The sequence below is a fragment of the Lissotriton helveticus genome, chromosome 5_1 (genome assembly GCF_964261635.1).
Source record: "Lissotriton helveticus chromosome 5_1, aLisHel1.1, whole genome shotgun sequence".
NCBI classification, from domain to species: Eukaryota; Metazoa; Chordata; class Amphibia; order Caudata; family Salamandridae; genus Lissotriton; species Lissotriton helveticus.
The window spans coordinates 1,570,487,272-1,570,559,360 of NC_136065.1; the positions used below are offsets into that span (position 1 = coordinate 1,570,487,272).

General features: G+C 45.4%; 1 protein-coding gene across 1 annotated transcript; it reads right to left on the bottom strand.

Moving 5' to 3' along the window:
* Positions 1 to 15,874: 15,874 nt before the first annotated feature.
* On the bottom strand, positions 15,875 to 52,569 carry LOC144753710 (hatching enzyme 1.2-like). Its single transcript, XM_078641302.1, has 9 exons — positions 52,298 to 52,569; positions 36,938 to 37,001; positions 36,733 to 36,819; positions 25,977 to 26,129; positions 24,253 to 24,370; positions 22,336 to 22,514; positions 20,208 to 20,289; positions 18,659 to 18,780; positions 15,875 to 16,446 (listed from the first exon to the last, which is right to left on the bottom strand). Exons 1-9 carry the CDS (start codon positions 52,379 to 52,381, stop codon positions 16,415 to 16,417), a joined length of 921 nt encoding a protein of 306 aa, XP_078497428.1. The 5' UTR covers positions 52,382 to 52,569; the 3' UTR covers positions 15,875 to 16,414.
* Positions 52,570 to 72,089: the final 19,520 nt, after the last annotated feature.

Below are 72,089 nucleotides of genomic sequence, written 5' to 3' on the forward strand. Positions count from 1 at the left end.
AGCTGGATACTACGGCCCGAACCTGGATGACTCTGCCCCTCTCCAAAAACTTTACTCGGAACTCCTTACAACCTACGCCCCCACAATAATATGGGGAGACTAACATTATACCCGATCCTAAAGTTGACAGATCACCTCCAAACAAACTTAAGAACTTACCCAAAATGAGAGAGTGGTTAGGAATCTATAAAAAAAGACCTAGACCTGGAAGATATGTGGAAACAAAAAGGAGAGAAAACGCATCCTTACACATTCCATAATAAAAAACTAGGCCACAGGTCAAGAAGAGATTTCTTTCTAGTAAGCAAGAGTCTCCAAGATAGTGTTAAGAGTATTGAACATTTTCCAGCTCATCTATCAGACCACTCGGCAGTACAATTAGTTCGCTCACTATCAAAGAACAAAACCCTCCCCAGATGGACTGTAGAACGGTCTATATTAAAGGACTCACAAAACATAAACCAGCTTCAAACTGTCTCTACAAACTATTTTGAGGATAATGCAATCGGCACTTCGTCACAGACTACTTGGGACGCTTATAAGGCTGTGATCAGAGGAAAACTACTTAGTTTAGGCGCTCATAAAACAAAGATTAACAAACAGGAGATTGTGAAAATGGAAACAGAAATTAAGGCAATAGAGATACAATTACAAACCGGAAATCTTTTAGAACCAAAGGAAGATCTGATTGAGAAGAGCCACAAACTAAAAGAGTCCCTAACCGAATATTTGGACAACATAGTACAAGAAAAATGGGAAAACAGCAAATTGTCCAACTATGAATATGGGGAAGGATGCGGGAAAATGCTTGCATGGAAAATTAAAACAGATCAATCAAGTAACAAAATACCATGTATCCAGACTTAATCCCAAGACCAAATATCACAAAGCTCAAAAGACGCTACTATAAGACAGGAGTTCACAAAGTTTTTCTCTAATATCTACAAAGAAGACATAAATCCAACAAAAGAAGAGATTAGGAAATATCTTGACGCCATATCACTTCCTACCTTAACAGAAGAAGAACTATCAGAATTAAACAGCGAAATTAAACCCGAGGAAGTCAGAGCGGCTATAAGGGGCTTAAAAAAAGGAAAAGCTGCAGGCCCTGATGCCCTACCAAATTAATTTTACATGGCATTAAAAGAAACCCTAGTTAATCAGTTAGCAGAAATTATGAATAAGGTATATGTAGACCAAGAAAAAATACCTGACTCCTGGAATGATGCGACAATTAGTATTATCTTGAAACCTGGAAAAAATCCAAAACTATGTGAGTCTTATAGACCTATCTCGTTACTTAATTGTGACTACAAGCTATTCATGCAAGTTATCTCTAAAAGGCTGGCCAAGGTAATGCATAAATTGATCAACCCGGACCAAAAGGGCTTCATAAAAGGACGACAAATACATGAGATAACACACGAATTATTCGCAGCAGTAGATGTTGCCACTTGTGATAAACTTCCATTGACTATAATTACCTACGACGCGGCCAAGGCGTTTGATAGAGTCAACTGGGCATTCCTAAATGAAATCATTGAGAAATACAAACTAGGGAAAAGCTTTGGCCACATGGTTAGGGAAGTGTATAAGAACCCAAGAGCGAAAATAATAGTCAATGGAAATCTGACTAGTAACATCGAAATACAAAGGGGCACCAGGCAAGGCTGCCCACTGTCACCATTACTTTTCAACTTATATATTGAGCCACTGGCCTGTTCAATCAGAAATCAACCCTTAATAACACCCTTCATTTACAAGAACTGGTCAAAAAAAAGTGGCACTATATGCAGATGACCTAATGGTGTTTACGAACAACTATGAAATTTCCAACCAACCAATAGAAGATATGATGAATAAGTTTGGTAAAGTCTCAGCATATCTAACAAATAAGGATAAAACTGAGTCGATGAGTTGGAACACGAACCCCAACACACCATTCACTAGGGATAAAATAAAATATCTGGGAATCACATTGGTAAATGAGCTCGAAAACATCCCTCAACTGAACCTCAATATAGTAGCCAAAGAAATGAGAAGACTTCTTAAAGTCTGGTCAGGAATACCATTAAGCTTTCTGGGGAGATCCAATGCAGTAAAAATGACCATTATTCCTAAATTTACGTACCTATTTAATACTATTCCACTAGAATTCAGAAAAGAATCCCTGAAAAAGATCCAAGGAGAAATATCCAGTTTCATCTGGGCATCAAAAAGTACAAGGATAGCATGGAATAAACTCAGAAGAAGGAAAGAGCAAGGCGGAATAGCAAGCCCGGATGTACATGAGTACTACAGATCGTTTCAATTTAAGAACATTAGATCCCTTTTAAGGAAACATCAATTATACCCAAATTTCCTACAGATTATGACAAATGGAGTAGACCATTTTCTTTTCAAGTTTGGCCACCCAACATTTTTCAAAAAAGTAAAGCTAAGGATCCTGAATAATGCTGCAAAACTCTGGAGTCAAATCAGAAACATAGTAAATATGCCGTATTATAGCAACATAGCCCCAATATGGGACTCTCCTGGGACCCCAGACTGCCTGAAAGACTCCTTAGCAACACCGCTCAAAAAAGCAGGAATTGAAAGATGGGGACAACTGCTGGTAGAAAACGCTTTAATACCATGGAATGACTTATTCACGATTACCGAGGGCAAACTGTCAAAATTCAAATTCTACCAACTGAGTAGCTGGGTTAACTCCCTAACAAAAGGAAAAAATGACAACGAAGATCTTGAACTTGAAATGACAAAAAATACACTAATAAAGAAAGAAATAGCAAAATGGTATTGGACCTTCATTGAATCAGGAGAAAAAAACTTTTTACTACCGGAATCATTATGGAGAAGAGATATGCCTGATCAAGATCTAGACTTACAATCTATCTGGAAGAAATCTATGGAAAAATGTTGGTCCTGTGTAAAACCAGCCTCTCTAAAAAGGAATCACTTATTCTCATTACACAGAGCATATTGGACGCCAAAAAAACTGTCTAAATTCAAAGATGCAAATATAAAATCATGTCCTAAGTGCGGAGAGGCAAAAGCAGATGACATCCACATGTTCCAGAAATGCCCAGCACTTTCTTCTTATTGGATCGAGATTGGTAAGACACTAACCATGGTAATGGAAACCCATATAATTGTAAGTACCCCTCTTATTATTTTGGGGATTTATAACAGCAGTGAAAATGTTATGGGCAATTTAAGCAAAAATCTGGAGAATCTGATGTTCATGTTAATTCTACTAGCACGAAGGGAGATATGCATCAACTGGGTTAAACCAGCACCGCCTACACATAATAACTGGTTAAATTCTACAGTAAAAATTAACAAACTTGATAGGAAAGGGAAAAACTCTAAGAGAACAAGATTCTGGGAAATTTGGGAACAGCATTTCCAGACAAATCATTAGCTCCTTTCTAGATAACGGAATAAAAAGTCCAATGATTAATGCGGAGACAATAATTTCCAGGCAGGAATGATTCTTGCTGAGTAGCCTAATAGGCTAGCTCCTCCCCCGAACTCCGAAATTATTGAATACGATAAAGGGTAAGAGGAGTAAATTGATTGGTCGTAACAAACAAGGGTATACTCCCCAAGCACAACCGATAACAGCGGGGCAGTGAAGGCCTAGAACGAAGAACCTTTCAGACTCCCGAAACCTCCTTATCAAAAAATCCGCAAGATGAGGATAAAAAAAAAAAAAAAAAAAAAGAATAATGCTTTGCTAATCATGCTCATCAGAAAGAACTGAATATTTCCCCTACTTATAGGGACTTTCAAGACGTATTTAGCAAGAAGATTAATTCACTCCACAACTAATATATGAAAGTGCAATTGACCTTCAACCAAGTGCTCAGATTTCACATGGCAGAAGCTACGTCTTATCACCAAAGGAAGATGTTGTTTTAAAAGAATATTTGGAAGAAAACCGGCCTAGAGTATTTGTCCACCATCGGGATTTTCCTGCAGGTGCTGCTCTATTTTTCATACCAAAACCAGATGGTGAATTACAGAAATGGATGGATTATAGATTTAAATGTGATTATCATTCACAATCACCATCCTCTCCCCTCATTTCTGTCCTCTTAGATGAAGTCAAAATAGCCAAGGCGTTTCCCAGCTTCAATCTCAGTGAAGCCTGCAGCTTAGTCCATAGCAGGGAGGGTTAGAAAAGGAAGACAGCTTTCAACAGCAAATGTAGGCATTATGAATATCTGCCCCCACTGTCGCCCAGCATTTCGTAAACAACATATTTCAAGACATTCTAGATACTTGCGTAGGAATATATCTAGATATATTTTGGTATTTTTCACAAACTTTGCCAGACCCTAGAAGATATCTCAAGGAAGTTTTAAATATCAAAAGAATTCCTTATATGCCAAGTTGGAAATGTGCATGTTTGAAACCAACACTGTTTTGTTTCTGAACTTTTCATTGCGATAATAGAATTCAGATGGATCCAGGCAAAACACTATCCAGCTCCGAAGGCAATTAAACAGGTATGAACATTTCTAGGGTTTGCTAAGTCAGATAAAAAAAAATATATCTACGTTATACAGCGAATTTGAAAGCAGAGTTCCACATAAAATATCCACATTATGCCGATAATTGCCATCATTATGTCAGAAGTGCACTTCATCAAGCCACAGATGGTTCAAAACAGAGATAGGGAGCAACAGGAAAGATGGGGTGGCGGCGGAGAGGAAGGTGCTAAGGATGTGGCAGGTGACAAGGAAGGGACGGGTGATAGAGTTTGTGAGTGGGAGAGGAATTGTCATGGTGCTAGGGACTGGTAATGTTGTGAGTGTGACAGTGACTCGATTGGCGAAAGGGACTGTGAGGTTCAGAGGATGGGAACTGTTACAGGGAGTGGGGAAGGGGGGGTTGATAGGGACTGGAATGTGACAGTGTTAAGGAGGGTGACAGTGATAAGGAGTATAAGCACCTGTCACTACCCAGGGTGAAACAGGTGACAGTGATAGGGAGGGCGACAAAGATGAGGCGAGTAATAGGGATGGCAAGGGTGATAGGGAATAGGAGTGTGACAATATTTGGACGGTCACAAGGAGGGAAGGGGTGACTGGAAGAAATTGGAATTGTGCAGAGATGGGAGTGTGACAGTTATTGGTAAGATGACAGGGACTGGTAAAGTGATAGGGACTGTGACAGCACATGGGACTAAAAGTGTAACATGAACTAGGAAGGTAACAGAGAGTGAGAGACACAAGGGCGGTGGCAAGGATAAGGAGGGTGACGGGGACTGGGGGATGTGAGATGGGGATGGTGGCAGTGATATGATCGTCACTGGGTTGCCTGGGAGTGCGACAGGTATTGGGATGACAAAAGGGACTGGTAAAGTGATAAAGTAAAATGAAAAGCGTTACAAGGATTGCAAGAGTGGCAGGAACTGCAGGTGTGAAAGACAGAAAAAGGAACAGGGAGAATGGCATGATTTGGGGTGAGACTGGGACTGTGAAAGACGGAAGGTGATAGTGATAGCGAGAGTGGTAGGAACTGTGCGCAGAGATGCCTACGGGCATTCGTGCGCTATATAAATCTCTCTCACAATCACAATCGCAGATGGTAAAGAGTGGCAGGGATGGGTTATGACAGCCATTGGGACGGCAAGGTGAAATGGGAAACATCCTTTACCACGCGGATTTTACTCCGCAAGGCTTTAAAAACGCGTCCAGTACAACGCAAGTCGTAACCACGACTTGCGCTGGAGGGCGCTGAGGATTAAGAATAGTATATTTACTATTCCAACACCTTCCCTAGTGTCCACTGGGACTGGTGTTAGAATAGTAAATTATACTATTCTCAATCCGCACCCCCAACGCAAGTCGTGGTAACGACTTGCGTTGTAAGGGACGCGTTGTTAAAGCACGCGTTGTGACGGTACGCGTCGTACCATCATACATCCGGTGAAATGGACTGGGAGGTGACAGGGATGTAGGGAGGGTTGTATGATGATACATCGCTTACATGTTTTTCGCTCGCATTTACAGTGCGGCAGTTACATCGCCACGGCGATCACAGCGGCAATGTTTGCATCGCACGTTGTTGCGACGTTAATGCGGCCTTCTAAATGGATAGCGTATTACATCGCGCGACATGACAACGCAATGTTTGTGCCCTACCTCACGTTTAAAATGTTTACAGCCAATGCGTGATCCCAGATCTAACGCTTGGCCCCCAGTGGGTGGGGGGGTATATATCATATTGCCCACCGTGTCTGCAGCCATTTGTATCTGTGTTGTGGATGTGAGCAGCCGTGACTCTGTGGACAGACTTTGAAATAGGTAAGTGTCCTGAAATGTGCGTCTTCTGTCCAAAACGGTCCTTTTTTATTTATTTATTTTCAAAGTTTTATATAGCGCGAACAAGATCTTTGCAGATATCCGAGCGCTTTACAGAAAACGAGGGCTAGGGGAAACAAAGGGTGATTAAACAAACTATAGGGTACAGTATAGTAGTCGGTAGTAGGTGAATAGCCAGATAGGATAGCAGTCAAATAAAAAGCATAATACACAAAGGATAGCAATCAGTTAAAAACATAATACAAAATAGGATAGCAATCAGATAAAAAACATAATAAAGATAATCAGAATAACCAATAATAAAAAAAAAACTAAAAAAAAAAACGGAGCAAAGTCTTCAATCCAGTAAATATAGAGTTCAGGTGAATTTAGCCATAAGGATGGCTTTTACCTCTTTCTTAAAAAATGCCGTGGAGGAGATACGTCTGGTTTCAGGAGGGAGTGCATTCCAGATCCTGGGTGCCATTCCCGAGAAGGAGCGTTTGTATGTTTTTTCCTTCCGGAATCTTCGGGGTTTCAGGAGGAGATTTTTTGTGCTTCTGTTGGATCTGGAGCCTCCGGATATAGTCAGCTTTTGAGTGAGGTAGTCGGGTGACTTGTGGTGTACGGCCAAGTGTGTCATGCAGGCGATTTTCAGCTGTATTCTGGCTTCAAACGGCAGCCAGTTCAGTGATTTTAAGTCCGGGGATATGTGCGAATGTTTCCTTGATCCAGTGATAAGTCTCACTGCAGCGTTCAAGGAGGCTCTTAGGGGTGCGGTTGTTGATAGGGGGAGTCCGCTGAGAGCCACAATTCCGTAGTCTATGCGTGGGATGACTAGGGCTTGTACAGCAGTTTGGAAGTCCTTAGCTAGGAAGAAGGGTTTAAGTTTCCTCAAAGTGTTGATTTGAAAATTAGCTCCTTTAGTTGCTTTGCTTATGTGCTGCTGCATGTTAAGATTGGCGTCAAGTGTGATGCCTAAGGATTTCGCGGAGTCCACGATGGTGGGTTGGACATTGAGTGCAGTAAGGTGCTTGAGCCAGGTTTGGGAGATGGCGATTTTCGCAGGAGGTGCGATCAGAAGGAACTCAGTTTTCAGAGCGTTTAGTTTGAGGTGATTGTCGGCCAACCATGATTGGGTGTTTCTGAGTGTGGAGTTCAGAAATTTGATGTCATCCGGGGATTGTAGTTTGAGGTAGAGTTGAGTGTCATCGGCGTACATGTGAAAGTGTACATTAGATGCTTGAAGCAAGGTGGTGAGTGGTTCCATGACCAGGTTGAACAGTGTGGGGGATAGGGGAGATCCTTGTGGGACGCCTAATGTTACAGGCACAGACGAGGACAACACGTTGTTGATCTTGAACTTCTGAGACCGGTTATGTAGGAAGGAAGTGAACCATTTGAGAACAGTTCCGGATAAACCCATTCTGGTGTTTAACAGCTCCAGAAGATTCTCATGTTTGACAGTGTCAAATGCTGAGGAGAGATGAAGTAGGATGAGGAGACAGGAATCGTTGTGATCAAGGATTTGGAGGGCATCATCAATTATGTGCGTCATAGCCGTTTCCGTACTGTGTTTTGCTCGGAAGCCTGATTGATGAGGGTTGAGGAGGTCAAACCGGTCAATGTGTTTTGTTAGTTGGAGTTGTACGCATTTTTCCAGCAGTTTGGCCAGTGTGGGGATATTGGTAATAGGGCGGTAATTGTTTAGGTCAGCAGGTTCAGCTGTAGTTTCTTAAGTATAGGCGTGACTTGCCCCACCTTGAGGGAGTCCGGGATGAGCCCTTGTTGCAGGGAACTGTTAATGATTTTAGTCCAGAGTGGGAGGAGCAGGGGGGTAAAGTCCTTTACCGCATTAGCAGGTAAGGGGTCTGTGAGGTGATTAGAGGGTTTCAGGGTGCCAAGCAGTTTGTTAATTTCTACTTCAGAGTAGGTGTTGAAGGACGACCATGCTGCGTTGTTTTTAGGTTGAGTGTTAGTTATGCTGATGGGGCTGGAGTATCGGCTTACATCATTGAGGAGATCACTTCTTATATTATCGGTCTTTAGCTTAAAAAAGCAGAAAAGTCTTCACAGGATGGTGTAACGCTTGTTGAGCTGTTTGGTTGTAGAGGTTGTTCCTTGGTTTGGGTTTTGACTAGTTCGAACAGTTTTCTTGGTCTGTTTTTTGCTTGGTCGAGCTGGAGGCTGAAGAAGTCAGATTTCGAGCGCTTGATTTTTCTAAAGTAGGCATTGCTCTTATTCTTAAGAGTTTTAAGGTGCAGTGCTGAGGGGTCGGTCATTCTGCCATTCGCATGGCACGCCTGTCATCATTGAGTCTACCATCATACCATGGGTTCGAGTTCTTGGTAGAGACTCTCTTCTGTTGCAGGGGGGCGGCTTCGTTGATTATTGAGGTCATAGAGTTGAGGTAGAGGTCGGTCAGGGATTGTACGTCAGAAGAGCCCGAAGGGGGAAGGAGGAGACTGCAGGTGTGAGAAGGCAAGGATTTGGGGTTAAGTTTCTTCAGGTCCCTTTTCCAGACCTTGGATTTGGTGGGTTGAGCTGGGTTAGTTGATGAAGAATGTGATAATGTGGTGGTCTGACCAGTCACAGGGTTGGATTGCTCCCAGTTTGGTAGAATCCTCTTTGGCGATGATAAGGTCGAGGATAGAGCCTTTGTCATGTGTTGGGCTGTTGCATATTTGGGTGAGGTCAAGCGCATGAAGGAAAGTTTTGAGACTATTCACCACTGCGTCATTATGATCGTTCCAGTGGAGATTGAAGTCACCCAGGTAGATTTGAGTGTTCTGCCATCCGGCATTGGATGAAATCGTGTCCATGAGTTGTTGGTTGAAGGTGAGGTTGTCCCCGGGCGGGTGGTAGATGACATGTAAAGAGCATACATGTTTGCCCTCGCTGGTGAGATCGAGGCAGCTGAGTTCACAGGAGGTGAGGGAGGGGGAGGTGACTTTAGTAACAGAGAGGTTGCTCTTAAAAATGCATGCGATTCCCCCGCCCGTCTTGCCTGTCCGGTCAAGTCTAATGATGTGGTAGTTGGGGGGGACTAGAATGTCCATTATAGGTGTAGAGGATTCAGTTAGCCAGGTTTCAGTCAACATGGCTAGATCAAGGTCCATTGCTATGATGAGATCCGCGATGTCGGAGGAATGTCTAGGGGCCGATCTGCAGTTGAGTAGGATGCATTTGAGTCTGGAGGTGAGAAGGGTGGTCGAGTGTTCTAGAGAGAGGGTGACTTTTCTGAGATTATTGGGGACGGAATTTCTATTGCTTTGTGTGGGGGGCCTAAGGGGATTTGAGAGAATCGTGGGTATGGGGAGGTGTGTGGTTTTAAATTTTACATTTGTCTGTCTCATTATTTGTAATGTCGGTGCAGATACGAGATCATGGTTGTTTGTCTGGAGTATTTATCCAGGAAGATTCCACCGTTTTGTGGAATACACACACGAAATACTCGTAAGCCCTGCTTGTGCACAGAACCCCCGATTGTGCCCTGCAACGCGTGCACCTGCTTTATTTCGATCTGTAAGTGCTTCGTGTTGATATTTAACTTTTTGTGGCAGGAGCATCGCCACAAAAAGTTACATTTCAACACGAAGCACTTACAGATCGAAATAAAGCAGGTGCACGCGTTGAAGGGCACAAATAAACCCCATAGTTTGCAGCTAGAGCTTTCCTGATTCAACATTATTCAGACCAATAAACGTTGGATTAAAAACAGGAATTGGGCAGATTAAATTTAGCAATGTAGAAAATAAAAGCTTTGTATGTCAATCTGCCCTACTCTTCAGCTATCCCTGTAGTGGGCGACGTAAGCGCAGCACCTCTGTTTTAAGTTTTTTTCTTTCGGAGGTCTTTGGGTAAACCAGATATCGATTTAAATAAGCTTGCTCGTGTTTTTTTTGTTTTTGGATTCAGCAAAAGGTTTTTATTTGCATATTAGAATCCATCAGTTATTGCCGTTTCCCTATAGAAAACCTACATTTTGTTTGCTGTTGGGTCAATACTCCATTCCTATTGTAAAACGTCAGCTTTGAAAGTGCTAATTTAAGACAAGGCTGTGCCACAGTCTTGCGCTAAAAGGGCCCATATTACGTTATGGACTCACTGTCCTTGTTTGCACCATTGTGCATCTTTGAACTGGTTTGCCAACATGGACAGTGCACCCCGATGCAAGTAACAGCCACGAACAAGAGCCTGCTCTGTTTGTAGCTCCCTCTTAGTGCGCATCTTAAAAGCCCATTTGCAAAGTCATTCCCTCATTTGCATCGGGCCCACACTTTTACAAGATAGCTCTGGCGCACATGAGATGCTTGTCGCCCCTTAATTAATGCTACAGTGCCCTAAGTACCGTACGCAAAAATGAGGCGCACACGCCATTTGTGCGCCGGGGCACTGCATAGTGTGTAAGACAGACCTTAGTGTCTTAAATTGTTCAGTTGCTCAAGCAGCTAGATGCACAAAAACAACACCGCTGCAACAATAAGAAGCACTACAATTTAGGACAAATATTCTGGTCACACATTACCACCTAAAGAAATCCACTTTCATAATAAGGCAGTAATAGTGGTTGGAACCATGCACTGTCTTCCTTTATCACAGGTGGTAGGTCTGCGTTGTAGTGATAATGTGTGTAATGGGCAGTAATGCATAGCTGTATCTCTGTGGAAGAGGTTGGTGGGTGGATGGGTTGGTGGGTGGATGGATGGGTTGGTGGGTGGATGGATGGGTTGGTGGGTGGATGGATGGATGGGTTGGTTGGTGGGTGGATGGGTGGGTGCATGGATGGGTTGGTGGGTGGATGGGTGCATTATAATATTTAGCACCCCCCGTAATCTCAACCGCTTGGAGAACAGTGATGTGTGGATGATGGATGGGACCTTTTAAAAGAACGCCCACCCCTTTCACCCAAATCTACACCATTCACGGGTACGTTAACGACATTGTAGTCCCTTTAGTCTACAGTTTACTACCAGACAAACAATCCTCAACGTATACTGAGTTTTTGTCAGTCCTGAAATCCAAAATCCCAAACAAAAGTCCGAGAAAAGTAATCATGGACTTTGAATTACCCATGATAAATGCTATAAAGAAATTGTACATGGATACCCAAATACAAGGATGTTTTTTCCACTTTTCTCAGGCTATTTGGCACAAAATTCAAAAAACATCCCTTATTGAAGATTATGTATCTGATAGTAAACTACAGTTTGAGCTTAAAAAACTATCTGGACTTTGCTTTGTTCCTACTAATAGTGTAGACGAGTACTACACATCGATTACAGAGTCTGAATACTTTATGGTAAACGAAGATAAATTGGCACCAATATTAAATTATTTTGAAGACACATGGATTGGTCATCTAAGCAGGTCAGGTTGACGGAAGAATCCACGTTTTCTTGTGGACCAGTGGAACTGCAACTCCACCTGCTTAGAGGGAGGATCAAAGACAAACAATGCTATAGAGGGTTGGCACAACTCTTTAAACAAAAATATTGGCAAACCGCACCCAAATTTCTAGTTTTCTTGAAATTTTGCAAAAGGAGCATAGTTACCAGGAAATGCGCATGTCACAATCTTTAGCAGGTAATCTACATCCACGTGTTTCCCATCGTTCAAAGGAAATGTCTGCCCGACTTTTGGCAGTATTAAAACTTTTCACCTTGTCTGTGCCTTCTGACTACCTTGCTTCCATCGCATATGTACTTAATTCCTTTGGGTAAAAAAGTTGGTACTTGTCTAAGTTGGATTTCATCATCTGAATTCTTACTGTAGTGTACCATAATCTTATCTGTAAATTGTACACCTTTTTAAAAAAAATATTTTTAGGGATATGTACCATCCTTAAATTGTTAATGCATTGTGTCATTGTTTTTTGTTGTTAATTTTGTTTGCTATTAAATACCTAGTAAGTATTTAAGTATTTGATATCAATGCAATGTAAAGAAAATAAAAATGTTCAAACGTGTTTGTATTTTTTTGTACGAGACATTACATATAACCTTCATTTATATTTTAGAATTACACATTGGCTTCATTTTTGCATGGGACATCACAGCATTGTGTCCGTCTCATCATTCATAAATGGACACTTAAATCCATCATGCATCCATCCACTAATCCATCATGCATCCATCCATTCATCCACCCATCCATCATGCATCCATCCACCCATCCATCATGCATCCACCCACCCATCAAGAAATCATGCATCCATCCACCCATCCATCATGCATCCATCCATCCATCATGCATCCATCCATCCATCATGCATCCATCCACCCATCCATCGTGCATCCATTCACTCATCCATCAAGCCATCATGCATCCATCCACCATCAAGCCATCATGCATCCATCCACCCATCCATCATGCATCCATCCACCCATCCATCATGCATCCATCCACCCAACCATCCATCTATCTATCCATGCATCATGCATGCATCCATCCATCCATCCTGCATCCATCCATACATCATCCACCCATCCACCCACCCTCCTGCATCCATCCAGCCATCCATCATGCATCTATCCACCCATCCATCATGCATCCATCCACCCATCATGCATCCATCATCCATCCATCCATCCATCATCCATCCATCCATCATGCATCCATCCAACCATCCATCCATCCATGCATCCATCCATGCACCCATCCATCCATCCATCATCCACCCACCCTCATGCATCCATCCAACCATCATTCATCCATCCATCAACCCATCCATCATGCATCCATCCACCCACCCATCCATCCATCATGCATCCACCCATCCATCATGCATCCACCCATCTATCCACCCATCCATCATGCATACATCCATCCATCCATCTATCATGCACCCATCCATCCACCCATCATCTACCCATCCATCCATCTACCCATCCATCCATCCACCCATCATGCATCCATCCACCCATCATGCATCCATCCACCCATCATGCATCCATCCACCCATCATGCATCCATCACCCATCCATCCAGCCACCCACCCATCATGCATCCATCCACCCATCATGCATCCATCAGCCACCCACACATAATGCATCCATGCACCCATACATCCAGCACCCACACATCACCAGCCCGCACCCCTTTCCAGCTGCAAGCGAGTTATTCCAACGCACAATTAGTTCCCATTAATTTAGTTTTTCTCATCGTACTTGTGTTTGCACAATGATTTCTGCTGCATCCTACTTGCATTTTTTCAAAGCCGAATTCAACCTCTTGGCATATTTCATCGTACTTGTGTTTGCACAAATATTTTTCGTACTTGCATTTTTTCAAAGCAGAATTCAACCTCTTGGCATCGCAGGCGTAAGCATGCGTTGTAATCGCATGCGAGGCAAAGCACAATTAGTCGCCATTAATTTAGTTATTTCATCGTAAAGGCTTGCCTTTTTAGTTGCATCGTGCTTGTGTTTGCACAATTATTTCCGCTGCAGGCGCTCCGTTGTCTTTGTAGTTATTTAATCATGTTTGTACAATTATTTCCGTTCCAGGCAACGCAGTTGCATCGTGCTTGTGTTTGCACAATTATTTCCGCTGCAGGGTCTCCGTTGTCTTTGTAGTTATTTAATCATGTTTGTACAATTATTTCCGTTCCAGGCAACGCAGTTGCATCGTGCTTGTGTTTGTACAATTATTTCCGTTCCAGGCAACGCAGTTGCATCGTGCTTGTGTTTGTACAATTATTTCCGCTGCTGGCTCTCCATTGTCTCTGTAGTTATTTAATCGTACTTAAAAATTTTCAAAGCAGAATTCAACCTCTTGGCATCGCAGGCGTAAGTGTGCAGGCAACACACAATTAGTTGGCATTTCATTGTCCGTAGCGTTGTAATCGCATGCGATGTTAATGGCATCGCGCCGTTTTCGCATGCGTAGTGAATGCATGCGATGCCAACGATGCTGCGATGTAAAAGTCGCGGTGCGATGGCACCACGATGTTTTGACATCGATGTAATGGGTGTTTCCCGTAGAGAGTGACAGGGATGGGGAGGGTAAGAAGACACAGTAGGGTGATAAGGAGTACAACAAGCCTGAGAGCGTTAGAGGTGGGTATGGTGACAGGGATGTGACTGTGATAGGGTTCGAGAGCGAGACGGGTATTGGGATGGTGACAGAGGAGTGGGAGTGAGATAGGACTCAGGAAAATCTACCTGCTCCCACTACAGATTTATCAGCCAAGCTAGCCACACGCTCCCTAAAGCCCCCCTACTTATTAGACAAATCTCATCTTCCCCCACCTCCAATCAATACCCACCTGCACCCAGCTCCGTCACTAGCCACCTCATTACTTACCTGAGCCATTTCCCTTCACACACCCCATCCCACCCACTAGTAGCTGTCTGGCACAACTCCCTCTACAACCCTCCCCACACCTCATTCACTAACCACCAGCTTCTACACCCTTGGCTTTACTTTAGGCACTCGCCTACCTCACCAGTCACAACCTACTTGCTTCCACATCCACTACCAGCCTTACCTCTACGCCCCTGCCTCACCTCAGGTACGATCCACCTGACTCACCTCAGTCACTACTCACCTGTACTAAATTGTATTGCTAGCCACCTCTCACTTGGTGACTGGCCGCCACAGCTCTCTCTCATATAAGTCACTACCCAGTTGCCACCACATCCCCTGCCACCACCTCAGTAACTACCCACTCCAAGCCCCTACCCTAGCAACATTACCACCACATCCCAATCCAACCTTGCCGCCTGCACTCCTGTCCCCACCAAGGCTGCAATATAGCTGCCCCCAGTGGGGTAACACGGGCCCCTGCAGACCCTGTAGTGCGGTAGAGTGGGGGAGCTCCAGGCCCCCCTTCAGTGCAGTATCCTGGCCTGAGATCTCCTGAGTAAGTCCGGAAGGGTGCCCCTCCATGCACTTTGCAGTGGGGCCCCCTCACGTTTCCTTACGCCACTGCTGCCCCGACAAAGAGAGAAAGTCACCCCAGCCCTGCTGGCCCCCGAGACACCATACAGCAGTGTACAGCTGCACTTCTCCCGTACTGTTACCCTGTAGACGCCAACACATGTCCCCATCCAGGCCCCAAAACCCGAGATATCACCCTATTTCCACTTTTCTTGAGCCCCTCTAACCCAGAGGCACTCAGATCACACAACATCCAGCATTACCCCCATGCACCCAGCCAGCCTGTTGTGTTCTCCTTATAACTTACACAAAAGGATATTTGCCTGACCCCTTTCCTAGGGGTCTCTTTGTTTGCCTGTCGGTAGCAGCCCAGCCCCAGAGACACTGCACCTGATGCTCTATCGTCTTCTGGATGACAGTACCTAGCCGTGCCCTGGTAGATCACGATGCGGCATGCACCCGAACATGCTGAGGTAACCCAAGAAGACGAAACAATGAATTGCACAGCATTTCCTTTAACGTGCAAGCATTTAATTTGCAAAATATAAGTCAGAAAGATAAGGACTGGGTCCACTTTTGCAAGCTAATTGCTGACATTTTAGTCTTACATGCAATTTATGTTTGTGTGAATTTTCACAACCCCTCCCTTCTGCCCACATACTTCGAAGGACACAAGGTTATGGTAAAAGAAAAGGCCGTAGTTTATTTAATATCACATAAAGAAAGGATCAACATCTCACAACGTTCATGGTTGGTCATCAGGGACCCATGTTTTGTCATAATATTGCATCTCTTGGTAATCATGTCCCAATAGTCCTGTTTCGTTTTAGCAGACAATCTTTGCAGACAGGCTTTGCCCACCGGGTTCCCCGTGGGCCCCCATTGGTCAGCTGCAATTCCAAACCACGCTACTTCACACCAGCCCTCAGGGGGGGACACCAGAAACAAAATATAGGCTGGAGATGAGGGGGGGAGAGGTCGTGGCATCTTTGACCTCCTTTTAAATCTGCCACTGACGTGACACTAAAATAAGTGGTGCAAGCATGCCTAAAACACAGGGCAGGAGACACGTACATGCTTTCCATGAGCCGGAAGGCAGATGTCCACATAGGTTTATTATTAAGGAATGTTGAGTATGTGCTGAACAAAGACAGCGTGTCAGCAGAGGCACAGTCCAGTTCTTCGAAGCACTCTTCATCTTCATACACCTGCAGGCTTTAGAGTAGAGTTCTTGAATGAGTCCCCCTCGCTGCAGGAGGGAAGAAGAAGGCGGATTAATAGGTTTTACCACTGGCATGCTTTTGATATTTGCATGGTGAAAAGATGTTACCAAGCTTCAAGTCACAGAATGGGCAGCAGCCACATGGCAAGCTTCCTTCATACACAGACAGTATAGTACAGCACCAGTACTGCAGACTTCCCTTGCGCATACCGAACAAGTACAACGGATGCAATGGCAGTACATGCCTTCCTCCTGCCCATTGCACAGTAATAGCACAAGCAGCAGCAGGAGGCTCCCCTTACACAGAGGAGAGGTGTGCTACATCCAGGAGATCTGCACTGCACAAGAGGAGAGGAGGTAAAGTATGAGCAGCAGCCATCCAAGCATCCATCACAGGCACAGAACAGTCCCAGTACAAGCAGAAGCTGTACACGCTTCTGTTAGCAGACTGAAGACAGAGAGCACAGGCAACATGTGCTAGCTTCCCTTGCACTCACACAGAACAGTCACAGTACAAACAGCATTTGTGAAAGCTTCTGTTAGACAGACACATGAGTGAGAGCACAGGCAACAGGGCTAGCTCCCCTGCGCTCACACAGAACAGTCACAGTACAAGCAGCAGCTGTGCACGCTTCTGTTAGACAGACACATGAGTGAGAGCACAGGCAACAGTGCTAGGTTTCCCTGCACTCACATAGATCAGTCACAGAACAAGCAGCATCTGTGCAAGCTTCTGTTAGACAGACAGAAGACAGAGCACAGGCACACACAGAACAATCACAGTACAAGCAGCATTTGTGCAAGCTTCTGTTAGACAGACAGAAGACAGAGAGCACAGGCAACAGTGCTAGCTTTCCTTGCGTTCACACAGAACAGTTATAGCACTATAAGTGACAGTGCACACCCCACGCAAAGACCAGTCACATCACAGGCAGCAGCACTGCAAGATTTCCTTGCTTTTGAGTATTTTCAAGATTTAATGTAGGATGACCGCAAAGCAGGTAAACAATATGAAAGTAGAAGGAATGTTAAAGTGTAGAGGTAGATAACAAAACCTGCAGAAAAGGGAGGATATGTTACAGCTGTTCAGTTTTCAACACAATATACCTAGCTATGGAATCGTCAGGGAGATGGAAGGCTTTATATACTTTAACGAGAACATTTAGGGGCATATTTACAAGGACTTATCGCCACAGGAACATGACGTTTTGCGAAGTTCCTGTGACGATAATCCCTTCACTTTATTTACAAGGTGGCGTTAAACTACATTAAGTGGCTTAACACCGCCTTGTAAATAAGGCCCCCTTCCATGTTACACTTTTGCGTGAAAGGGGCGGGTAATGGGCGTTGCTGTGGGCATTCCGCCGCAACCCTCATTGATTTTGACGCTGCCCCTATTTACAAGGATGGTGGAAATATGGGGCAGCTCCAAAATTAAGACCAAGGAAAACTTGGTCTTAACATGGCGAATTGAGGAAAAAAGTTTAATTTCTCCTCTTAATTTGCTGTTTCTATTTGCGCTGCATTATGCAGCACACATAGAAGCAGCAAATAGCCATGAATGATTTTTTTTATGTGCAGGAAGGTGTCCTTTCCTGCACATAAAAAATCATTTAAAAAATGAGGGTTTGCAACTTCTATGTGTGCTGCACAACGTAGGACAAATAGAAGTTACAAATCACCATTAGTGATTGTTTATGTGTAGGTAGGAGTACCTTCCTGCACATAAACAATCATTCCCTCAATGCAGGCACCCTTGCACTATGGTGCAATTGTGCCTGCGTTGGAGATAGGCAGCTGAGTTTAGTGCCAGCACTAGGGAAAACACAGGGATGTGTTGTACCATTGTAAATACGGTGCATCCCTGGGTTTTCAGAGTGTGAGCAATTTTTGCTTAACGCCACGCTTCACCATTCACTTGTAAATATGTCCCATAGACTCATGAACGCAGAGGAAAGCAAAGTATACATTTCAAGAAGGTTCAGTGTTGAGTTAGTACAGAGCTGAAAAGTCATGCAAAATGTGAACACTGCTCTACAGATAAAACAGAAGATAACATAACATATTATTAGCACCAAGTGACAATGCTGGGTGTACTGATATTATACCACTGAGGTATAAAGAAGGCACACTCCCTAGGTGCCCCTGGGTATTACAGTAGTCCCCACACCATCCCATAAATTACAAAGCAACATAAACTACATGAAGTGAATCACTTATGGCGCGCTCGTTTACTTACAGCAATACAACCTGTTGATCTTTGTGATGTCGGTTTCGGTGAACCGTCGAGATTGCCCAATAGGGACATTAGGATCAGGCTTGGGTATAATGGTGGGACTCCCATTGCGTGAGAAGGCATTCCTGTAATGAAACACAAGTATGAGCAGATGCAACACAATCTTCTACTATTGGGTCTTGTCCACATAGAGGCAATGACCCCTCTGTGAACACTCTAAGTGAAAAAGGCTGGTCATCTTGTAAACACATAGTTAGAGTATTTGACAAGACTGCATGTTGATGGCCGCATGTGAGCTGGAGTCAATGTTAGTTTCCATTAATCATGAACACCAATTGTGTTAAATCTTAAGAGCTAAGTACATCTCCATAAACTACTCTTCGCATTGATTTCAAGATGGGGTACAACCTTCTACATCCATTAGAGAGGGTGTCCAATAACCTGATCTCAGATATGTTAGCTTTAGACAGAACTTGATATCTCTTTGGTAAAGCATAATATTGACCGCTCTTTCTAGTAGGCTTTTCCTTGATTTCGTCTTCGATTTACCTGAAAGAGATTGCACTTACTGCACCATTTTCTGTGTCGCTTCAGGTGACAATGTAATAGTTTGTGACTCAATTGAATGGTCAAAAGTCATAAATGTAGCTAATTAATTATCAGGTGGTCACCTGAGGTCAAACAAAATCAAGATTTCGAGAAAATAAATACAGAATGAGTTTTTAGCCCTGAGAGATAATTCTATTTCTCAGTGTCCTTTGTACTGAGGAATTTGAGAAGAATGTTTTCAGTGTTCTCTCTTGTCCTTAGGAGCCTGTGGGCTACACTGGGGATGTGGAATGATACATGACACTATTCTCATTCGTTCACTGTTTACCCTTATACATGCTTTGTATAGCAGTTGCACCACAGCAAAAGTGGCAGATACCCCAAGCCCGCTTTTGTAAAACCCAGTAGTGAGATTTAACAAGCTTGCTTTACATCTCATTACCATACTTTATCTGTGCTGCCTAGAACTGTTACAATGAGAGTGAATAATAGGTGTATTAGTGTAGGCGTATCGGTGAAGGCATATGCAAGTGATAATGAGTGTAGCTATCAGGGGCCATATTACACAAAGTGCTCCAGGGGTGCAGACGCTTGTGCAGCCCCTTCTGCAATATCAATAGCATTTACTGCACCCGCCTACAAGGAGCTTTCCAATCTTCTTTAAAAGTACAGGCAGGTACTGCCTGCACTCTGAAAACACGGAACAGCTTCAAAGCAGACACTCAGCTTTTCACTTGAATGTGCTGCCCCTAGGGCATCGCAAGTTCGCGGCTGGGGGCAGCGCATTCATTATAATACAGTGCATTTTTCTTTATTGCACTAGGGGCACTTTTTAAAAGGTGGGCCCAGCACAATGAAGGAAAATGCACTGCATGTATAATATGGCCCCTGATGCCATATCCAACCCAAGATTCGATAAATCATTTGTGCAGTATTTTATGATGTGAAAACCGCTGTTCTCTGGTAAGCAATGGCATCTTGAATTTTGTTTCACAAAACGTACCTCGAGTAGTGCATAATTGAAGCATAGTCATAACGTGTGCCAAGATTATTGGTGTTCATCTTCTCAAAATTATTTTCCATGCCTAAGAAAAAATAATTACAAGCAATCATTGTTCATGTTATTAAAATACGAGTTGATAAAGTCTCAAGTTCAGTTTCCCATAATATCACGGCAAATACTACATTAAGGTACTAATAGGAAGTGTGCTGCCACACTGCATATAGTAAGGAATGAGACAAGGAAAGCTGGATGAGAAGGCTTCTCGTTCTCAAGACAACTGAAGACTTCTCTGACATAACTGCAGGTCCTGTGCAATGAGGAGTAACCCGTGGTCCCCTTAATGTGGAAGAACATAGGAGACAGAGAGCGATCAAGGAACCAGTTTGTATTGTGGGTACCATCTTTCCATAAACATCTTAATCATCTTCAGTCGCAGCTTGTGTTTGGGAAAAGAGGTGGGGCGGGGTGGGGGGATGGTGACAAATAAAACATAAAAAAGAACTTACATGCTGCCCTCCACAATCGCACTTATCTGCTTTACTCCTCTCCACTGCAGGCAGGCACAGGTTCCTAGAATTTCCTGTGGCCAAGCTTGAAGGTGCTCACATGAGAGCAGCTTCAGGATTGGCCGTAGCAATGATGATTTGCACTCCTAGGCAGACTGGGAGCCTGTGCCTGCTCTCTCCAACCTGGAAATGCAACTGGGGTTGGAGAGAGATTCACTGCGCACGTGGGATTGGCCAGTCTGAGATGGCCGGCCATACCCACATGCCCAGTGAAGGCAGTGCCCACCACTCCCCCTCCAGCCTGTCATCACCCTGGCCCCGCCTCAAGACTCGGCACAAGAAAAATGAAAGGATACTAAAATGGGCTTTAAACCCGTTTTATTATCGTTTTATTTTACACATTTCTCGGAGTGCTGGCGAGGGGAGCAACGCTCCTTTGCCATAGCGGAGGAGCCGCCGCATCTTTCTGCCAGGTGCTGTTTTGGCATCCTGGCCAGTGTCTCTCAGAAATTCTGGAGAACAACAGTGTGGTGTCTGAAGAGGGTCACCCTTAGCCCCCTTCCACCTTGAAGTAAATAACACTCTTGGATCAGGAAGAATTCTTGAAGAAAGGAAGGAAGAACAGTGTCAGTGGTCTAGTGGGGTATTTCCATTTCCTATTTGATTGATTTGGCACTCATTTTGGTGCTTATTTTTTGCTCTCTGCACTTTTTATCACTTGGCCTAGGGGTCTGTTTGACAGCAGGAGGTGTCATGGAAAAGTGCAAAGTCTCCAGCTCAAAGGCGAGTATAGAATCGCATGGCATCATTTTTGACACCTCTCTAGACCCGTGCAGTGAGTGTTATCAGAAAAGAAATCGACCTAACTGAAAGGAACCTATCCTTGGATACAGGAGGTTTGACTCTTTCTATGACTTCTGCCATCTGGTGTATCAATTTCCCTTGACCGGCGGTAGCTTGGGTGAGTCTAACGCCATCAGCGAGGGACAGACCGCTGTGCTGGCACTCTTCTGCTCAAAAAGGGCATCAGCAGTCCAGCTGTCTTGGTTCCTGCTCTGCACTTGAGTGCCTTTTCACTTCCTGTAATCCACAATTGTTAATTTTTTCAATGGTGACTTCCTGGAACCAGTTGTGTTGTTTAGATACTTCGCATTTACAACATTTGCAGTCTTGATCAAGTCAGGTGAAAAGGACGAAAAATGACAAACTGTATACTTTGCTGATATCGTCAATCGTGTACTGTTGTAAAACTTGGTTTACACCTACAACATTATGCTGCAATGTATGCGTACGTTTGTTTCTTTTTAACCAGGACCTGAGCTTACTGGTCCAGTAATACCGGTTTGTTTGTGTGTCATTGTGGCTGTTCCATTTGTACCATTTATTGTCACAGTGAAAGGCTTAGCATTGCCTCCAGCTAATGACTTCACCATAAGGCTGCATAACCCTTGCCTTTCCCATATACCCACGTCCTCCTAGCATCCGAAAAAAGCTGATTTGCAGAATACAGAGGTTCACCAAACCCAGGCAAATAAAATCAATGTATATTGTATGGTATCTACTGCGCATGGAGTAGATCAAGTCTTAACCCAGCTTAGTTACCTCACACCTTCTAGACTTACCCGGCATCACATTCTGGAGGAGGATGGTGACAAAGGCATCGCGGTCGCTGCGGTTCTGCTCATGGTGGAAGCCCAGGGCATGGAGGAGCTCGTGCTGCACCGTGCCGGTGAAGACACAGCCATTCCTCTGTAAGGACACCACCTGACGACCCCCGATCCGTCCAATGAAGGACCAGCATCTGCAGAGGGGGAAGGGCGCACTGTGATGAACACTCTTACACTGGCGCCTAGCCTATACTAGACTCTCACTCGGCTACCTGTAGACCTCACTGCCCTTCAAAGAACTGGAACAAGGGGCAGAAGGTGAAATATATGTGTCCATGGATGTCTTTTTACAGGTGCTCACCACTTCAATATTGAAACCCTACGTAAATAGCGCATCCCTTTCCTTACTTTCTAATGGTGAATTAGTGAACCTCCGTACGGAATAAGTTTCTTTATGTTGCCACTCCTAACATAGAGGGCCCATCGTTCCTCTATTGATAACCCCCCATACACATATTACTAACAGTGCAAAGTGAGACCATCACTTATAGGCTCGTGAATCAACGCAAAACCGTCCCACTGTAACAAAACCGGCCTACACCCCTCCGGCCCACCGGGGGAATGCCACACTACTCTTATGCAGCATTTACAACCTTGTACATTGTCCTTATCTTTTTAGGGCTTCCAATTTGTGCTATAAAATTTCTATATATTCTTCATTTCTCAGATAGAGGCTTCTGTATCAGACGTGCTGATGTCAAACAGCATCCCTCTCATATTCACATGCACTCACCTAAGAATCAGCCATTAGACACTGCCAACAACGGCAATCACACAACCTGTAATAAAAAAATCTCATCTGGCACTATGCCAACAGTGCCCTATCAGACACTGTGCCATCACATGGGCTGACGAGAAAATAACAAAAACACAAAGATAAAGGGGGTCTATCGGGGAAATAGAATTATTGACCAAAGAGCACCATATCCCCAAATCAAACTAATGCAAAAACACAAGAGGGTGCTGTTGGTCTATGTGGACTGGAAAGTGTCAAGTTTCCTCTGAAAAGTGTGTGTATATATAGAAGAAAGACTGACAATCAGTGAGAGAAGAAGAAGAAAGCCCATCAGCCCACCCATTGGCGGAATATCATCATCTGGGATGTAGAAATAGCAGACTGGTATCCACTGGTAAACTCACTTACAATATTGTGAGTATTTACTAGTACTGGATCCACCAGTGATGAAAAGGAGGGGCCAGAAGAATGGAGACTGTGGGCAAGGTTGTTGCAGTGCTCAAAAAGTGTGTGCTAGTGAAAGAAGTGTATTAAAATTGACTAACATGGTGCCTGAATGTGACTTTTATTCTGGCGGTCACCATGGTGACAAGGGTTAAAAAGCAGAGTGTGGATAGAGTTCCAGCAAATACTGCTATCCTCAACCATCAGGATAGCAGTATTTGCTGGAACTCTATCCACACTCTGCTTTTTAACCCTTGTCACCATGGTGACCGCCAGAATAAAAGTCACATTCAGGCACCATGTTAGTCAATTTTAATACACTTCTTTCACTAGCACACACTTTTTGAGCACTGCAACAACCTTGCCCACAGTCTCCATTCTTCTGGCCCCTCCTTTTCATCACTGGTGGATCCAGTACTAGTAAATACTCACAATATTGTAAGTGAGTTTACCAGTGGATACCAGTCTGCTATTTCTACATCCCAGATGATGATATTCCGCCAATGGGTGGGCTTTCTTCTTCTTCTTCTCTCACTGATTGTCAGTCTTTCTTCTATATATACACACACTTTTCAGAGGAAACTTGACACTTTCCAGTCCACATAGACCAACAGCACCCTCTTGTGTTTCTGACGAGAAAATACCTATCAAAAACTTCCCTTGAAAATGCCCCATGAAGCACACATACTGACCCATTCTGTGGTTCGATGAAGAGATAGTCGCGTTCGTTTGCTCGAGGTCTGAAAGAAATACAGGTGCGTGCGGCGAATGATTGTATGGCGCCCATTATCACAGCTCGCTCATTCGGGGCTGACAGGAACAGAGAATCAGAGAAACAAGTCAAAACACTAGTTGTGAGTGCACAAGATTATTGCAAGAACAGCCACACCTAAAGAGGCAGTCTACATTATTTATGACCAACTCAATTAAACTGTTGGCATTGAAGCTCCACTTAAGTTGACCATATATGACTGCAGGCCACAGAGCAGGCTAAAAGTCCAAGCTATATATGCAATAGCCACAGCTGGGTATGGCCTGCAGTAAGGGCAGTTATGGGTCTCTGATTTGCTAATTCATACCCATATAATCACAGAAATATCCACATCATTGACATTGGTGGCTTTGGATAGTATTAGGTCTTTCGTGGATCAGGGTAAATTAGCAGCCCTGATCCTTTTAGATCTGTCTGCGGCTTTCTACACAGTGTCACATCGCCTTTTGCTTCAGAGGCTGCATGAAATTGGTCTGCATTCCTCTACCTTTTAGTGGTTTAACTTGTTTTTAAGTAAAGATCTCATTCGGTACAGCTGCCCCATTTTAAACCTTGCCCTCAGGGACTGAAATGTGGAGTTCCTCAAGGATCCTCCCAGAGTCTGACCTTGTTTAACATCTTTTTGTCACCTTGGACTGTCAAGGCGTTAGGCCTTGAGATCTTTATGTATGCTGGTGATACTCAGCTGATTATTTCCATCCACTACAAGTACTCTGAGACTCAGGGGAATTTAAGTGGCTGCCTCTCTGAAGCAGCAGGGTGGTTGCAGGCATATTGTTTAAAACTTAATGCAGACAAAATATAAACATTGGTTTTTGGTGGGGTCTGCAAGGTATGGTATGGAATGATTCTTGGTGGCCTGTGTTGTTAGATTCCACACCAAGGTTTAAAAGGGTGGTGAAGAATCTGGGGTTTTTAATTGATGATTCTCTTTCAATGCAGGAACAGGTAAATAAAGTGTGCATGAGCTAGTTTGGATGTCTGTGCACTCTTTGCACATTATTTTGGTGGATCCCAGTGACATGGTGAAGGAATAGCATTCAAGTTAAGATTATGAGCAGGCTAGACTACGGCAATGCGCTATATATGGGTACGCCGGATTATTTGTTCACATGTCTTGTCTATTCAGAATGCGGCGGCAAAACTGATTTGTAACAGGCCTAGCAGGAGTTCCACATTGGCCTGTCTCAATTCTCTTCACTGGCTTCCAGTTCGTAAGCGATTCATTTTTAGGCTAGTTTGCCAGGCGCACAGAGCACTTTATGACAATGGTCCAGCAATCCTATGTGACAGAGTTACATTTTATTAGCCAACTCAGGATCTCTACTCTGCTATTGAGGCCTTGATATATTGTAGACGAATCAAGAAATCCAGAATGGTGGATATGGTGAAGGTTAGAACTGGGAAGTAAGAGGTCTAACTCTGGGATATCCCTTAGGGGACGATGATGCGCTTTATAAATACTTTACTAATAAAAATTTCTATGTCACAGGACATCAGTCAGTCTGAAAAGTTAATCACCGTTTTATTTTTATGGGACTGCATGCAAGTGATGAGACCAGGTTTTTCATTAATAATATCCAATTGCAGGAACAACTTAAAATCCATAAAAGTTTGTGAAACAAACAATGACTTATTACTTACAGTAGGCGGGAGAGATCTGAAAGGGCACTAGCACCTGCCCGTTGGCAGCGCTGGGCCAGCGGCACCGATCAGAGGCACATCGGTCTGCGTTTCCCAGGGGGTCCACTGCGATGTCACCAAATACAAGGGGTGGCCAACCAAAGGGAGATTTACCTGAGAACAATGAAGACAGGAGAAGAGCAACTGAGGTTATATTCTGAATATTTGAGCCATCTACTGCAAAAGCTGGCAGGCTTCATGCTTGTTATGAACTCCTTTGCCGTTAATGCTTGCACCCTCACCACTATAGCCACAGAGTACAAGCAGCTTCATGGAAACCTCTTTTTCGAACCCGTCTGCCTGTAGTTATCTGTTTATGAACCCTACATGGTCCTCTGTTAACATTGTTCCATGCCTGGAGAGCAGGAATGTGTCTGCATGTTACCACAAATTGTGAAATAAAAACAGATTTTGAAAGCAACTCACGTTAATGGTCTTAACTGAAGCATTTGCTACAAATCTCTAGGTGAAAGTTCATTTCCATAGGATAGGGTTGTGGGCGTCAAAAATACATCCTGTCATAAGGAAGTAGGATATGAATTCTGCTAGAGGTCTTGCAGTTCCGCTGCATCAAACCCATCCAGCCTTCTTCCTCCATAGAGTGACCACACCCCTGCAGGACATGCAAGATGGAGATGAGATATCAGCCATATGTATGTACAGCCTGAATGTCCGAGGAAATGCATGGTATGGCATGGTCTGTATTACATGTAGTTTACCAGCAGGATCAATTCCGTACTTTGCACTTGGTCGTAACACAGTATATACAGTGTTTTATTTATGGTTTAAAAGAAATTAATCTATCACCTCCCACAGAGTCAAAGAAATGTTAATGGTTCTTGAACAATTAAAATGGGCCTGTGTGTCATGCCAAAAATGCACAGGTCATCTGTGTGAGCTTCGGAGCTAGAAAATATCTAAAATCCCATTCGGTTGGTTCCTTGCTGGCACCAAAACGGGTAGGAGGCGTTAGGATGGCATTATATTTAACTGGTCTTGTTGTGTTATCTTGCTTTCACGTATGTTGTTATTTCATGTTACTTTCATTGAAGCCTGTAAGAAGCTGCTTCTGATTTCAGAATGCTTAAGGTTTGGGGATCATCAGTTGCCGCAGGTAAATTGGAGACATTGCACAGGCATTTATGAACAGCCGTTTATGAGGAATAAACTTGGATTTTGAGATTAAAGACAGCGTTGTGTCTTTACATTTGGTGACTAGTATTAAATGCCAGGAAAACCGTGCAGTGGCAGAGCTACAAAAAGTATTCATTGGCAGTTTTATAAACCTTTCCTACTGAGAGTGGAGACTAAGTGGTGGTCAGAAATAGTAAAACGGCATGTGGCTTATCGTAAGCCTGAGAATACAATAGGACATTTTAGACCTACAGTATTTTTTTCCAACTATTTTTATACCATAGATGAGGAAGGAAAGATGTCGGAGGATCAAAAGAAGGATATTTTTGCATTTTGTTGGTCCAGAGAGATTAAAAGTTTATGAACATATGGTTAAAGATACAGGTGAGGGAGGTGATGCGAATGTTTTTGATAAGGCTATAAGTGGCTTTGATCGATATTTTGCACATAATGGGGGTAGTGGTTTAACTGATTTGGAAAACACAAGAATCATCACTCAATCATGGTGGATAGTTGTGGGACATTTAAATTGCTCCCACTTATCTAAGAATATGCTAAACTCCAATGTGAACTAAAAGTTACATGACTTTCAAGGATGTAGTAGGTTTGCATGCTGGTGAGGCACCTTGAGGAAGGTTTGACTACAGGGCCCACCTCCTCACAGTATCCCAAGGTGGAACAAGCTACCTTTAATTAAGACCGGATGCAACAAGTACTGTCTTCACTAACAGTCAGGGTTCAGTAAGTATTGACTGCATAACACCCAGAGTTTATCATATTCTTTGGTCCTGAAGAAAGCCAATCTGTCCCTGAAAGGAAAACAAATCTAGCTGAAACATGTTAACCACATCAAGGATAATCGAGAGCAGTTTAAATATCCCACAACTATCGATTTTTTAATATGAACCGAGAGTCCTGAAAATAAAATCACAACTTGTGGATAGGAGTCTCAAGTTAATTTTATTTTCACCTTATGCTGTGACACACACAGCCACAAGATCACTCCATCATAGAAACCAGCTCTGCTGGAGTCGCAGCACACCCTGGAAGAACTTGGCCACCAGGGTGGGAACCCAGTGATGAAGCATGTCACCTACTAGATAGGTGAGTGAGGGTTCGTTTATAAACACTATGGGCCTAACTACAAAGTCTGCCCAACACCTTCGCAGTCCTGGGACCGACCGACCTCCAGTTGGCGGTCCCAACTGACTAATTAGAATGCGACCAAACACTGTTAGAGAAATTGGAGTTGCTGTTCATCCTTGCACCCTGTGACAGGCACCTCAAGGTACCGGACATGAGGTGCAGGAATCAATTGGGGCACCATTGGTGCCCTCCCTGGTCCCCAACCAGAGGCTACAAACACAAGGGCCCCCAAACAAACTTTAAGACATGGTTTCCATGTTGGACAGGCCGGCATGGACACCATTCCGGAAACCGTGCATCGTAATCCCAAAGGAGGAAAGGCCCGCACTTTTGGATTACGAGCCGGTTCAGACTGGTATCCGGGCTCCTTGAGCCCCTCGGAATCCATCCGGGATGACTGGCCAGTTTCAATTGCGACCGGCTGATACTTAATCAGCCAGTTGGAACTGAAACTGACGATTGGGGTTGGAAAACCTCTGACCAAAGGTCGGAGGCTTTCCGACCTCCATTGTAATTGGCCCCCTTGTGTTTTCCAAATCAATGACACTTTGAACAGCAACAAAATAAGGTTATGGAAAATACATAAAAGATATAGGTAGACGACTCGTTTTGTTCTTGTTACTAATTTTTTAACTGTTGGGAAGGCAAACAAGTCTATACTTCTCCCTCTCCCTTTGTTTCATTAGTGGTATAATTTGACGCAAATTCTTTCAGAGGAAACAGGAACTTACCACACCAATTGATGAATATGTGGCGGATCTCAAAAGATTAGCACTATATTGCAAGTTTAGACCTATACAAGAGGAATTAGTAAGGGACCAAGTTGTAATGCGTGTAAGAGATCCCGCAATTCAAGAGAGGTAAATAGGGATGCAGACAAAGGACATTTTAGCAATAGTCAGGAAGGCAGAATTATCAAGAAGTGTAACCCCCATTAATCTGACTTAAATGATACTCAGGTGGAGGCGGGTCGTAAAGTGGGGACCAAGGATAATGAGAAATATACGAAATTTCAAAAGAATGAATCTGAGACTGCAGAGAAGAATAGAGGTCTTAAGTGTTGTAGGTGTGATGTGATAGAGGTTCACATTTAGCATAGAATAAGACATGTCTTGCATTAAAGAAAAAGTGCTCGACATGTGGAATAATGGGGCACTTCTTGAAAGGTTGCAAAAGGAAAAAGAACTGGGTGAAATGTGTAGAAGAAATAAAGTCAATGATGGTTTGGGGTCTTTCGTTTTGAATATAAATTACCAATTTTTCTTTTAACCATTTGTACAATGTCCTTAAGGGGTGTTAAGATACAAATTGGGGCAGACTCAGGATCTCCCTATACAATCATAAATAAAGAGATGTGGAATAAGAAGTTTGCAACAAAACTAGGCCCTAAATTAGAAAAGTCAGACATAAAGCTGAAAGGGTATTCTGGTGAAGGAATAAATTTACTAGGGTATAGATCTTTAATCTTTAGGCTCAAAATCGGAAAACCACAGGCAAGTTATATGTGGCAAAGAATGGACCCTCAGTTTCAGGTTGGTATGATCAAGGCAACCTGCACATACCACTTAAGCCTAACAGTAATGATTGTTGATGAAGGAGAGGTTGGAGGAAATACTCTGTTGTAAAAATGTCCAGATGTGTTCAGCTGAAGGATTGTGAATTTGACAGTATTCAAACATCAAATAATATTAAAACAAGATTTTTGTCCAAGAGTACATGAAGCAAGAAATATTCCAATTCTTCTAAGAGAGGAGGATGAAAAATAATTGCAAAGGTTAGCGGAGGCTGGTGTTATAGAGGCAGTGGAAGCATTGGAATGGGCTTCACCTATGATAGTAGCAAGGCACAGCAATAGAAAAATCTGTTTGTGTGTAGACATTTGCAATTTGAACAATAACATCGTTATTGACAGATTTCCATTACCTAAAATTTCAGAAATGCTAGTTCTGGTAAGGGATGCCAATCAGCTGCTTACCATCAATTATTGTTAGCATTTACAGCTTTCTTTATTCCCATGGGTTGCTGCTAGTATAGGAGAATGACATTTTGATTGGCGTCAGCAGCTGCTGTTTATCAACATTTGCTACACCAGTTCTTCAGAAAAATGTCAAACATAAAATGTTTCGAAGATAATATTTTAATTTATGAAAAAAAAAAAAAAAAAAAAAAAGAAAAAGAAGAACATAATGAAGTGCCAGAAAAAGTACTCAAAATCTTTGGTGAAAGAGGTTTGACTGTAGAATAGTCTAAATGCAGGTTTGCAGTTGAATCAGTAACATACTTAGTTCATGTGTTGAGTGGAAAGGGTGTGACCACTAACCCTGCACTGGTTGAGACTAACAGGGAGCCCCTGCACCAATAAATAAGGATGAGGTAAGGTCTGTTCCGGGACTAGTAGAATACTATGCAAAGTATTAGTAGAATGTCGCAAGTAAAAGGTTTTTAGCATTCATCAACTGTTGAACAAAAGTAAATTTGTATGGAATGCGGGGTGTCAAAAAGTTTGATGGTATCAAAGAATGTATAGTGAACGCTCTTGCCTTAAGTAGTTTTAATCCACAATTGTCGAGTATAGTAGTTATCACTGGTGCAAGTTGCAAGGGTTGGCTGCAGTGTTATGCAAGAAACATGAAAAATGTTACACATTTCTCATTGCCCCGCATCCTTAAAAACCTAATGATCTTTTCAACCTTGGCTCACCTGCTTCACATTCCTCATAAGCCTTTTGACTTTCTGACTCCAGCTTAAAGCTTTAACTTTTCCATCATTGAGGTTCATAGCTTCTTACCTCTCTCAGGCCTGTCTCTTTATCACACAAGAACTGCAGCACACCCAGCCATTTCAGTAACCTTGGTGCCAATAGTTAATTTGTATAGTGAAATAGGTGTTGTGGCTCTCATCAGGAGGCAGCTTCCACCAGCCCATTTCTCCTGTTAGCACCACCTAAAACAGAACCAACTGCTGACCATGCAAGTAGGGAGGATATGGTGCAATAGCTAAAGAAGCAGACTTCGGAGCTGGGGAACTAGGTTTGAGTCTGGCGTTGGCTTAACATCCTGTGATTTTGGACAAACCACTTAATCTGCCCGTAAATGAATGTGTTCCTAACTGGTGCTAATGTAAAGCGCCAGTGTTGATGATTAAGTGCTGGTGCACCAGAAAGCACCGGCTCAAATTAAGTACTGCTTGGTGTTAGGAGTTTTTATTTTGTGATTTGAGCTCTGGTTCAGGTTTCACCATTGTAATCAGAGGATACTGGGCTCTGTGACAACTGGAGTCATTTACCGCTGGTGGCCTAAGCCCCCCCCCCCCCCCATCATACTCAATTACAGAGTACTTCTCTTTAGCAGTTGCCTCCCAGTGTAGTGAAACCGAGCAGTCCAAGAATTACTCAAGGTTGTGGTTGTGGTGTGTGCCAAAATCTGAGAACACAATAAAACACAGAACCCCTTTATAACTGAATGTTTGGCCAGTGTTTGCTGTAATATAAACAATGTTCATACAAACAAAAAGAGTTGCTGTGCATGAGATGGAGGTGAACAAAGAAAAGCAGAACTATCTGAACTATCTAGCCACTTCCTAGTCAGAGAACTTGTTACAGACATTATGGAAGCACCCATTCACCAAGTGATAGATCTTTCTCTTTACATCTGTTACGCCAAAGAGACATATATTTTAGTAGTGCTTATGAATACTTGCTCTGTGGTCCTGGAACATAGTTTGTGTGCTGAGCAGCCAAAAGCACAAAGCATCAGCTCAGTTTCTCATGCAAAATAGCTATTACCACTCCTTCAGGTCCCCACTGTATCAGTGCAGTTGAGTTGACTGTGAAAGTGTGCACCTCTTTGATGAGTTCTAGTTTTTGCAGGGTACTTAAGCAAATTGGATGTACAACACTTCAAAGGAAGGCTTGTCTTGGCCTCAGCCTGGCTCAGTCTCCCCTGCTTCTATTCCAGATGTATGGATGCCTTTGAATCAGCGAGACATTAATCAGGGGCTCAAAGTCTATGTGAATATCAGTAGCTATAATCTCTGGTGCTGGAGTTCATAGATCCCCAAACCATGTCAATCCGCCGTACAGAAACCGTTGATAGACTGCAGCGGCGATTGAACTAATTATATGAGTCTCGGTGACATCTTCTGCCCAGCCTTAATTATCGCAGACCGCTTGCTTCCTCAAGTAACGCTTTTAAATTGACTGCTTATTTGCACATTGTTCTTGTATTTTAAAATAAAAACGTACTTACTTGCACTTTAGCCTTGTTCGGCCGCCTGCAGCCCAGTCCACAACGAGGCTTTCCCGATTGTTTAGGAGGTTGAACGCTGACGCAGGCCCACATTATTTCCTCAGTGGCAGTTGGGGGTGGAGCACTGCGACTAGTGCTGTGCTTGCAGCCTATATCTCCCAATGTGTTACCCGTCGCGCCAGAGGCAAGCCCGTCTGCGCCTGTCCGCGGCCGGTCGGGGCAAGGGGCCACGCACCCTGCCCGTTTTCCCCTTTGCTACTCCTCAGTTGAATTAAACTCCCTTCAGGGGGACTGGGCCATCAACCCGAATACCAGGAGGACCCTATATAAACTAGGGTTGTTGTCCCCCAAGAATACGGCCTGGAGTGCTGGTCCCAACCTCCCTGATCATATGCCACCTACAGGTTCGAGGGATACTCCCCTTACAACTCCCACCCCCTGATCAGTTCAACCCAGGACAGCCTGACCATCTGGTACCTCAACACAAGCTCGATGGTCAAGCACCAATTAGAGATCTTTTATCTCCTAGATACCATCAAGCCTGATATTCTACTTTTATCAGAAGCCTGGCTTACAGCCGAATCTACCCCAGATATCTTGTCCGCCATCCCTGATAACTATTATGCTCTCCAGGCCAACAGGCCTGAAAGCAAGGCGGGGGGAGGGGTCGAGGCCTTAATATCACAGTGACAGAAATTCACCTCTCTATCCACTTCAAAAATCACCTCTGTTGATAGCCTCCTTTTTATGTTCAACTCTAACTGCTCCTCCTTTACCTTAGCCACTTCTATGCCTCCTACCTCTCTTCCCAATGGCCACTCGGTTTATCCTCACAGTCAGGCAGAAAACATCAACGACTGGCTATCACTGGCCAGAGATAGACTGGCTCCTCTCAGAAAGATCAAATGTAAGAGGTCTTATTATGCTCAGCGTTGGTTCACTAACAATCTCAAGCAAATTAAACACGCCCTGCGCCAAACTGAGCGCAAGTGGAAACAGGATTACTGCCCTAATTTTTACATCGGCCCTTACAAAAGGGACATTCTCAGAGCTAAATCAGACTACTTCTCACTGAAAATCCTAGAATCAACCAATAAAGCCAAAGACATCTTCTCCATCGTGGACGAACTTGTCAAACCTGACCGCGTCACTGTTAAACCCACCCCCTCACAATCCCTCTGTGATTCTCTCAATATATACTTTCTTTACAAAATTACCAGTATCAAAGCCAGCATCCACAAGACCACCCCTCCACCTGACCCTGGCTACGTGAACCGTAATCCTCTTCTTCGTGATCTTTTTCCACCGATCACTCAGGAGGTCTTTTTTCCCTCCTCAAAAGGGTTCGTTCGAGCTCCCCGACAGACAGCTGCCCACCTTACATCGCCCGGGAGGTCTATTTCCACCTTCCTGAACCTCCCCTATCGCTTCTCAACAACTCCCTCGCTACGGGCACTGTCCTCAACCTCTTCAAGATCGCGGAAGTCACTCCAATCCTAAGAAAAGTAGGCACGGAACCCCTCGTACTCAGCAACTTCCGGCCAATATCGCTGTTACCCTTTCTGGGCAAAAAATCAGATGGTCCATGTAGCAAACTGCCTGAGCACATTTGTGGAACACTCAAACTACCTAGACCCTCATCAAGCAGGCTTTAGGCCCGAACATTCTACCGAGACCATCGTTTTGGCGGTTCACAATGAACTCAGAAAGGGGCGGATCAGAATATCGCGCAAGCACTAGTTCTCCTGGAATTGTAGGCGGCTTTTGACACCGTCGACCACAATTTATTGGTTGAGGGGGTCGAGAGCGCCGGCATCCGGGGCCTTCCGCTAAAATGTATCACCTCCTTCCTCAATGACCGCTACCAAGCAGCCCGTCTCTCCGATTTCACGTCGGAGAAAAAAAGACTAACCTATGGGGTCCCCCCGGGCTCTTCTCTCTTCCCTCTTCTTTTTAATCTGTACATTTTCCCACTGATTTTAGATCTACGGAAGATAAAAGTAGTCACTTTTAACTACGCCGATGACCTCCAGCTTGTCTTCACCATTGACTCGTCACCCTCCGCAATGGAGAACTTCCAATCAACCATGACCTTCATTAGAAACTGAATGAACTTAAACCAGTTAAAGCGCAATTATGATAAAATGGAGCTAGTTCTCACTAGGACCTCAGCCAACCCCTGTAACTAACTTTTGGCCCCCCTCTTTGGGATATCCACCCTCTCCAGTCAGCTCGGTCAAAAGCCTTAGCGTCATAATCAGCAGCGACCTCACTTTGAAGACCCAGATTAATCCGGATCCGGTAGTCTCAGTCTGTCTTTTCATTTACGCAGGATACGAAAAATCTTCTGATTTCTATCCTTCGAGGCCCTCCTCCAAGTCACCCTGGCCTTAGTAATGTTGCGTATTGATTACGCTAATTCACTTTATGCCGGAATCTCTGCATACCAATCACACCGGTTACAACTTGTACAGAATCAAGCAGCCAGACTTGTTTACGGCCAGCTTAAATCATACCATGCGAAACCCCTGCTTAGAAGTATTCATTGGCTCTCAGCTGCTCAGCGCTGTCTCTTCAAACTGGGCTGCCTGATCCAGAGCTCTGTCATCACACGGACCCGCCTTTATTGCCAACAGAATTCAGCGTTATGTTCCCTCTTGTGCGCTACGCTCTGCTAGCTCGAACCTCTTGCTCATTCAAACAAACAAAAACATGGTGGACTAAGAGTCTCGATCTTGGTACCTCAGTTCTGGAACACCCTTCCTCCCGAATTGCGCCAAATTCCCTCCTGTCCTCGGTTTAGGAAATCTCTCATAATGTGGCTCTTCTCCCAGGCTTTAAATTAACAATTTTTCACTGCACCTGTCCACGCATTCCCGACTAGCTCCAAGAAACTGCTGATGAACGTGCGCTTAATAAATAATTTTATCATCAGCCACCGCTGTGGAAAGGGTCAGTTATTTTCTTCATTTACCGCCCAACAAGCACCTTTAAGTAAAACCTTTTGAGGCACTTGAACGTATATCACGATGTTCAAGAGGGACAGCAAGACAGGTTTAATGGTCTGGAAGGGCAGCTAACTGGTAGGAACCTTTGCTGCTTCCTTGACTCATTGGTGCACGCCAGTTGAAGCACACTTTTGCTCTGTATATTGCTCTGTATGTGTACATGGTCCCTACTCCGAGCCAACAGTTGAGCGTGCAGGGTCCCGGCTGACAGGCATCCAGGGTAGGCAGCACACACAAGCTGTCGGTGAGGTGGATTCAAGTTGGTGTCAGCAGTCACTGGGCAAACACTGAAATGTTTATGGGCCACTGCGTAGACTGGAGATTGAAAGTAGGCAGCCCGGCGCTGTGGCATGCCAAGAAAATAACTGTATGTGTACCTCTATTTGCACATGACCAGTCCCACCCCAATGGTGCGGCAAAGCCAACCCAAAACTGAGGAGCGTAGTCATGGGCTACCCTGCCCATGTGCTACAACACTTGGCCAACAGGTTAGTATGCATAGATGGTCTCTGTGCGAATAACTGCGTGACATTAGTGACATCCCCATCAAGCACCTTCACTAGTATATCATGAGACATCAATGCCTCGGGTGGTCGGTCCTCACAGAGATCAAGAAGGCTGCTGCGGACCTCTGGTTGTTGTTTCTTGGATTCTGGAGGATCGGCACGTCCTCCAGCAGGTCCACTGTGGTGTATCTGTTACTCTCGCTGTGGATGCTTACAATAGCCTCTTTGCATTCATGTTTGTGTGAAAATAGTCATCATGTACACTGTCCCCTTGCCATGATGTGGTGTGGCCAGGACAGTTGGCTTAGCTGGTGGCGATCCGCGATAAGTAAGGTGTGTACCCCTCCCCTGTTCCAGGTGGTGCTTTATTGACCTACGTTTGCATCTACTACTAGAAGTATTACCTATTTATCTGATAAAGAGCCCACAGACGACCTGCAGGCTCCACTGTGTTACATTACCGTGCGGCAACATACTTGGATTACCACAGGCCTCCTGAAATAGTCCATGTGACCAGGTCAGACCAATAAGTGCTGGTGCCGACCACAAGTATATACAAGTTCAAGTCAAGTACTACCCTTAGCAGTCATCATGGCACCTTGCAGATCTTCTGTAACCTCTAGCCATTGCTCCCAGCCATCGCCCTCGCTCTTAGCCATCCATTAGCAGGACTCACCAGAAGCTTCATTGACTTTCAGGATTTGAGTTGAAGGTTCAGGGTCTTCCTCCCCAGATCCGTACTCCCTCTGCGCATCGTACCATCCTACGACAACAAATCAATGATATTTTAAAGTGAGGCATTGGATAATGGGACTTTGACATGAGAAAATAAAGTGACAATAAACTCTCCCTCAAGCATCCATATGGCATTGAATAATTACCCAGGTGGTGTTTTTTCTCCCACGAAGCACCATGCCATCCTTTGCCAAGGGACCAACTCTGTGCCTAGGGAAAATAAACATATCTGTGAAATACCATACCTCGGTAGCCTTGACCTTAAAACCATTAACCAATTGATAAGGTAGCCGTCAACATCAAATGACAAAGCTCTGGGAATTATTGTGGTAATAAGGCACATATAGGTACCAACTGGGCTTCTCATCACTGGCCGGCTAAAAACAAGCCAATAGGAAAAGAGACACCAAACCCTTTATCATAACCCAGAAAGAACCTTGGAAAAGTACTGCCTGAGAGAGGAAGATGTGTTTGTCAGGAACATGGACATGCTTACTGTGCCTTCACCGGAACCATAACGTTTACGCTGTTTCGCGCGTTCAAAGGCTCAGCAAACATTCGGCCACCATGGAGGCATTTGGCACACTTTAACGCGAAATCTAATGGAAATACTTGTTGAAAAATGTGGTGCGTATTCGTCATGCGGTATGAACCCACTGCTTCTGATAGTAAGAATAATTGATGAACAAACGCATGGAAAGTTGTAAAGAAGCCAGCAAAAGCGAAAGTCACAATTGATTTGTGTCACTTGCTTCCACATCTGAGCCATAGCGGTCAGGCGCTTTTGTGGAGAACTGACTTTACATTTTCCCTATACTTCACCAAAGGGAGAATAATAAATGCCAATTAATGTGATATATTTATTTTAAATTTAGAACAAACTAAAAGATGCTAAAGCAATATTAACTTCATTTTGAACTAAATATTTAATTTAAATATATTACATTAAATAGAAATTCTTTTTCTTAAGTTTACATTTAAAAAATCTCCATCTAAAGTTAAAAATATATATTTTTGTACTTTGTACTAATAATTAATAAATGTAATGTATAGAATTATGTAAAAGTAGCAAACACTGATTTGTGAATATATTTTACAATTAATAAATATGTTTCACTTTGGATATTATTTTAATTTTAAATTACATATATAAATTAAAAAGTTTAAATCATTTAATTTAATTAAACATTATTTCCTACAGGCCTTTATTTTAAGTCTTTACCTTAATTTTTCTCTCATTATATTTTAATTGAGTGTTTACACTGCAACAATATTAAGTTTCATATATTATAAGTCTGTTGCTCTGATGCAAGTATATGTCATCTAATATACACAGGAGATTACAGCTCCGGGGAAATACCTCATTTTGCCTTACAGAACTAGCAAATATTTCTAATGGCGCATTTAGATATCAACCAACATTAAGCCATGAGAAAATAGGAAACTAACTCATCCAAGTACAGTAGCACTTCACCCCCATTTAGTCAGCTGCCCAGTCCATTAACAAGCATGTCTTCATACTATTATTTTGACCCTTCCATCGTACAAGCTAAGCAACAAACGTGTTTTTCAGTGTTAGCACCAAATCAAATATGTTCCCATCCACACAACATTGATCTATACTTTCATTGATTTTGATGTGAGGTTATTGCAGTTCTAGTGGTTGGCCATGTGTGGTGCTGGACTTACTTAAGCCTTAACTAGAGCATATTTACTACTGTTTTGGGTCCTTTTTGGCTGTAGTAACTTTAGAAGTGCACTTTGTAAATAGCAATGGGTTTACACTTTTTGAATGTGGGTGCACATCCATTTCATATCCCTCAATAACCTCTGATAACTTGTTTTTACTTCTCCATAAACCCCACTTATTTTGTAGAAACTATGCCCCATTTATCAACCACTGCCCTGGCCTCTCCCACATTTACTACTAAGTAATAGACTGGCATGTGTGCGGACCGCTTCATAGAAAAGAAAGGAGAATTTAAAGTGGGGATTTACACTTGTATGTTTGTGAATAGTATTTTGGTAGTAGTTTAGTAGTAATACTAAAAGTACAATAAAATGCAGTTTGTGACTAAGTCCCAAAATGTATCTACTCCTATTGCCTAGTAGCCATCAACATTGTGTCTGTCTAAGCTCCCAAACACAGGGGCTTCAGTGAACGTTATGGCCCTTGACACACACACATATAGCAGTCCTGCGTTATGGCCCTTGACACACACACATATAGCAGTCCTGCTACCAGTAAGTCTCTGCTTACTGGTCAATGGCTGTAGCTATGGTGACTACCATTACAGCATTGGCCAAACGAACAGTTTGTTGCATCCTACCAAACCTTGATCTTGATGCAGGGTGTTATAAACTCCAGCTACATCCACACTCTCACCACACCGCAATGTTTACTACTCACACAAGCCTGCACATATAGAAGTGCCTCAGCTTCAGAGTCTTATCTGCATCTGATAATTTCAAGAATACATTTTGAGAGAGTATTGGTGGCCTGCAGTGCTTTAAATGGAACAAAATTAGTACAGGTACTCACCAAATTGAGATGTAGACTAGAGGGCGGGGCTTTGGGTGGGGCTAGGGGGCGGAGCTATGGGCAGCGCAAAGGGATCCGGCCAGGGGCACCATTTAAGCATTCATGCACGCAGACATGGCATTCAGTTCATGTATTTTAGAAACATGTACATTAGTTGTTGCCCCCATTACTAATCCTTGATCCCACGTGCAGTGCTACCTTATCACTATCACCTCCTTCCTCCTCAGTCTGGTTGTAGTCTGCTATGCCAGCAGGAAGCTGCCTCTTCGATTTCCAGAGTCACAAGAAATGCCTGTGAGCAAACCCTGCTCTCACACCTACAGTGTTATGGACTAGACAGAGCCTGAGTGGAGACTGCGTCAGGCATCACAGTGTGAGTCTGGCCCCTCCCAATATTCCTGCCAACTCTGAATGAATGCCTACGGGCCGCCGATAAATGAACTCATTGAAAGGGGAGATTAGCACTCGATCAGAGTGCTTCAGGAAAACGGACCCACTCGTTGTCAGCTGTGTTGCGCTTTTTAGTAAATGCCAATTTCACTGAGCTTGGCTTACATCCGAATGAGTATCGGTACTCTCTTTGGACAAAGAAGTTCTGGTACTCAAGCGCCGAAAATTTAGAAGTGCCGGTACTCAGTACAGGCCCATTTAATGCACTGGTGGCCTGTCGACTATCATGAAGGTTAGTCATGCCACTGGGGTTCCTGGGCAATTCCAATGACAGCACAGACTCATTCTGACGCTTCCGGACCTGACAAGACAAGTGCCAGATCGGGTGTGTCGCATCAGCAGTGCGCACCTTCTACCTCACCAAGGCCAAAGCCAGTCACCAAAATACGAATCCTTAACCCTGTACACGACTGTGTCAGGGTAAGAGCAAGGCTTACCGCTGACTAAATATTCTGACTCGTCCAGCCATCATTTGTACGCCCCCATACAGCGTTACATTTTTTTTTGTTTCACTCCCCTCTCTCTACAGCTGGTAATATAAATGGGTGGGGTCTCTCTGTGCTCCCAGATCAGACCTAGCTGACTGCCTCCCAGCAGAGAGCAGCCTGTGAAGACACAGCGACTCCCCCCCCCCTCGCTTGATTCATCTATTTGGTACCCCATCTCCTTTTCGCCTGTACAAAATTGGGGCTGAGAAGCAAGGAGAAGAGATAGGACGATGAAGGAAAGGAAAACAGGAAGAGTAAGGAACTGAAAAGGGCCAGGACAAAACAAAGCATTGGCAAAGCCAATAGGTCCCATCTATCAGAGAGCTTTTGGCTTTGGCAATGTGTTTTAGCCATTATGTACACCAGTGTAGCTACTGTTCAACATGGCTTACAGTGGGTGGAGTGATGGGGAAGGAGCGAGTTGGACAGGGGTAGATTGGACAAGAGTTGAGTGGGTGGATTGTGGTAGATTGGAGTGGGGTAGACTGGAGTCGAGTAGATTGGAGTTGGGTAGATTGGAGTGGAATGGGGTAGATTGGGTGGATTATAGCAGGCTCACATAGAATGGAGTGCGGGTAGATTTGGGTAGAGTGGAGTGTGGTGGGGTAGAGTGGAGTGGTGTAGGGTAGATTGTGGGAGTAGGGTATATTGTAGTGGTGTTGGTAGAGCGGGGTGGGTTGAGTAGGTTGAAGCGGGGTGGAGTGGGGTAGAGTGGGGGTACATTGGAGTGGTTTGGGATAGAGTGTAATGTGTGGGGTAGGTTGAAGTGGGGTGCGGTGGGGTAGAGTGTAGTAGTGAATGTTTTTTTTTATGTTTCCGTTAATTAAAACTGTAACAATGTTTCATTTAAAATACACAAGTCTTATTAGTTGAATGCCTGAATAAAGGGCATCAATGCTAAGTAAAACATAGCAGGGACCCCTGAGGAAGCCGTGTGCAAGCCTGACCTGTTGTTGGAGGAATCTCTTGTGCCCCTGCGTGTTCAGACTTTGGATTTTACAGCGCCTCGCCGGACCCGCGGCCCGCTTCGCGGGTCCCGCAGCGCTTTGCTGTCTTCACTGTTGTCGCCTGGAACTGGTGGTGAGGAGCGCGGGGCAGGCATAGTGTCAGCGGGGCTGCGAGCTAAAGCGCGGGGACTCCAGTGTCCAGGAGTCCTTGCGAGCCCGATTGGAGTCACCTGGGCTGCTCTCCCCGCTGGCCACGCCCACCCGCCTATCAGCGTATGAGGGTGTTGTAATCAGTACAAAAGTCTCTAGGGCTGCCGCTTCGCGGGAGCGCGCCAGGAGAAGCCCGGGACAAGGGCGGGACCGTCTAAGGCCGTCATAGGCCGGAGTAGGCTGGGCTGGGCCCACCCTCTTGCGTTAGACACCTGAGTTCTGGTCTTATCATTTTATATAGCTCTCCATATACTACAATCTTATCTAAGTAGAAATGCCCTCTCCGGCAAGGGAGGGTACCCCCCCATGAGGCAGGGAGGGGTTAAAAATAGGACTCTATAAAACTACTTTCCCCGGGCCGCGGGAGATGGGGATAAGGAGAGCACCTTAATTCGGCTCAGGGCAGAGCGAAGACGCTCCATAGACAACTTGAAACACAGACCCCTTGATGAAAATTCTACCTCACCCAGTGAAGAGCCGACCTCTATAGATGATGTCCCTCTCCTCCTGAGGGATTGCACCAACACCCCACCAGTCCAACCCACGGGTCTAACCTCAACAACCAGTCCAAGCCCAAGCAGGGTGACCATTGACTTAATTTCTCAACCCCCCCCAGCCCCGAAAGCTAGGAAAGCCAAACCTAAGCCAGCCGCCGCACAAGGAGTATATGGCCCCCCCCCAAACAAACGTAGGAGGAAGTCGAGGGGTGCCCAGGGTAAAAATAAATCAAAAATCCCTCACTCTGAGTTTGGGAGGACATCTAAATTCCCCCCACCCATTGAGAGATTAGTGGATGAAGTAAACCCCAAACCCACTGTACAGGCTGTTTCTGTGTCCGCCCTGACAAAAGACATAGGAAACAATATTGCTAATGTCCCCCTTTCTGTTGTCCCGCTAGGTAACCTGGAATTCCTGTTGAGGTAGTTATTACTACCAATCAGCGAGAGCATCAAAAAGGTCGAAATTAGACTTACGATCCTGGAGGCCACATTAAGTAGTATAAAAACTCCGGCAGGCCTCCAGGGAAGATCTTCGGAGTCTATTCCCACTCCTACGGCCCCCCAGCAGCCCCCAACTAGTGTAGGGAGCTCAGCCCCCCCACATGTTGTAAATGTCAAGGCCCCTCCACAACCCCCAAGGACTAACTTTGTACTAACTAAGTCACTTAATTCAAATAGGTCGGCCCCCCCCGCAGACCCTGTCCCTCGAACACAATCTGTGGATAGTGTTGCTCCAACACCTTTAATGAAGCCTCCTTCCAGGTTAGGTAGGCCTAATCTACCTCCAGAGGCAAACGATTACACGGTAGTCATGGCGGGCGTTCCTTCACTTGAAGCGGGGGAAGTTGAGGACTTCTGTTCTTTAAAAAGCAGGGTAATAAAGTGGCTAAATGTGAACAGACCCCTCCCGGTATATCTAAATAATGAAATTATAATGGTTAGAAGGGTGCCCTGGGTGGGGAGAACACACAAATCCATAATAGGGGATTGTATATTGGTGAGCTTCAGGGACGCTGGAACTGTCTCTCACATATGTCAAGGAAAGAATAGATCACGGGAATCAACTATTCAAACCGTTCACGTGTCTTTTTTCTTTCCCCCTATCCCTGCCCCTGTACACCCGCCTCAGACCTATGATAACTGGACAAGGGTGGGTCGGAGGGGAAGACAGCACGAATTCAACCCCAGGCCATCATTCAGCCGCCCAGAATCATCCTTTCACACCTTTAACCGGTTTAATTGTTTGGGCGGCCTTGAGGGGGTTGATTGACAAACGGATATGGTCCCCTTGGAAGTTGGGAAAAAAAGGGGCCCTAATAGTTGAATTGGAGCCGCAAAGTTCCCTGGCACAGCAAACTTCATCTAGCTGTGTCGGGAAGACTGTGTTAGATGGGTCCAGGGTTATAGATACTGAAAACTTAGGAGGGAGACACGGGCTGGACAAACAAGGGTCCGAAATTGAGATACAAATGGGGCCTCTAGGGGGAATAGAGCAAAGTTGTGAGGAACTGAGAATGATCTCTTGGAATATAGCAGGCTTGGCAGCCAAATTTAACAACAAAGAGTGGCTTGATTACATTAGAAAATTCCATGTAATCAGCCTGCAGGAGACATGGGCCCCGGAGAACACTTTTCATTTGCAGGGGTACAAGTGTTTTTGTACCCGCGCAAAAATCTCGATCAGGGAGAGCCATGGGAGGACTATCTATTTACATAGATTTAGACCTCCCGGGCAGTTGGTCTTCTCCAGATTGGAATTCCCAAGGGATACAAGTAGTTCGGTTCACCGGGAGGGGGCTAAGATTCACTGTTTTTAATATCTATAATAACGAGATTGCGGGAGATCACATCCCATTTGTAGCTGAATTAGATCATAGGCTGGGTCAGGAAATAACAGCCCAGAAAAAGGGGCAGTCAAATGCGCTGTTGGTAATGGGAGATTTTAATTGTCACCTTTGTCCGGCATTGGTCCCAATTAATACAAACTGGTCCCAATGCCCTATGGAGAAGGGGCCGCACTTCTCCCACACTCCGACAGGGTCAGCTTTCGGTATGCTCCGGCTCAAGTTTGACCTTGAGCACACTATTAATATGATAAGCACACAGAAGGATGGCACACTCCCACCCACATTCAAGGGCAGAGGATGCTCATCCGTTATAGACTACATCCTGGTCTCAAGATCCCTGCAAAATAAGATAATTAGAGTAGGGATTGAATGGAGTAGTTTCAGTGACCATAATCCACTTGTTTTGGAGCTGATGTATAAGGTGGGTTCAAAAAGTAGAGACTACCGCACATTCAGGGAGAGGGTAATAGATCAAGGTAGGAGACTAAAGTGGGCCAAAATAGACGGGGAAAAGTTTTATAAGGCCCTGGCGGATGCTGGTAAATCTGCTATTAATGACTATTTAGACACAGACGTCAATGGTCCAAGGCTATTGGAAGCATTCGGTCAGATTGCTAACCTGGTTGACGGCTTATTAAAAACTACTGCGCCCATAAGGAACCATGGCAACCCTCGATGGTTTGATAAAGACTGCTCAAAAGCATTGAGGGAGCTTAAAAGCAGCCTTAAATCCAAACCAAGGGACTCCCAAAAAATCAAGGCGTCCAGGGAGAACTATAAGAAAGAGACTAAGAGGAGGAAACTCGCTCTGCAGGGAGAAGCGTGGGCAGATTTAAGAGAAGCCGGGGAAAGAAAGGATTTGGCGGGTTTTTGGAGAATCATCAATAAACCCACCTTCCAGGAAAACGATACCCCGGAAATAGGGTCTAATATCCTGCCAGAACAGTGGGTCACCCACTATAGGGGTCTGTATAATCATGAGGCAGGTACCCCCGTACAACCACCTGAAATTCCAACTCAGGTTTCAATGGTTGCATTCACTATCAAGGAGATCACTGCTGGGATAGAGGGTTTGACCAGAAACAAAGCCCCCGGCCCTGACGGAATCCCTCCCGACCTGTTTTTGAGCAGCGTAGAACTTTGGGCCCCTTTAATGACCAGGGTTATAAATACTGCCATCACCTTTGGTTTGCCACCGTCCTGGTCTAAAGCTATAATTGTGCCGATTTTTAAGAAGGGCAAAAGGGACGACCCGAAGTGCTACCGTCCCATATCCCTGATTGATGTATCGGCTAAACTCCTGGGTAGGGCGATCCTCAATAGACTGTCCGAGTGGACCGAAGAAAATAATATCTTCTCGGACACTCAATATGGATTTAGGACAGGGAGGTCCACCAGTGATCAATGCCTGAATCTTTACATGCTGACTGCCAAATACACCAGGGCCAGTGATGAACCGATCTATATGGGATTCATGGATCTGGCAGCGGCATTCGATCACGTCAACAGGGAGAAATTGTGGGACATGACCCTCATGGGGATAGAGAGTGGCTTAATTAACATACTTAGGGAACTGCATAGTGACACCTCGGCTAGGGTTCGTTTTAATAGAGGGGGGGCTGACTGACCCTTTCCCCTGTATGAGTGGTGTCCGGCAAGGCTGCATTCTTGCCCCTTTTTTGTTCTCCCTTTATATTAATAATTTGGAGCAGTATCTGTTAGGGTTAAAGACAGATTGTCCAAGGGTGGGGTCGCGTCATATACCTGTTCTGCTTTATGCAGATGACGCGGTCCTGATTGCACGCACACCCAGGAGCTTACAAATCTTGATTGATGGATTTGTTAAGTTCATGGGTGCCCTAGATCTCTCTGTTAACCTGGGTAAATCCTATGTGCTCCTGGCTGGTAAAAAAACTCCCTCAAAATTCACTTACACAATAGGAAGTCACATAGTAGAAGAGGTCAAAACATTTCCTTACCTAGGTGTAACCTTTGATGGTGCCTTACAGTTTAACTCCCTGGTGGAGGAGCGTCGCTGTAAAATGATCGCTTCTAATGGGGCAATAGCAAGCTACGGCAGGAGGTTGGGTAGATGGTGCCCGGAACAGGTGATGAACCTGTACAGCTCCGTATCATGCTCCAAAGTAATTTATGGGGCAGAAGTATGGGGCTTTGTTAACACCACAAGAATCCAACGGGAGGAAAACAAATACCTAAAATCCATCCTGAGGGTACCCCCAAGTACTGCTGGCTTTATAGCACACAGGGAATTAGGGAGGCCATACCTAGATGACTTGGTAAAACTCAGGCCAATTGTGGCCTGGTTAAAAATCTGGGTTAATCCTGATGCGTCTCTAAGCAGAGAAATCTTATCGGATTGTTTAGAGAGGGATAAATGTATGCGAATCCCCTGGCTCAATTATGTAAAGAACACCCTAGAGGAACTAGGCTTTGGGAATCTCTTCACTAACCCTGCAACAATAGTAGCCCAGCATAAAATGCAAGTAAAGAAAATCTTTCTAGAGCTGAAATGTCAACGCAGAGCTGAGGCTGAAGGGTTGAAAAAGACAGTGAGGGCCCACAACCTGGTGAAGAGTGTTGAGGGAATGGAGCCATATCTGTACCTTATGTACAACGCACAGGATAGATTCTTGATGTGTCGGTTTAGACTGAACCTACTCCCATTCATGTTGGCATCACCAGCAGGGTTTGCAACATCAATTGAACAGAAGGGATCCTGCGGCTGCGACAATAGGTCTCCGCAGGATTCCCTTCATTTTATTTTACTCTGCCCTTTTTTTATAATGCCCAGGCGCAGATTTCTTGTAAAAGTTTTAAAACAAGCTAAACTGGAACATGCCAGGGAGGCATTAGTCTTTTTACAAAAAGCATCGGACCCGTTTACACTGTGTTGTATAATGAATTTTATTAAGGTAGCGGTCCGTTTAAGGCTAACATGGGGTGATGAATGATGTGTTCCCGATTTTATTGTTCCCATAGTATTATATTTTTCTTTGTTCGTGTTTCAAGTTAACACTAATATTTTGTATCAGGATCTTGAAAATGTTTAATGATTTTTTATTTATGTATTATATATGTGCTTTTATGGTGATTTTTAATCTCCGAATAAAGATTCCTTGACATAGCAGCACCATATAGTATCACTTGATAAAATCAGCTACAGAAGCAAAAAGGTTTAACGTTTACAGGTCAATCATCAGTAGAGTTAAGTTGTTTGAACTGGAGTAGATTGAATTGGGGTAGGTTGGGCAGATTAGATTGGAGTGGTGTAGATTGGGGGAGAGGGAAGTATATTGAGGTACATTGGAGTGGGGTGCCATGAAATGGGTAAGAGTGAAGTGCAGTGGATTGGGGTATAGTGGAGTGGGGTAGATTAAAGTGGAGAGGAGTAGATTAGAGTGGAGAGGAGGAGTGGAGTAGAGTAGAGTGGGTGGATTATGGTTGGGTAGATTGGAGGGCAGTGGGGTAGACTGCAGTGGAGTGGGGTGGATTGGAGTGAGATAGGAGTGGGCTAGATAGGAGTAGAGAGTGGTAGATTGGAAAGAGGTAGGTTATAGTTGAGTAGGGTAGATTAGAGTGGAGTTGGTAGAGTTGAGTAGGGTAGTTTGGAGCGGAGTAGGATAGAGTGTGTGGGTTGGATGGGGTGGATTGGGTTGGGTAGACTGGGTTAGAGTGGGGTAGATTGGATTGAGGCAGAGAGGAGTTGGTGGATGGGATGGGGTACGTTGGAGTAGAGTAATTAGGGTTGGAGTTGGGTAGGGTAGTTTGGAATGGGGTGGAGTGGGTTGGGGTGGGTTAGATTGGACTGAAGTGGAGTGGGGTAGATGTGGGTAGCCTGTGGTAGATTGGAGTGAATTAGAGTGTGGTAGATTGGGTAGAGTAGAATGGAGTATGGTGAATTGGGCAGGGTGGGTAGATTGGAGTGGAGTGGATTGTGGTGATGTGGGGTATATTATATTGAGTGGATAGATTAGAGTAGGGAGGAGTTGGATAGATTGCAGTAAGTAAGTAATTCATTATTGTTTAGGTTAATAAAAACCGTTACAAAAAGTGCAGTAGAGTTTGAAGTGGAGTGGGGTAAATTGGAATGAAGTGGGGTAAAATGGAGTGGGGTAGATTGGAGTGGAGTGGGGTAGATTGACGCAATTTCAGGCAGATTGGTGTGGAGTGGGTTGGACTGGGGTAGATTAGACTGGGATGAGTAGGGGTACATTGAAGTGGGATAAATTGGAAAGACTGGAGTGGAGTGGGGTAGATTGGAGTGGTGCGGGGTAGACTGGAGTGGTGTGGGGTAGACTGGAGTGGTGTGGCGTGCGTTTAGAGTGTCTTAGAGTGGAGGATCATAGAGTGAAGTGGCATGCCATGAAGTGGAGTTGAGTGACGAAGAATGGAGTGGCGTGGCAAAGAGTGGAAAGGCGTGGCAAAGAGTGGAAAGGGGTGGAGTGGAGCGGAATAGCATAGTGTGGAGTATGCATGGTGTGGTAGCGCACTTTCATTACAGGCAACATATTTTCAATAAAATGACCATTACATTTACACTGAAATACGGTTTTACTGCATGCAAATGATACTGCGCGCATATGTCATCACCTAGCGTATTGATGTGTTTTGAGCATATTGAAATATTTGTTACTACCTCACTTCAGAATTACAAATAAAATGTGCTTCACTTGTACTAATTCAAATATATTCTGCAACATCAGCACAATTTTTTTTTGTTATGTGCTAGGACAAATAACATCCTACACCCTCACTCTTGCATGGATACTCAGCACAGTTGTCATAACTTCTCTCACTTCGAAGTCGGACAGAAAAGTAAACACCAAGCTCCCTCAGAAGAGAATGCTTGCTATTTGATCTTTGTCTTTGAATGCAGTAAACGAGGTTTGTGCAACGGGAGAGACGAAGTCAAGCTGGACAGCCTAAAGCAAATAAAGCCAGCAAACAGATAGCCAGAAAATGTGAGTTACACACAACAAAGCCATTGTAAGCAACAAGCGGAAGGCATTCCTAGGTCATCTTTCTGAATGTTCCCAAGAGGTCTTTAGCAAACTAGACAGCTGTTCTGTCTGGTAGGCTTTGACCTAAAAAATGAACAAGCACCAGAAGACTATGTATAACAAATTATTAAGAAAAAGCTCTTTGTGAAGGAAGCTCCATGTGCATTCCTCTGAATCTAGGCACCTCCAACCCAGCTGGCTCAATCTTGAGGCCCTGCTATTGAGTAATCACGTGTGAGGTACACACGTGCCAATCTCTTTTGAAGGTGTGCCAAGCAACATCTCTTCCTGGTTTAAAGTTCAAATTGTGGAGAGTCGCCACCTTTCTGCATGCATGGAAAGATCTAGCAGCTAGAGGTGTGCCATCCAACAAATTAAAGGGGTGCTAAACCAAAGCCAAGCCAAGAGAGTGGCTTGGCTCTAAAAAGCCAGTCCACGAGCTGCACAATGAAAATATTTGGCATGTAAATCATCGTGAAATAAGCCAAGAGGTGGACGACACAATAAATGAACATGGAGAGCTGAGCCAGAGCTAAGCAAAAGGTCAGCTCTGGATCTAAGAGCCAGAGTTTGTGCCAGTCTTCAAAATATTTGTCATGTAAATGATTAAACAAACCAGGTTAAAATATGGTATGGTGTCTTCAACATTCATAAAAGTTTATTTTTGTACACATGGAAGCATTTCACCTTATCACAGCAAAGTATGTCTCTACATTGAGACATCATTTCTTAAAAGTGAAAGTTTTTAAACATGAAATGTGAAACATTCCTGCCCTTGCCCTGCTAATAGTGAACAAAGAATCAAGGCTGTTGTCTTGTGCACCCTATATGTGGCATGGAGCCTTATTTTATAGGAAGCAACATTATACAATATTAAATCAAACACAAGGGGTTTTTGTTTAGCCTGCATGGTGTAGTCACATATTTGAAGGTGGTCTCTTCTGTGATAATGAGCACAAAAGGAGGTTCTGTAAAATAAAGTATCTGCCTAAGATCACACAATTTGGTCAAAGACAAAAAGAGAAGCTGGGATTGATCCCAAATTTTCAGTTTCTCACTGTGCAATTCAGACACTATATGGGTATCTCTTTCTAACATTACAGAGTCATATTTTGTCCTTAATTTTTGAAGTAGGAGTATGAGAATAGAGTGTGATAGCAGGCAGAATCCTCATTTTATTTTTGGCAGTTTTTCATAGCGCAAACCTTGCATAAAGTTCATAAGTGATCTTCACAACCGACACAAGCTACATTACTATTTTTTTATTTTTGCACAGGGATACTTGCCAGGATTTACAGGATGGTGAGCCAAGGCCATGATTTGAACCTGGGCTCCCATGTAACATGTTCGACAGCTGTAGCCATTAGGCCACATCTACCGTGAAACTGCAGCTCGTTTTGGGCCACAGCCAAGCATCTGCCTCTAGCCTTCAGTGGCTGACCCAACTAAAAAAACACTATGTAAGAATATGACAAAGTTTAATTAATGTGGCCCATGATGTATTAGGGTGAAACGCTTCTGCTTGTTAAAGAAATACACTCTTTTGAATTTTATATATACGCCACACTTTCCCTGTTTGCGCTATGACACCCCTTTACATAGGTGTGCCAATGCGCAAACAAGGAAAGTGCGCTGTATTACAGTAAATGCGCTGGCCACAGGGCAGCCGCGAACTTGTGCTGTCTTGAGAGCAGCACATTCAACTGAAATACGGAGAGGCTGCTTCAAAGCAGGCAACCCACCTGCACTTTCAAAAGGAGGGAGAGATCCTTCTGCAGGCGGGTGCCATGAGTGACTGCATCCACCTGCAAAGGGATATCTAAGGGGTTCAAGGGGACCCCATTTCTCTCCTCCAGAGGACTGCCTTGAGGAGGCGCACTGAAAGTGTGTCACCTTTTTGTGGCACACTATCAGTGCATCTCCTAACAGCATGTTTGCCTTTACGTCCACGTCCATAATACGGGTGCAGAGCCAAAGAGATTCCTCACTTGCATAGGACCACCTTCTTGAGATAGCACTGGCACACGCCAGCGCTAACTGTATTACAGAAGGGACCGCACAGGTGTCTGCGGCCCCTCCTGTAATACCAAAGTGCCCCAGGAGCACAGAAAGCAGTCACACATGCCTGTTGCGCCCAGGCGCGCAACGCCATTGGGCTCAAAAGGGCTTCAGCCCCCCGTCGTGTGTGTCAGCCTGGCTGAGACAGCTTCCCAGGCACACACACAGCCGCACCTGAGTATTTCACAGGTTTTTAAAAGACCATTTGCTTGTTAATGAGGCTTTGTTGTTTTTTCACCCTTACTTAGAGCTCCTGCTTCTCCACTCTGCCTATTGCTCGAAGAATTAGTACGACCGACCTTTTTTCTTAGGCACCTCCACCAACGCTCCCCCCCCCCGCTTACCCCAGAAAATTTGCCACTAGTTGCGCCACTGGTTGCACCCCTAGGGCCCTTTCTGTAATATGGCCCAGACTGTATGAATCACTGCAATGAGACATGTTTTTAAAAGTGAAAGTCTTTCTCCGTTGTTCTTTTTTCTCCTTTCTCCTCTTTTCTTTTTTCTCCTCTTCTCTTTTTTCCCCTTTATATTGTACTTCTATTCTTATTTTGCCATGATTGCTTTACTTTAACATTAGAAATATTATGATTTATGTATTGCAATCCATTTTTTAATAAACTTATTCTTTAAAACTTAAAAACGTGAAAGTCTTTAAACGAGAACTTTTTCACCTACCTCCCACACGACAAAGCCATTGCTGAACTAAGAGGGAAGTCATTTTTCTTGTGTACCTTACATCTGGCCTAGGTTCTATAAAGAGGGAGCAACTTTATAGTCTACTATAACAAACACAGGAGGGTTTTGTACAGCACTGATCCTGAAGTTATGTGAACGTGCTCTTGGATTCGATAATGAAGAAAACTAAGGTTAGGTGAAATAAAATATTTACCCAGGATCACACAACTTGGTGAAGCAGAGAGGTCGGACTGATTGCCAGGTTTTCTTGTTACACATTTTGCTATTCAGCCACCAGATGGAAATCTCTTTCCCTTGTTTGTTTGGTATCGGAGGTTAATGTTTTGACGTTAATTCTCAGCCCGTGAGGTGAGAGTGTGGGTAGCAGGTAGAAGCCACACTCTAAAGCATGTTTTGGGTTCGACGGTCCAATGGGAGCTAGAGCTGAGCCGGGCGGGATCCGGCGTGGCCTTTCAGTGGCTCGCACACCTCTGCTAGCAGATCCGACCTGGCCTACACCATCCGCCCACTGCCCTATCTTTGCCCGTTTGATAGGACTGTCGAATTCTGTCCCTGATTTTGTATTTCCCTTTAAAGCGACCTAAACCTACCAAAAGGAGACAAAAGCATACATGAAACCCCTAAATCCATACTAAGACGACACATTAGTTAATACAAAAAGTCGGTAATTGAAGCGGTTAAAAACGGAGGAAGTTTAACATGAGGCGCTACATATACTTGAAAACCAGCTATCATCATCCATCTCACCATTCTGGCGCGACCTGGCAGCGGGCCACCGAAGGGCGTGGCCGGAAGCAAGGCGAGGGCAGCGCACAGGAGCAGCAGGGTCATGGTTCCTCCAGGTTCGGCCGGACTTCTGGCGCTCTCTCCGTGACCCCTGCTTTATACCCCTGTCCAAGGGCAGTAGGAGGCCTCTGCAAGGGAGGAAGTCTTTGGTAACCATCTCCCAACCGACGGATCCCCCGCTGGCCAGGGGGGCCATTTGTTGTGTAATATCAGGTATCCCCTTGGGATCGTGTATCCCCTCCACTTCGGCCGTCTTCGGAGAATGAACTCAGCCCGGGCAGGATCAGACAGAAGCAGTCGATCTCTGCTCGGGCTGAGTGCAGGGATACACGATATCATGGGACACCAGACCGAGCACACGCTATAAATTACTTGACATTTCGTTTTCTAATGCTGGAGCCACAGCTGCACAAGAGACAGGAAGGAAATAAAAGTAGTTCAAAGAATGAGAGCTTAAATAAATGAAAAATAAATGCAGAGACGGAGTGAAACAATGGACTGGTTATTTTCTAACCAAATCGCAACTGGTACAAAGGTGAGGTGAAATAAATACACGCACGAAGTTGGAGTGAAAGAATGTTCTTTTTTATTTTTTGGGCAAATCCCAACTAGTACAAAGAAGGAAAGGTGAAATCAATGACATTAATGCACGCAGGGACTGGGAGTGAAAGAATGGCATTTTTTTTAATTATTTAGGCAAATCGCAAGTAGTACACAGAAGGAAACGTGAAATAAATGAAAATGAAACATATACACGAAGTCGGAGTGAAAGAATGGAATTTTTATTTTCAAAGAGATGGAATGACGTAAATTAAAACATGGGGAGAGAGAAGGACAGAGAAGGGAATATAGCTTGCAAGGTTTTATATTGCTATGTGTGACATTCATATAATTTCAGTGTAATTATGAGTGATATTTCAACAACAATGAGTTACACTATCTGGAAAGCAAAGTCAAGTAATAAATGTGGTAGCGCTCTAGTGTTCCTTTAGCGGAACAGGAACCACGTCACAGGATGTGGTAGGCGGGGATTGTTCTCTAGCGCGCAGGCTAGAGGAAGCCAGCCCCGGCGCTCCTGTAAGGAATAAATAAGTTTACACCTAAAACGGTGTCCTAGCATTATTACAATGGCGACGAGTCGGGATTACTAATACCCGAACGCACGCGACCCCTGAAATTGCACGCATCTCGCGTGAGAAGCGAAAAAACGGACACGGAGCGCGGCAGAGGAGCCGGCAAGGCAGCAAAGAGCGTGGAAAGGGCGCCAAAACGCTCGAAAACGCACACAACCAGAAGGGGACCCCACACAGTTACCAGAGCCCAGAAAAGGCCACAGCCCGAAGTACCTATATCCCGAGGGAGTAGTGCGCACTGCGAGGCTGCTGACGTCACCACGAGGATCCCCTAAGCACCTGGCCAACATCACGGTGAGCCCTTGAAGTGCCTCTGCACCAGAGAGAAGAGGTGCACGCTGGCGGAAACCGCAGGCCCATCGAGTAAGAAGGGGGAAGGCAGCACACTAGCCACAACTCGCACCAAAGAGAGTGGACTGGAAGAGGACAGCGAGGGAGAACACAGAGAAGACGAGGGAGAAGAGCAAGACGCCCCAGGGAGTCCGTCCAGGCAAACAGTCACTGTACCAAAGCCCAGGAGGAACGCCCCAGCCATGGCGAGCCAGAGCACTTCCCTCACCCAACTAGTTCCATTCCTCACGAAAAGCGGAGAACCGGAAAGGAAATGGGAAGACTGGAAGAGGTACTTCCTTAACTATCTGGAGGCGCTAGAAGAAGAAGGGGACACCCCATTCTCGAGTAAGAGAAAAAAGAAGATTCTGCTCCACAACTTAGGTCCAGAAGGGCTCAGGATCTACGACACGATCGTGAAAGGAGAAAGAGCCGCAACGGACACGGAGGTATTTGACCATGCCATCGAAGACTTAGACGCACATTACAGGCCTGTGGTGTGCGTCGCCATTGACAGATTTAACTTCTTTCAGAGGAAGCAGAAGAGCGGAGAGTCAGTGGATGAATATGTTGTAGCGCTGAGAAAGCTAGCTGCCACGTGCAGATTTGGAGGACTGCTGGATGAATTCATCAGAGACCAAATAATCATGCATACCTCTAGTGCCCACATACAGGAGAAATTGTGGGTGAACGGCGACGCTCCACTCAAGGAAATCTGGGCGATGGTAAAGAAAGCAGAACTATCGAGAAGGTGCGCCCAAGCGGCGAAGAGAGACGCCCAGGAAACGCAAGCAGTGTGTAGAATAATGGCGCCAAACAGAAACGACCGTTGGAGGCAAAATGAGACGAGGAAGACCCAGGGAGGAAATAGAGCTGATTTCCCCAACAAATCACAGGTGGACAGCAAGTCACACAAGACAGGAAAAAACCAGTGTTACAGATGTGGGAGCAATAACCACCTAGGAAACGACAAGGCGTGTCCTGCTTTCAAAGTGAGATGTTCGTATTGCAACATCTTTGGACACTACGAGAAGGTGTGTCGCAGGAAACCGAAGAATGCCGTGGTGCGCTTGGTGGACCAGGATCTGCGAGACGATTGCAGCGATCAGGACGACAAAGGGGAAGAGGAGGAATTCCTGTACATTGACGTCCAGATTCTGGAGATGGATGGTTCCAACTCAGACAAGCCCAGGCTGGATATGCACGTAGGAGGAATACCCTTGGAGATGATCGCGGACAGTGGAGCGCCCATCTCGATCGTCCAGAGGCAGGTGTGGGAAGACAACTTCGCATCGAGGATCAAAGGAGCACTCCTACCCATGGATGTGAGACCGGTAACGTACACTGGACAAAAGATCCCCATGCTAGGCTACTGCCCGCTCTTGTTTGAATTTAGAGGCCGTCATGCGCAGTGCAAGCTGTACGTTGCAGAGAGAGGCCCTTCCGTACTGAGTTGGAAGGACCAGGGAGCCTTGGGGATCCAGCTCAACCCAGGAGGCATAGAGAAAATCCTGCTCATGGATATGGAAATCAAGGAAGACGTGCAGCTGTGGCGGAAGACATATCCCAAGGTATTCAACGGGCAGATCGGTGAGCTGGGCAAGTACACGCATCTCATCAAACTGAAAGAAGGAGCAGTACCGGTCGTCCACAAAGTGAGGAACATCCCGTTCCGCAGCAGGGAGGCGGTACAAACAGAACTGGAAAGGTTAGAAAAAGAGGGAGTCATAAGGGCAATAGAGAGCGCAGAGTGGCTGTCGCCCCTGGTGGTAGCCCAAAAACCCAATGGCAAGGTACGTCTCTGCGTGGACTTAAGAGAGTTAAACAAAAACATTGTCATAGACAAATTCCCTTTACCACGCATCAGTGAAATGCTGGCGAAAACGAAGGACGTCGCATGGTTCTCCACGGTGGACCTCTCGTCGGCCTACCATCAGGTCAAACTCCATCCGTCGTGCACCCACCTCACGTCGTTCATCACGCCATTCGGGTGCTATGAGTTCGTGAGGATGCCCTTCGGCCTAGCTTCAGCCGCTGCTGTGTTCCAGAAAATCATGCACAAGCTCCTGAAAGACATGAAAGACGTCCTCTTCTTTCAAGATGACATTCTGGTGATGGGGAAGTCGAGGCAAGAACACAATGTGAAACTTCACAAGGTACTGCAGAAGCTGCAGGACAGTGGATTGACCGCCGAATGGACAAAATGCAATCTAGGCGTCCAGTCAGTCACATACCTCGGACATGAGGTGAGCGGGCAAGGGATAACGCCGAAGAAAACAAACATGAGAGCCATCATGGAAGCACCCACCCCGGAAAAGAAAGAGGATGTTCGGTCATTCCTAGGAATGGCCGAGTACTACAGCAAATTCATTCCTCACTTCGCTACAAAGACACACCACATACGACAGCTGCTCAAGGAAAGGAACCGGTTCCAATGGGGGAAGGATGAGCAAACCGAGTTCGACGCGCTCAAGCTGGAAATGGGAACAGCCATTCCCCTCAAAGGATTCGACCCCAAAGCGGAGTCTATTCTCACCACAGACGCCAGCGATCGAGGCTTGGGAGCTGTACTGATGCAGAAAGAGGAGTCAGGAGAGATGTCGACTGTCAGCTTCGCCTCCCGCTCGCTCTCACCCAATGAGGAGAAGTTCAGTGTGGTAGAGAAAGAAATGCTGGAAGTGGTCTGGGCGGTCGAGAAGTTTAGACAATACTTGTGGGGCGCCAAATTCCTCGTGAGAACGGACCACAAGCCATTGGTTCGCGTGCTGACATCCAGCGGACATGACCACGCTACACCCAGGATAGCCAAGATGACTCTACGGCTATTGGACTATGTTTATGAAGTCGAGCACATCCCGGGACCACAGAACAAAGTAGCCGACTTCCTAAGTAGGGCAGCCGCCATGGAAGAAGCACGGAACGAGGACAGACAAGATTGGGATGGGTACGTGGTAGCCACCATCCAGGACACTGAAGAGGTGATAAGCGCCCAGGAATGGGAGGAGGCCTACGGTGAAGATACAGACTTAGTAGCGGTAAAGAGTTATGTAGTTCACGGCTGGCCAGAGAAAAGACACTTAAAGGAGGAACTGAAGAGGTACTGGGAAGTCCGAGAGGAACTGTCCTTGGCTGAAAATCCAACGTTCTTACTCCGAGGGGACAAGGTGGTACCGCCCAGAGACTTGTTGGAACGACTGATGTCCTTGCTACATGAAGGGCACCAGGGAATCACAAAAACGAAAGCCTTGGCCAGGCAAGCATACTGGTGGCCTGCCATCGACGCGCAGGTGGAAAGACATGTGCGCTCTTGTGAGTCTTGTGCAAAATCGGACAAAGCTCAGAGCATGCTGAGACCACCGCTGGGAAGGTTTCCGATTCCAGATGGACCGTGGGAGATGTTGTCGGTGGACATAATGGGGCCAGTCCTGAACAAGGAAGGCACTCAAAAATATGTGGTGGTTGCCATCGATAGGTATTCTAAATGGCCTGAGATACAAATCTTGGAGCGAGTGGACACTGAAGCCGTGATAAAGTTTTTGCGCACTACGTTTGTCAGCGAAGGAATCCCAAAGATCATCACCTGCGACAATGGACCCCAGTTCACTTCGGAAAAATGGACAGCCTTCACCAAAAGAAACGGAATTGAAGTGAAGCACACCCCGATCTACCACCCGGCGGGGAACGGCCAAGTGGAACGCTTCAATAGGGTGATCATGGGCACCATACAGGCAGCCATTGAAGATGGAATGGATTGGGAAAAGGAGCTGGAGAAGATGATTTGGGCATACCGGATCACACCGGGTAGCACAGGCTACAGCCCTTTCAAGATCTTAAGAGGCAGAGAAGCGTTCACCAAGGACAATGCAGCGTGGAGGAAGTTGATTGTCCAGAGCAAGTGGTCACCGGCGGTGGTCAGGAAAAATTTGGAGAGAGCTCAGGAAGTCTACACGTCCCACTACAACAGAAGACGGAACACTCACAGCACAGAACTGGACAAAGGTGATTGGGTAAGGGTGAAGTTGGCCATCATGAAGAGAAAGGGAGAGAGCAAGTTCTCACCTCCCCTTAAAGTGGTGGAACCCTACGCCAGATCGGCTCTCCTGAGCGATGGTAAGATTTGGTCGATGGACAGAATGGCTAAATGCAGCAAGATACTGAAATGGGAAGAGGATGTGGAAGAAGGAACAGAGGATGTCTTGGAGGAAGGAGAAAGTGAAAGTGAAGAAAGGACAGGAAGGAAGGAGATAGGAACAGAAGGACTCAGGGCAGGTACAGAAAGAGAGCGGAGTGAAACGACGGGAGGAAGAAGCAGAGGAGAAGAAGGGAGTGAAAGGAAGACGAAGGACGAGGAAGTAGAAGGGACGAGAGAAAGAAGAGAGAACGAGACAACGGGAGAAGAGAGAATGAATGAGAGAGTGGAGACTCGAGCAGGGAGGAGAATTAAGGTACCTGAGAGATTCAAGGACTATGAAATGGACTGGAAGTAAGACTTTGTACATTTGGTTATGGTGCATAAAGGGGGGAGATGTGGTAGCGCTCTAGTGTTCCTTTAGCGGAACAGGAACCACGTCACAGGATGTGGTAGGCGGGGATTGTTCTCTGGCGCGCAGGCTAGAGGAAGCCAGCCCCGGCGCTCCTGTAAGGAATAAATAAGTTTACACCTAAAACGGTGTCCTAGCATTATTACAATAAAGATGATGGAAGAATATAAATATCAAAAATGACACCCATTTCACGAAAGAGAAACTCTAAGAAGATCCTAAAATTACTGCAAATCACCAGTTATGGAAGAGCACTAACCTAGAACTCGCAAACCGCCCCAGAAAGACCAGGGCAATGGCAATGCTCAGGACAGTGAGGCGCAGCCTTTACAGCCAGCCAGAAAGCTGTTGATTTCAAAGACAGTAATCAATCCGAATAAAAATGATAACTGAGGAGTTTAGCTGAGTGGTGTCAGCCCCGGTTGGCACACCACTACCTGCCCCACCCCGCAGCACCAGATCACACCAGCAGGCTACAGCTGTCACAGACCTACTAAAAACAACAGGCTCGTAAGTGACAAAGCTGCTGGCCATGCTGAAAGTTGGACCAGCACCATTACCACTGCCCCTGATTACAATAGTATCAAGTTGTCGATTCTAAGGGCCAGAGTCACTTCGCTAGACATGCGCCAACAGACTGAGGCCCTAGAGAGGCAGCATCGATCCTGGTGACTGCTTCCTAGGGCTCACCTTTCAGCTTGTTTATGTGTAGGCCGCACTCCCCTGCAGCAGCCTAGTATGCACGGGGTGTACCCAGGCAGTCCTTTGTGGAAGGGAAGTATGGAAGCAGGGATGCTGGGTGGAGGGGGGTGAGTGTATGGGTTTCTCTGGTGTTTTTGGAGGGCGTGGGGTAAAGAATCCAGTTGCAGGCAGGTGTCTCACATAGGGTCCCTTACGTTCTGTGGCGATGCAGATCACTGCCGTTTATATGCTGTGAAGCGCCGGTGGGGCATCAAGCCATTTGCAGGGTCAGGTGCTAAGTGCAGACCCTTTCATCCCTGTGGCTCCCATTACCTGCTGAGTGCGTGAGTACTTGCGCTCCTGGTCTGCTCTGTGAGAATTCAAGACCAAACCGACCGGGGATGCTAGTACTGGCCCACGTGGAGCAAGATTAAGAGTCAAGGTGGGGGCACGGGTTCCATTACCTGCTGCTGGTGTAGGCTCACCCTCTCCCTCCTGGGTGCTGCTGTCTTCAGAGTTGGCTGCAGCCGTGCTCCTCCAGGAGTTGAGTTGACGACTCCTTGCCTGCTGCGCCACGGCATGCATTCTGAAGTGAGGCTGCCTGGCTGCAGCTAAGTGCTGCCTGTAAGAGACCACCAATCCCGTGGCTGTCTAGACTGGGACGGGACCGGCCATGTGTCACAAGCCTGTCACATTAGTCAGTGACTGCCGCATAGCCCCTGAAGAACTGTAATCTTCATTCTCAGGGAATACTTACTAATAAAAAAGAACTTGGCACAGAAGCTGAAAATATGAAAAGACATCTTTATTAAATTTAATAAGTGAGGCAACGTCACACAGAAGCCGTAGCAACTGAATGAGGTAGTCTGAGGAATACAGAGAACAGAGGCCTTTTATATGCAAACTTCAGCATACAAGTAAGGGGCAGTCCTAGCTTTTGCAAGCATGCAAAATGCCTAACATTCCTTCTTACACAAGCCGGACAAACCCATAATAAAAGGACCACAACCCATATCATAAACAGACCATAAAAGAAGGAACAGAAAACAGATAAGAAGCAGTATAAGGGGTGTGTGTGTGCATACCAAACTCTACAATGTCCTGTGCTTTGATCCTCAGTCTTGAACAGCTAAATGGCAGGAACTGGTTTAACAAGGTCAGCTTCAGGCAACAGGGTCAGTTCACTCAGGTCAAACAGGAGTCAGCACGAATTCGAGCTAAGGTGTACATGTCCTTGAAAGACTTGTTCAGCCACAGTCATAGGCCTATGTGAGGGCAACCACAAAATGGCTACCATGCACAAAATGGAACCCAAGGGTTCAGAATTCACAGAACCTCACCCCCTCGCACCAAGCTGGTCCGCCAATGTATAAAGAGAGCATGTCTCTTGATAGAAGCTGTTGGCCATAATTTTAACACGGACTCTGAGGTGCCATCACGTGACGAGTCTCACAGTGAGTCACACAGTTAACCTGAAAGGATTACCGGAGTCGAGGGGAAGTTTATAAACTTTGTTACATTGTAGCCTCTGCTCTCGCCTGCCTAAGCAAGCCTAGTCACAAGCTGAGCCAGCCGCCCAAAGCCGGCACGAGCAGCGCGGACCGCGCGCTGCAACCTGGATTTCAGTTTCTAACAGAGAACTAATAGCACTCTGGCTTGATCCTGAGGTGCTACAAATGCATGACTTTCAATTTCTGTGCGGTAATGCGGAGAACCACACTGAAATGTGTTAGTCCAACATCTGATGCGTGGTACTTGGCAGAGCAGAGGGAAACAATGGCAGGGATTAAAAAACCTAAGAGGGGAGGTGTTGCGAAGATGGCAGAGTGAATGGACATGTCCTCTCTGTGCTCCGCCCCCGCCGGTCCCACAGCATTGAATATTGAACACCTGGACACGGACTTACCAGTGGAGGTCCAGGGACCTGCCAAGCGGACGAGGCGGAGAGCACAGGGTCGCGTTCCCCACCCGCGACGAGCCTTCCAGAGAGTTCCCTGAGCTGCCCATGGCTCCGGCGAAGAGTCGGCCATACTGCTGCGCCTGCTAGGGCGCATCGGAGCTGGAAAACAGCACGAGATTCACCCTGCCCCTTGTACTGCTGGGGGACCTGTGAACTGATTTCGCACCCTCGCCCCGGACCTAGCGGGGCACCAGGGATTAGTGCAGCGCTGCGGAGGCGCCCGATCCTGACTCCAGAAGAGGCGGCGCTGTTCTACGTGATACCGCCAGCCGGCTGAGATTGCCGCCCCGGGCCTGCGGCGGTGGCTGGCGCCATCCGGGACTTCGTGAAGCCTGCAAGTGTCCCGTTGAGGGCCCGCTCTGTTTTACTGTACCTGCGGGGAGCCCTGCCTCTTTGTCCCCCTGCTGGCAGTTGGCTTGCAGCCTACGTGAGGCCTACCTGTGGTCTGCTGCGTGACAAGGTGCTCCTGCGCCCTGAGGAGGCCTCCACCCTTGGCAGTTACAGGCCTACGGTGCACATTACAGGGGGTCTCCGTGGTTTTTGTGGTGAGGGTCGCCTGCTGGCCCCCTGAGTGTTTGACCGACCCCCTGCTGATTTCTTGGGGACTGGCCTGTGGAGGGCCCGAGTGGTACAGTAGAGGGACATTATTCCACAGCATCGCAGCACAACAGAATTTCAGCCTGGGCCGCCCGGTTGATAATCCTCTTTCACAAGCGTTTCACTAGGGGTTGGAGAGGAGCTGGCTGGCTGATATCATCGCAGGAGGTGTGAGCAGTCAATGGCGGCTGTGGTGACAGAGGGATGGCTGGGTCTTCTTGCTTCTACTACTGGCATCAAGCGCTGTTTCCTATATTGCCCGCTGGTTGCGGTTCCCGCAATGGCTGCCGCTAAAGGTAGAAAGGACAGGTCGGTGCGGGATCTCCTACTAAAAGCTGCGGGCTCTGGCTCAGCATCGACGGAGTGAGGTTCCGTGAATTCTGAACCCGTTTCATAAAGGTCATGGTTTTAGTTACGAATTTGATATTAGCGAACCGTAACTAGTTAGTACGACAAGTATGAGTGTTTTCATCACGTTAGACCGATGGATTCACTACCTATTTAGGGATTTCGTTCTGAACCCTTGGGTTCCATTTTGTGTATGGCAGCCATTTTGTGGTTGCCCTCACATAGGCCGATGACTGTGGCTGAACAAGTCTTTTAAGTACATGTACCTCCAGTTCGTGCTGACTCCTGTTTGACCTGAGTGAACTGACCCTGTTGCCTGAAGCTGACCTTGTTAAACCAGTTCCTGCCCTTTAGCTGATCAAGATTAAGGATCAGAGCACAGGACATCGTAAAACTTTATTGCACACAAATATGCCTTATCCTACTCGCACCTGTTTCTGCTCCATTCTGTATGATCTGTTTACGATGGGGATGTGCCCTTTTTTATTATGGATTCGTTCGACCTGTCTAAAGAAGAATGTTGGGTTTGACCGATGATTGATCATGGGCTGGGCAACTGAAAAGTGGGTTTTACCGTCATGCGATACTTTGGGTGTGGATACATGTGATTGGACAGTTTGTAAATGTAAGGTATTTGTCTGGAATGTGATTTTTGGCATAAAAAGGGATGACTTGCTTTGTAAAATTGAGCAGTCTCCTGAGAACTCATACCGTGATGACTGCTAGGACTTCTGTTACTGGCTGCAGCCAATAAATTTGATCTTTGACGCCAGCCCCTGGCGCCGCCGGGTCTTAAATAACCCGGTTCTTCAGTTGGCGCCCAACGTTGGGCGACTTCAGCGGTACTGGTCCAAGCCTGAAGATCGTGAGGAGCTTCATGAGGAAATTCTGGAGGACGGCCACCACTTCATCGACCCCGGCATGTCGAATGTGGACTGAAGGTCTTTTCTGTGAGGCTTCCCGCTTTCCTGACGGCTACAAAGGACCGCTGCCCTGACTGTCGCCCTGTCTTGGACCCATTTGTGATGCTTTGTACGGCGAGACGATAGACGGGTCTTCTGGTGGCGTGACTGATACCTCAGTTAAGTATAAGTGGGGCGCTCCCAGTCCTTAGTTTTTGGTTCTTTGGTTCTTAGTTTGTTTGGTCCTTAGTTTTGATTTGAAAATTGCAATTTCCAAAGCCGAGGGTCTTGTATATTTACGAGTGTATCGGTAGAGATAATCCCTTAGTGAGCGAAGATGCCTAATCGTAGCAAATTTGGTACTTGGTTTGGTTGTGGTTGTAATAGGGATTTCCGATTGGAGGATTCATGTCCGATACCTCCAGTTGGAACTCCGACTTATGAGCTCTACTCTAAACACGGCGTGGGCCCCATTACGTTCAATGAAGTATGGGTCCAATACACTAGGAAAGACGGTGTTTATAAATGGCCACATCATGGTAGCTATGACACAGAGATTCTAGATAATTTGGAAGTTAAATTGTTTAGAAAGAAAGCCCGGCCGGCAATGTTTGCTCCTTTCGCCTTTGGTGTAAAGAAGCCAGACAACGAGAAATTAAACAGGCTAAAAGAGATAAAAGAGAAAATGATGTATCAATAATGCAAGCTGCTAGGCAGTTTAAAGAAAACGAAGAAGAAAAAGCAATTGAGGTGTCAGATAGACAACATAATATGGCTATTGATAAATGTTATCCAGCATTGCCATCTCTTCTTGAGAATGCAACGAAGGACCCTGAGAAGGATCCTTTGATGTCACATTTGTTGAGATTGCCACCCCCTTATGCACAGAGTGCTACGGCACCTCCGCAACATCCAGTTGCACAACCTCTTGTTGCTGTTCCGCCACCGGCTCCTCCTCAGCTGGTTCTTCCTCCTACGGCGCAGCCTCCTCTGGGGCCGCCGACTTTGCTATCGGTTTTGTCTGGAACTACTTTGCCTTATTCTCCTGTACCTTCAACTTCTCTTGCTACTAACCCTACGCTTCTATCACCTCAAAATACTTTGTCTCCTGTCCTTATGACAGCTTCTCCTTCTGCTCGACAACGAATGACTGATACTGTTACTGGTCTTTTGTCTCCTTTCTTTGGGTCATTGAGTATGACCCCTGTTTCTGCACGTAAACAAATGCGTAGTCAGCTTCCTGGTCCCGAAGAACGGGCAGTGTTAGATCTCTTGGCTCGCAGATGGGTTTGGAATGTTTCGAGGTATAACTTAGAATCAGTTATGGATGTCTTCCAACAGTGGGAGGCACCGAAACAAAGGTACGTTTTTGATGTTATGTGTACTTTCCTTCTTGAGGAATGGGAAGGTAATGATTTGGGTTCAGTTCCTGTAGAATTGCTAAATGTCAAGTCTGAGTTTGCGAAAGGGACGATAGTGGGTCCCGGAATTGAGAATGCAGTTGCGATGGTACTTGCGTTAAGGAGCGATTTCCCTTCTCAGCGACTGTTTCAGCCTGATTCCGCAGTTAGGAGGAAAGTGAGACAGTATCCGATGAGAGAAGTTCCTCCAGTATGGCGCAAACGGGTAGCTGCTGGTCCGAATAATGTTCCCCCAGCTATACCAGCACATTTTCAAAGAGTATGGGTACATGTGCCACGGAAGAGAGTAGAAGTTTTGGCCCTTAAACAGTCTTTACCTGATCCCCGTAAAAATCCAGCTGGCTATTACAAGGAATTGTCCCAGACAGTTGACGCATGCATCATGAATTTAGCAGATATAGATATGCTGTTGGGTAACGTAGTACCTCAACCTCTTTGGGCAAAGATTCGTCATGAGGATCATGCAGTTGAATTAGGTGACACATGGCTCAATATTGCTGCTGCAGACGCTAGACAGGTTGGTGGTGCTAAACCTGAAGCTTTAGTGGCAGATCTACCTGGCAGAATTATAGATCTTATGAAAACGATGATGCCAGCGTTACGAGTAAATTGGGACAAGTTAGCAGCATGTAAGCAAAAGAAGGACGAAAGTGTATCCGATTTCTTCACTAGGTTTGAAGAGACATTTATAGATCATAGTGGTCAGGATATGAGTACGGAAGGTGGGCAAAGATTGTTCGTAGATAAGTTCGTCTTTAACTTACTGCCTGAACTATGTAATACGTTGAAAGATTCTGAAAGTTCTTGGGCTGTGTCTTCGTCGGCCCAGATATTGGCAACTGCAAAGTATTGTAAGAATAGGGATAAGGACGAGAAAGATAGAGTAGAGAAAAAGACTAAAGACTTAAAGACGAAGGTTCTTTTACAGCAGGCGTATCCGCCTCGCTCAAATCAGCAAGAATCACAGCCACGCCCACAGTTTCAGCAACCTCCGCCATTCCAGAGACCGCAACAGAACGTTGGGTATTTTTCTCCGAGACCACCCTAGGGTTTGAATCAGTGTGCGTATTGTAAGGAGGAAGGTCATTATAAAAATGAGTGCCCTGTGTTGCGACAACGTGCGAGTGGTATGCCGGCCCGAGAGGTCGTGGTGGTTTTCAACAAGTGTCAAGGGGTAGAGGGCGTGGTGCGTTTCCTCAGAACGAACGTTCCTTTCGATGTTGATCAAAACATTCTATGAATTGCTTTGATCAACAGAAAATAACATCTGGTCGGTCGACTCAGTACTATGCTGATGAGTATTATGTCGAAAGTGAGAATGCTGACTATAATGATTGCTAGAACAGCCATGGACAAAGAGAGGAAGTAGTGTCGGTTCCAGTAGATCAGAGTGTGCCTTATGTTGCAGTAGCCACATCGGGTGTGGTAGAGCCTTTTCTTTTGGATACTGGTGCAGCAAAGAGTTCTATCATGCACTCTAAACTCCCTGGCGCACCTTTGTCTGGCTTAACGAATGTTTCGGTAGGATTCTCTGGCGCCCCAGTTCGTAATCCACTTTCTAGTCCTTTGTCTCTTTCTATAGGGTCTTGTGAATTGGAAGCACCTCTCATTTTAACGACAGGTTGTGGTGAGAATTTGTTAGGCTTGGATTTGTTGAAAAGGTTGCATGCAACATTACGTTGTTCTCCTGCGGGAGTACAGCTTACATTGGTAAGAAAGTGATCTCTCCGATATATTTGTCTAAAGATCGGCTTCCACCGGAATTGCGTTCTCTCCCTGATACTCTTTGGGCTACTGGTCCTAATGATGTGGGTCTTTTGGAGATTCCACCTTACGTTGTAACGCTTAAAGCGAATGTCAAATTGCCACATATCCCCCAGTATAGGATTTCTAGCGATGGTGAAAGAGCGCTTTTAGTAATCATCTATGATTTGATTGAGAAAGATGTGATTGAAGAAACGAGAGGTAATGTGTGTAACAGTCTGGTTTGCCTGTCCTAAAGCGCACTGACTCTTCTCAGCCACCTGTTTACAGGTTTGTGATCGATCTTAGAGAGGTTAACAAGATCGTCGTGCCACAGTTTCCAGTTGTTCCGGATATTACTGGTTTGTTGACTTTGATTCCTGCTTCAGCTGCTTGGTTTTCGGTTATAGATCTGAAGAATGCTTTCTTCAGCATTCCAATTGCCGAGGAAAGTAGAGATATTTTTGGCTTCTCTTTAGGAGGCCGAAGCTTCCGGTTTAAGAGCGCTCCTCAAGGCTATTGCAAAAGTCCTTCTATTTATAGCCAGGCTTTGAAAACTCAACTTGATACTCTTGTGTTGCCTGCTGGTGCTGCTCTTATTCAGTGTGTTGATGATTTGTTAGTGGCTGCTGATGATGAGAAAACTTGTAAAGAAGCTACTCTTTCTTTGTTGCGACATTTGTCGGACTTGCATCATAAAGTGTCACCTTCTAAGTTGCAGTATTGTTGCCAAGAAGTGACCTACTTAGGTCATCTCTTGTCAAAGGAGGGAAGAATGTTGACCCCAGAACGAATTCAAGCGATTGCGCAAATGACTGTACCAAGTACACAGAGAGAAGTGCGTGCTTTCTTGGGTATCACGTCGTATTGTAGACAGTGGATTCCAAATTTCTCTCTATTGGCGAAACCTCTGTTGGCTTTGACTTGTAAAGATACACCCAATCCTCTTCCGTGGTCTGACGATTGTCAGAAAAGTTTTTCTGAGTTGCGTGATGCATTGTGTTCTGCTCCTGTGTTGGGTACTCCCGACTACAGCCTTTTACGCTGTATGTGCATGAGAGAGAAGGATGTGCGTTGTCAGTGTTGACACAATCTTTTGGGGACAAGCAGCGTCCATGTGCGTATTTTTCATCAACGTTAGATCCGGTAGCTAGAGCGTTGCCGAGTTGCTTGAGAGCTACAGCGTCAGTGGCTGTTTCTATCCGACATTCTGCTGGGCTGGTGATGGATAATACATTGGTTGTGATGGTTCCACATGCAGTGGATACCTTATTAAACAGGACTAAGACACAGCACCTTACTAGTGCACGTCTTTCAGGCTACGAGTTGACACTGTTGGCTAGCCACGTCCGCATCAGAAGATGTAACGTGTTGAATCCAGCTACGTTATTGCCAATCTCTACAGAGACGGATGCTCAAGAACAGCATGATTGTTTTCTTCGTACAGAGGAAGAAACAAAAGCTAGAGTGGATCTAAAAGACACTCCTTTTGAGAATGTGGATGGTACGCTGTGGGTTGATGGTTCGTGTTTTAAGCTTACGAATGGTGAGACGACTGCAGCGTATGCTATCACAACTTTAAATACAGTTGTTGAGACAGCACGTATACCACAGGATTCTGCGCAAGCAGCAAAGTTGATTGCACTGACTAGAGCGTGTGTGTTGTCGGAAGGAAAACGAGTGAATGTTTATACTGATAGTCAGTATGCGTTTGGTGTTGCTCATAGTTTTGGGCGTTTGTGGAGAGAGCGTGGGTTCCTTACTTCCCATGGAACTAAAATCCAGCATGGACAGTTGGTGAATGAGCTTCTCGAATCACTTACTTTGCCGAATCAAGTTGCGATTGTGAAGTGTAGTGCTCATCAGAAGGTCACGGATGATGTTGGTCGTGGTAATGCGTTTGCGGATGAAGTTGCGAAAGAAACAGCGAGAAATGTGATGAGTCGAATGTATGTTGCAGGTCCTGCGAGATGGATTGGTGATGTTGGAATGTGCGAAGATACGATTGAGAGTGTGAAATCGATCCAGGCTGAAGCTACTGAAAGTGAGTAGAATGTTTGGAGAGAAACTACGGGTAGATTGGATTCGACTGGTTGTTGGGTTGAATTGGCAGAACACCAAAGATGGATGTTGCGAGATGCGTACGTGCTTGCAGTGGTTACCATAGCACATGGTTTGTCTCACATCAGTGTGAAAGGGATTTGTAAGTTGTTGGCTCCAGTATTGCAGAATGCTGGAATTCCCAAATGTGCGGAGAATGTGGTCAGGAATTGCCTGGTGTGTTTGATGTATAATCCTGGCAAGGGAACTCCAACTCCAGCTGGTCACTTTGCGCCTCCGACGTATCCGTTTGAGGTTCTGCAATTGGATTTTATCCACATGGAGAGGTGTAACAACCTGAAATACGTCCTTGTAGTTGTCTGTGCCTTTTCTAGATGGGTAGAGGCATACCCCCTAAAAGACAATACGGCCTTGTCCACAGCTAGAGTCTTGCTCAAAGAATATTTCCCTAGGTTTGGGTTGCCAAGGATGGTGTGGAGTGATAATGGAAGTGAGTTTGTGGGGAAGATCATGAAGAGAGTGTGTGAGGGTTTGGGAATCAGACAGACGTTCCATGCTGCAAATCACCCCCAATCAGCTGGACTAGTGGAATGTTACAATGGCACTTTGAAGCTAAAGTTAGCCAAAATTCAGGCTCCAATGGCCAGATGCTTTGCCGTTGGCCCTTTTGTCAACTAGAACTACAGTACATTCCCGGATTGGCCTTAGTCCTATGAAATTGTTTTTGGCTGTCCGGCGAATGTGTGGGGAGTACCTTGGCCAGTGAAGTTTAGTGACATCGAATATCCTGTGTTGGTGGACTATTTGTATGATTTTACTGCTAAATTGCGTGTCTTGCATCAACAGGTTCATGATAACTTGCCACCAGCATCTGTGGATCCAGGTCACACCATCAATCCCGGTGACTGGGTCCTAGTGAGGAATTTTCAGCGGACCAAAAACGAGCAGCCCCGCTGGACCGGTCCCCACCAAGTGCTCCTGTCCACAAGGACCTCAGTGAAAGTTTTCGGGAAAAAGAACTGGATCCACGGCGTACATTGTAAGAGGGCGCCGTTGCCTCTGCCGTACGACCAGTGGGTCCATGAAGGTATTGCAGATTCAGAGACTGAAAGGGTGCCGAAGTTTGCACCATTTAGCGACGCTGAGTTGGTGTGGAGAGGCTCCGAGAAAGAAAATGACGATGTCCTTCAAGAAGCTGTGCCTGTGTCTCAAAGATTAGACACTACTGAGCCTGAACTTTTGTTTCGTGATCACACAGTGCCTGGTAAAGGCCATTATAATTTACGACCGAGAAACAATTGACAATTAAAGTTTAATTTTTTTCCTCCTTTTGCTTTTGGAGAACTGCACTCTCTCATCCAAGAAACTGTTTTGGCCTATTTTTCTTTTTCGAGCTGCCATCCGAGCTCAGCTGTATGGTCGCGGTATAAAGACTTGGGAGTGCAAGCCGAAGACACAAGGTCGAGGTTCTGGTTGGTCCTAGGGCGTTCCCTGGACTGACAGACGCATTCCTTAGCACGGAAGAACTGCCGCGAACAGCACGGTTAGAGGATGGAGTTTCCTGGGACAGAGAGAGCTGCTGAGAGAAAGAACTCTAAAATGAAACTGTGTAAATTAATGTACAGCAAATGTTTTCTGATAACATGTGTCCTGATGTTTTTAAGCATGACGTTAGAATTGGCGGGTGGGATTGTTATCGCTACCCAATTGACTTCTGCACCCACCTCCCAGCCTATGTCTTTTTCTACTGCTACTTCTGTGCATTCTTTTCATGTCCTACCTGAACACGAGCAGATTAGAAGGTTAGAATTTGTACATAACACATTCATACAGCTACTACACCAGCATCAGTTGGTAGTGAACATTACTAATTGCTGGGTGTGTGGTCTTATGCCACATACTACAGGTAGAGTTGTTCCTTATCTGATTTTACCGTTTAGTCAGAATGGGTCGATATGGGCTTTTCAGACTATGTTCATTTACGCCCTGGAAGTTTATCCTCTACATTCCATGAGAGATAACTTAAGTAATCAAGCTTTGGTGAAGGGAGTTATGAATATGAGCAGAGATATCGACACGTATAGGACTATTCCTAAGGAAGAGTTAGCGGCTTATATTGGATGGAACACGACTGGTTACAGTGTTAGTCTGAGTGAAAGGCAGAAACGAAAGAGGTCACCTCTGATTTGGGTCGTACCCCACCGAGGTCAATTTTGTCTGCAAGGTATTGGCAAAAATCCGAAAGCTCAGCTGGGGAAGACTGTTTGTACTCAGACGTACGTTTTTACATCTCAATCTTCCCCGCCGTTTTTGGCAGTTAAGGGCACATATTTTGTTTTTTACAACAGAGCATATACATGGTTGCCCCCTGATTTCTCGGGAATGTGTTATGTTGGATACTTGTTGCCTCCTACGTATACTGTTGCTTCAAATTACCACAAGACGAGAGTTGTTAGAGGTGTCTTCGATCAGGAAGATGCTGCTGGACAAGAAGTGGGAGACTTCTTTAAGGGTTTCCTATCGTTTTGGGGACCTATGGCTAACAGTAGAGGTTTACGACAGTTGACGAGAGTGGTTGAATCCACCATAAACGAACCTGCTGGTGCCCTTAGTAATCTGACAGCTGAGCTTCAAGCGGATCGCCTTATGACGTTACAAAATCGTATGGTTTTAGACGTCATACTCGCAGATCGAGGTGGAGTATGTAAAGTGATCCAATCGAGTTGCTGCGTTTTTATCCCAGATAATGCTCCGACAGTTTACGAGGCCATTTCCAGGTTACATAAGATCTCCGAGTCTATACATGTGGACAAAGGAGATTGATCGTTGATTGGATGGTTTTGGGAACTGTTATCGACCTGGGGATGGAAGATTCTGATGATCATTGGGATAGCTTTAGCGATTCTTTTCCTGTTCTGTCTTTGTGTGCAGTGTGCTCCTGCTATATGTGGCCTCTGTGCGACTACGTGTGCAAGGAGACCTGTACCAAGAGAGGTACTAAGTAATAGGATTATGCTCCAGCAACATCTTGATGATCTGATGAATATAGACCTGGACTCAGATTGAAGTGAGTGTAGGAGGGTCTGAGGTTCCGTGAATTCTGAACCCGTTTCATAAAGGTCATGGTTTCGTTACGAATTTGATATTAGCGAACCGTAACTAGTTAGTACGACAAGTATGAGTGTTTTCATCACGTTAGACCGATGGATTCCCTACGTATTTAGGGATTTCGTTCTGAACCCATGGGTTCCATTTTGTGTATGGCAGCCATTTTGTGGTTGCCCTCACATAGGCCGATGACTGTGGCTGAACAAGTCCTTTAAGTACATGTACCTCCAGTTCGTGCTGACTCCTGTTTGACCTGAGTGAACTGACCCTGTTGCCTGAAGCTGACCTTGCTAAACCAGTTCCTGCCCTCTAGCTGATCAAGATTAAGGATCAGAGCACAGGACATCGTAAAACTTTACTGCACACAAATATGCCTTATCCTACTCGCACCTGTTTCTGCTCCTTTCTTTATGATCTGTTTACGATGGGGATGTGCCCTTTTTTATTATGGGTTCGTTCGACCTGTCTAAAGAAGAATGTTGGGTTTGACTGATGATTGATCATGGGCTGGGCAACTGAAAAGTCAGTTTTACCGTCATGTGATACTTTGGGTGTGGATACATGTGATTGGACAGTTTGTAAATGTAAGGTATTTGTATGGAATGTGATTTTTGGCATAAAAAGGGATGACTTGCTTTGTAAAATTGAGCAGTCTCCTGAGAACTCATACCGTGATGACTTCTAGGACTTCTGTTACTGGCTGCAGCCAATAAAGTTGATCTTTGACGCCACCAAGAAGAGTCCCGTGTCTCTGTATTCTAAGACAGGTGATACCCGAAGACTTTGGGCGTGCCCCTGGCGCCGCCGAGTCTTAAATAACCCGGTTCTTCAGTAGGGCAGTCCGGACATCGCTGTCACCCGGGAGTTTCTGGAGTCTCTCTTTGCCTCTCAGAGGGAGGACATCCTGGCCGTCAAGACAGATTTGCAG

Bases quoted from the DNA above. Each gene is read 5' to 3' on its own strand.
- LOC144753710 (XM_078641302.1), bottom strand. From the start codon at position 52,381: ATGACCCTGCTGCTCCTGTGCGCTGCCCTCGCCTTGCTTCCGGCCACG. The intron at 37,002-52,297 runs GTGAGATGGATG...TATTTTCCCTAG, and splicing joins TGCCAGGTCGCGCCAGAATG to GCACAGAGTTGGTCCCTTGG. The intron at 18,781-20,207 runs GTACGTTTTGTG...GTTTCATTACAG, and splicing joins TCAATTATGCACTACTCGAG to GAATGCCTTCTCACGCAATG.